This window comes from Mesocricetus auratus, unplaced genomic scaffold (assembly GCF_017639785.1).
Source record: "Mesocricetus auratus isolate SY011 unplaced genomic scaffold, BCM_Maur_2.0 Super-Scaffold_100031, whole genome shotgun sequence".
Lineage (NCBI taxonomy): Eukaryota > Metazoa > Chordata > Mammalia > Rodentia > Cricetidae > Mesocricetus > Mesocricetus auratus.
Genome location: NW_024429212.1, coordinates 12,519,455 through 12,591,543, shown reverse-complemented (window position 1 = coordinate 12,591,543; position 72,089 = coordinate 12,519,455). Strand labels below are relative to the sequence as shown.

Sequence of the window (72,089 nt, the reverse complement as noted above, 5' to 3'; positions counted from 1 at the left end):
CGCATTAGAATCCCTATGCTAATATTAGTCTAATAAATTATCTTCTGTGTATATATCAGCTATGGAAGCACAGGTGATAATTAGACACATTGGACTTGAAAGATGTGAGACTGATAGAAGATGTATTAGCTTTGCCCATGAAATTAACATTCAAAGTTCAGATGTCAAAGAGATGTATTTTCCAGTCCCAGATCAACTCCTTTATAGATGATGCTGAGAGGCACTTTTAAAGAAAGGGGTTATATGTGTATGTGTATACATACATGTATATTTGGCACAGGAAATTATACTTACCTAAAATCATGTTTTAAGATGGGCATTAACAAATTAGTAGGGAATGCATTACTCCTGTTTTACACTCTCAAGCACTTAATGTGGATGGATCTACAAATCACATTATCATCACAGTCTGTACCTTCCTCAGATATCATAGCAACAGCTGCCCTAGTGACTCAGAGAGTGCCAGAGGCTAACGGAGACATCTGTTTGCTGACAAGCTAAGATCAAATGACAAATGGTAGACAGAGACATTAGGGCTTGGCAAGGTCAGAGGCCTTAGCTGTTTGGTCCTTTCAATTGTAGACACAGAATTTTTCTCATATTGATGGACAGACAGGAAAATGACTAACATGAAGGTAGTTAATGATATCCTAATTCTTCCAGAATTAAAATTAAGTGTGGTTTGGGAAGGAAAGTGATACTCTTGTGATGGACAGGTGTTTGTGGATACACCAGAATATGTGTAGACTTTCATTGTGCTTTGAAAATAACCAGATGTTTATTTTAGTCTGATCAAGAAAGACTAAATAGTTACAGATGTCATTTACTTCTAACAATGAAGGATAGGCTTTTAATTCTAACTTTAAGAGGGTTACTTATTTAAGCTATTAGTCCTGTTACTTCAAACACACAAAAGTCAATTTTTATGGCTCTCATTCACTGTAAAGTAGTTTAATTATTTAGTATTACTATTATTGCTGCTGTTTTATGCTCTACAATTGAACTGCAATTCCTTGCTCTGAACACTGATGTTTTAGTGAAGATAAAAATAAATATTAAAACTTTTCTGGTGTCAGTCTCTTCAAGTAATTTTCTAAATTCGATTGAGAATCTATTTTTTCTATCACATTATTTTAAAGGATATTTCGCTATTCTTCCTCAGATTGTTTCATCCCAAAATGGCAGAGACAGATGCTGTCTTTCTTGGTGTTTTAAGAATGATGCCAGAAGTTTCTTCACATCAAGTTTTAATTTTGTTAGATTTCATCGAGCCAGCCTTTGTTGAGTGATCCTTGATGATTAAGAAAGATTTTAGGGCTTCTCCATGACACTGTTCTTTATCTTTCACAGTCTGTGGGTTATTTTTATAATGTTCCTTGGTTATTTTACACTGTATTTCCACGTTTCTGTGCTGCTTCTGCTACTACTAATCTTTCTTGACTCTAATGTAATCAATAGGATTCAATGATTTATTGGTCCTATTAAACAGCAATTAATAGTGATGTCCCCTGTTCTAAGAGGTTGATTGTGTGCAGATAAGCTTATGAATTAGATGGAGAACTTTGCTTTTTTTCTCAAATTTTAGTATTTATATATTTATCCAGTCCATTAAATCATTGACATATAAACAATGCTTTAAAGAAAATCAGTTTTTTTCATCATGTCCAATTATTCATCTATGAACTTTTTTTAGGTATATTTCACTTTCACTTCTTGAATTGTTTTTACATTTGTTTTGTTTTATATGTTAATCAATGCAGAATAGCTGTTCTAAAATATAACATTTCCTTTTCAAAAGCAGGGAATGGTAAATTTTGTAATTCAATTTAAAATCGATCTGATGAAAATTCTTGATTATTTTACTAGGATCTGAGAACAGAAATGTGATCAATGACTCAACATGTTCTTAAAACCTAAAATTTTTTACTTTAAGTATTTGGATAATACTAATGTGTATAACTGAATAATAAAATAGTGTTTAAAGTCATTTATATTTGGGTGATTTTATAAATAACTCATTTCCATGTAATATTTTAAGAATATTCTTTTAATTTTTATGATACACTGACTTGTCCTTTGTTTCATACTTTTTTTTACAAAATGTGATTAAACTTTTAGAAGTGCTATTGTCTTCACCATGCATGTCTTGCGGTTTCCATTTACACACCTGTATTAGTCAGAGTTCTATAAAGAAACAGAAGTGACAGAATTAATTGTGTGTGTGACAGGGCAGTCATTATACTGACTTATTAATGTGGTCTGGGTGGTCCAAAATGGCTTTCTTAACATAGAGAGTACTAGAATCTGGTATTTTTTTCAGTTCATAAGGCTTGATGCGTCAGAAGACCCAGTCTGACCCTGAAGGGGAATTTCTGTAGAACTTCTAATCTTCAGTTCACCATAAAAGACCAAAGAACCTGGATTCTAAATGTATAAAGAGATGCTGCCAGGTGGTTGCGGCACACACTTTTATTCCCAGCACTTGAGAGGCAGAGGTAGGTCTATCTCTGTAAGTTTGAAGTCAAACTTGTCTACAGAACTAGTTCCAGGACAGATAGAGCTGTCATTGCCTTTTGGTGATTCACCTTTTCTGATCCATTTGATCTGTTTATTTTTTCATTTAGTTGCCTAACATGGATTGTATGTGAATATTTATAAATTTTGCAGTCTACAGCCATAAAAATTATGGCATTCCTTTGTGTGGGGTGAAGTATATGCTATTTACTGGGGTGTTACCTCTCCTGCATTCATTTTCTTAATACCTGCACAGCTTGATCCATTGGAAGTTACCTTCAGTAGACATGATTTCTATTACTGAGTAGAATGCTGCCATCACAAAATGTCATGTGATATGGTAAAGATGTGAGTGGTTTCTGAAAAAATTATACATGCACTTCTGAAGAACATAGTGATTTTTTCCCAATGCAAATTTGAATGTTAGCAGAATTCTTTTATTATTGTTTTGTAGTAAGTAAATATAAATGAAAATGTTTGGCACTAGCAAAGATGTTATTCTCAAAATATCTAAATCGAAGCATTATACTATCAAACGAATCACACGTTTGACAATTGGCTCATTCGTTTTCAAATGTGTATTGCTGTTTTGTCCCTTCTGGCAATTTGATTGTGTCATTTTGGCAGTTATAGATTGGCCCCTATCTACAATGGGATGGCATTAAGCACTAAATGAGTTCTCTATAAAACTAGGCCCAGTCTGTGACTTCCAGTATGCAGTGATCTGAATACAAACCTATTGGTAGTGGGGGAAATCCCAGGCTCTGCATTGGTAGGAACTATAACATACAACAAGAACTCTGCACAAGGAAAAGACACACATTAGCAGATCTGAGTACGACTGTAAGGCAGCTGGAGCTGCTGCTGCTTGGTGCTCAAGCAGACAGATTATAAAATACCAGTCATGAACGTGATGGCTTTTGATAAAACATTAGAGAATAATTTGTTTAACCCCATGACTGCTAGCCGCAGACGGAGAAAGGGCACTGGGAGCTTTGGTAGTGACCTGATCTAATGCTCTTTAGCTATCACATGTTGGATGTAATACAGAAAAAAAACATAAATGCATGTATGTTTCAGTTTTGCATCTTCTGGGAGTATGGATCAATCCATTTAATCTCTGTGGAACTCGTTTTCCCTGTAGAATTAGGATAGCTGTCCTGGAATGAAATGGATACCCAGACAATAAATGATGCCAGTGTGAACTGTCAAACATATTGATGCGATCATGGGAGAAAGTCATCAAAGGGAAACAGATATAGGATATCCTGATTTTGTTTTATTTGGCTTGCCCAGTAACATGTTAGTGGGATAACATAGGAAAATTACCATCAGTATTCTTTGGGGTTCAAGTCTATTCCTTTTGGGAAATGGCTTCCCAAGTTTCCTAGAGTAACCAATAGTTCCTAAAATGAAACCATGGTGACCTTAGTGTTTCCCACAATTTGATTGGTCTTTGTGAATTCCACTGATGCACCACTTTTGTGTGTGATCTCATGAAAGCAATCTTTTTGTGAGGCCACCAGTGACTATGTGGACACGGATGAAGGCAGGGCAGTGTGGCTCTCGATTAGGTCCTTTATACACTTTATACCTTTGTTCTTGAATTATTTTCTTTCAGAGAAGATGTTAGTGCCAAGCATAAGTTTATATTTGGATTAAGCTGATGCCAACCGTCCTCTAAAATTCCAAAATAAGTGTATATCTCTTTCTTATATACCAAGATAAAAGTAACTTCTTAATATCAAAACATGCAGGAGCAACATGTTTCCAATTGTAGTAATAATGGAGGTAAAAATCATTCTCTCTTGTCCTCAGTAGCACTACCCATTCAGAAGTACACGTAAGATGATTTGTGAAAATCTGTAAAAAACAAATACATCTCAATTGTTTTACCTCAAAAGAGATATTATCTTGTGTAAAGGGAAACCTTTTCCTTGAGAGAAGCCTTCCCGCCAGCCTGGTTCTAGAGCCGCATCAGTCCCAAATAAACACACAGGAGGCTATATTAATTATGAAGCTGTTGGCCTTGCTTGTTTCTTACTGGCTAGCTCTGACTTAAGTAATTACCCCATAATTGTTAATCTAAGTATTTCTCTTACAGGAGAACAGTTCCTGGCTTCCTACCCCATGGCGTTACATCTTGACTCTCTGTGTTTCTCCTTCCCAGAGTCCTCCTGGACTCCTAGTCCCACCTATCTTGGTTCCCTATAGACCAACAGTGCTTTATTGACATATACACGGGACTTCTCCCACCAATCTTGAATACAGATATGGACATAAAGGAGACTAAAGACATTCCAAGATGATATCTTTTGATATGCAATGTTTCTACTCTCTGCAATGAATACAGTCTTAGATTCTTTACATGGTTGTGGCTTTCTTAGGGCACTTTAGTTCACAGAATCCAGGTTGACCATCATGTAAGAATAAGCAGAAGTTTTTTTTTTTTAATGGCATCCTTAGGTCTTCACTTTCAGCTTTTGCATTATTTCTGCTCTTTTATTTTGCATGACAATCTTATCCTCCTTATCATTTTTGGCCTGTCTCTTAATCTGTTTCTAATTTTCCCTTTTCTAAATTCTCTGGGAGATGCTGTAGCTGCTGCTGTCATTCAGGATTTGATCATAAACAGGAAAACCATGTTAACTCCCCCCTCCAGATTATCTTGTCACTTATGCATATGTGTATATTTCTGTGTCCTTGTATACTCACATGCATGTGTGCACCTGAGGATGGCTGAAGTGGAGATCTTGTGGAGCTGCAGAACCTAGTAGGTGCTGGGAACCAAACTCCAGTCCTCTTAAAGAACAGACAATGCTTATATGCTGAGCCATCTCTCTAGACTGTTGGGAGCTGATCTCAGCCTCACCAAACTCAATTTCCACTCCTGTCTACAGCCTCCTGACACCCCACCTGCCTTCAAGTGCTTACCTCTGTCAGCATCTCTGTGTCTGTGGGCGATACCATTCTTCTTCCATGTTTTTCTTCCTTCTTCCAACTTTGACCCGGATAGTCACTGGCAGCTGAAAGACAGCTACCAACAGAGATGATAATGAGAAAGATAAAGGAAACAATGGGAACTTGTTGTTCATGACTCTAGAGGTTGGGAAGTCAAAGATGAGGGCACCAGCAGTGTGTTAGTTTGTCTCCATTGCTGCTCTATGGTGCCATCTCAATGCTTTTTCCTTCACAGGGGAGGAGCCCTCTGTCCTCACAAAGAAGAAGAACAAAAATAAACAATTACTCTTGTGAGCACATGAAAATCATTAACGAAGGTGGGTGATGTTTCCCAGGATCTAAACTGAAAGTGTTACGCTAGAGATTACGTCTCTAGCAGCTAAATTTTGAGGGCCACTTTGCGACTGCTTCAGGGAGCCTTCTTTCTCATCAATTCCAGAATCAATTATGTGTCCATCGTATTTTTCCAAAGAATGACATACACATGCCCATTATAGAAGCAACTATCCTGTCAAATAAGGCTCTGTATGCATTTCTCTATGAAGCAATGCTCAGATTTAACACTCATACTCAGCACACAACGCAATTTCCCAGCTACACACTCCAAGCACACTAAGCATTCTGTGAAAGGAGATTGCAAGTTGTATTTTTAAAAATAGGGCAGACATTTTTCTTACCAGTAAACTTTGATCCAGCATTTGGATCAAATCAATTGACATATATGGTTATACATAATTTACCAAAGAGAAACACAATATACTTGGTTTTCAAATGCAAATCTTCTTGTTTTTGTCTAGGAAGTACTGTAAATGAAATGGTTGACAATAAAATAATATGTATGTGGAAAACAATAATAAATCCGCAAAAGTAATTTCAACAGCTTCATAGGTAGGAACATGTGAATCAAACCATCTAGGTCTTTATGTGACACAGGATCAACAGGGAGATGTCATGAAATAAACATGTAATAAGCAAAAACCACAGAGCTCTGGTTTAGATTTTCAAAGATTTATTCAAAGTCTGCTTCCAATTTACTTCAGTTTTCTTCTTTCTTTGGTTTCTGTGTGAATTGCTCTTCTCTCATTATAGCTACAGATCGTGCTGCCTCTGACAAAGCCTCCATAGCTCAGAGCAGCCAAGTGGCTCCCCCCACATTCTTGTAGTCTACTCCATGCCTCATGCATCCTGACCAGATGCTCACTCTTAGCTAGGAGTGGGTTGCTGAAATATTCAACCCCAGCCTTATGCAACAACTGGCCATCTGTCTTGCCATTGCTTTAAGAGGCTGGCAATTCAGTTTCCAGGAATTTCATTCTCAGAGCATGCATTCAATAAAAGCATCAAAGATCTTTAGATTGGCCACATTCTGCCAAATTGTGCTTACTGGAAATGCATTGGGAATTAGTGATCAAATTAGAATAGAAAGCCAAAAGTGCCACCGTCGTTCACTCATGCAGATGGATATTTAACTTCCTAGCATATATGGTGCACGGTATGTATTCATAAATACTAACACGGGTCCAATGTATTATGACTACTATTGATGCTTGGTTGGACTTAGAATTTTTTTTAATCTTATTATGTTCTTCACTCATGTAGAAGGAATTTTTGAAGGCACAGTATACAATATTCCACCCAGTTAGAAAGGATTTGTATTGGTTACATTTGTAAACAAATTTTATTAGGGTGTAAGTTTAAAAAGAATTTCCAAGTGGATGGAGTACTGTAATTCTTCTAACTGGATTTGAGGCAGGGAGAATAAAATTTGAAATGAATTGAGGAGAAGGGCTGGATATACCCTGGATCTGTAAGTATTCTGTACTTCTTGTGTGAAACCAGTCACCACGGAACATGAGGTCAATGTCACACAGTCTTCTGATGGTGGAGAAAACAGACATGCAGAAGCAGCACACCACCATCCCAAGACCATAAGCTTAGCATAGGCAGAATAAAGAAACACTAATGGCGTGTAAATTTCACAGTTCTTTTCTTCCTAACGGCTTTATGCTGTCAGCTGTGCATATCTCATAAAACAGTTTCAATTTTAAGACAATTGATATCCAGTAAATGGCAAACATTTATACCATATGCATCTGTATTTTGATATGCATGCCCACATAGAGACATTTATCATGATTAAAATTATGAGCATACCACTAACTTCAAAATTTTCATTATCCATTTAGCTGCTTTCCTGTGATCATTCTCTCCTGTAACACTTTCCAGTCCACTCCTGATTGACTTTTCTTCCCTCAGATTAATTTATGCTCCCTATAATTCCATAGGAATGACTCAAATATGGATCATTTTCTTATCATCATCATTAATTACACTGTCAACATTAAGAATCATTCCTGTTGAAATATGTATAAGTTATTTATACTTTTTTATTATTGAGTAGTGCTTTATTGTAATGGTATGTGCAATTCACTTGCTTTCTCTAATAATGTGTAGGTGATTGATGGTTTGTATTTAGTACAAATGGAAACTTTTATGAAAGTGTATGCATATGGCTTTGAAGTGATATGTGCTTGTTTGAACTTTCAAAATTATGAGGCATGGAGAAGAGGTAGTGATAGTTGCAGGAAGAGAAAAGTGAAAATTATTATTCCTGATCTCCAATTAAGTCCTAAACCTCCTGAGCCTCACCAAATCTCAGTACAGTCAGCTTTTAAAATTTGATTGGTCAGGCTTTCCTGTGGTTATAGATTGTAGTTCTCTAATGTCAACTGATAAGTTTCATTGCATGTATTGTTTTCCATCTTAATATATATGTATGTAGAGATAGACAGATAGATTATAGATGATAGATTGATAGATGATAAACAGATATCAATAAGTAGGTAGATAGATGATAGGTTGATAGATGATAGATTAATATACACATTCAAGTATTTTAGAACCATATTTTATATTATTTTAAAACTTCATAAAATCTGGTTAAAAGTAACTTTTAGAAACTTTATCTGAGTCTATTATAGTAGCTTCTTCGAAAATAACATGCCATCATATTCATTGTATTTCAAATCCTACTTGATCTCCTCATGTTTCTCCATTATCCCATGGGTTATTTGAAATATATTGTTTACTTGCTGGTTATTTTGAGATATTCCTGGGATTTTTCTAAAAATTTATAATTGAATTCTCTTGATGATAGAAAATGCTTTCTTCTCATGATGTGGACCTTAACTCAAATCAAACATTGATTGGTCACTTCCACTAGCTTTGTGTCACCATTGCCCTAAAATATTCTGCAGGCAGGACAGCATTGTAGATCAAACAGTTTATGGCTGGGTTGATGCATGCATTTCTCTTTTGTAGCCTGAAGAGTTCCTTTCTCTACTGAAGATCCTAAAATATAGGAGTGAAGGTGTTAGGCTGGCACCAGCTAGACTCTCCACATTCAATGAGTTGTGTGGGTGTTGTCTTCAGCAATGGGTCTTGCTGTCAGTTTGCCTTGACAGCTTATTGTCCTGGAAATGGTGTGTATTGTTTCGGGATTTTCGTAAAACCCCTTAAGCTGAAAACTCAATTGGAAATAACCCTGAGAAAGGGGTCTCTAAGTCAGTCAAGTAAAGCACATGTGAACTCATGTAGACTGAAGCAAGAAGCCTCCATAGGTCTGTGCCAAGTCCTGTATATTATGACTTACAGTTTATTGTTTTTAGGGGATGCACTGGTGTGTCAATGAGTGATTCTCTGACTCTTGTGTCTTTTCTTGGGCTCTTATCCTTCTGTTGGTTTGCCTTGTTCAACATTGATGTGATGGTTTTTACTTTATCTTTTTTTTTATTTTATCATGTTCTGTTGTTATCTGTTAGAAGCTTGTTCTTTTCTAATGAGAGACAGAAGGAGGGTGGATTTAGATAGGCTAGGTGAGGCAGCAGGGAGAAACTGGGGCAGTAGTGGGAAAGAAAATTGTAATCAAGATATGTTATATAAAAGAGAATCTATTTTCCATATAAGTGGGAAAACAACTTTACAACAAATTAACTGGAACAACAACAAGATGTTTTTTTATTTTAATTTGAATCCTCTCAAATGTTTGGTCCATCTCCACAAATCCTTCATGCAATATAAAGAAGTTTATACTGTCTGCCGTTTGTTCAATTTTCTGTGTCCTCACTAGTGTTATGTCGCCCCATGGATTTTTCCATATTTGCACATTTTAACCTTCCTACAGTGGATTTATGTCACATGTTTGATTAATGGTAACCTTTGTCACCACAAGATGACTTGCTTTTCCATAATGGCAGTCTTTGTCTTTCTGTGGCATTAACTCGGACAGCAGACTGCTCTTTTCATTAGTGCCTGCATCATACCTTCCTCTTTTCTTCTCCTTTCTTTAAAGCTATTTCTATCTTTATATTAAAAGTGAAGCCTATAAGTGGGTCAAGATTGCTCCAATCCACTGCTCTCTCGCTTTTATTACTAAGGTAGTGCACACAAAATGTGACTGCTAGCATCTTTAGCTCTAATCGTGTCCTTTGCTCTCTGGTTTCTGTTTGACTCCCTTCCTCCTTTTACTTCCTTTGTTTGTACTCAACATGAACTAAAGATTCCTTTCTATCTTGTTTTAATCTCCTTCGTTGTATCTGAGACATACCTTTTGGTTCTGTCCTTCAGTCAGTGTGTGGAGTTCATATTATCCTACCTGTTTTTGCTTTATGACAACTCATATTCAGTTGGTACTATATTGCTTTATGTACAGTAAAATTCTTACTATGTAGACCCTCTGAAGTCTCTTTCTGAAATGGGTGCAACACAGCTACACATTTCATATCGTAGATGCTACATTGCTTCTGTAAACACTCTAAGAAGATATTTAAATAGTAAAATGATCTAATTTACCAGTCTATTAATTTCATAAGTCGAACAATATTTAAGAGGTGTTCAGGAGATGGCCCAGTGGCTAATAATGTGTACTTTTCTTGCAGAAAACCAGAGTTCAGTTTACATCATCAACAAGAGGCAGCTTACAATCACCTGTTAGTACAGCTCCAAGATAATCCTAGGCTTCTGGCCTCCATAGGAACTTGCAATCGTGCACAAAAACCCCAACACAGACACACCCATACATACACGTGTAATAAAAAATAAAAAAACTTTCAAAAGTGTTAAAACATCACATTTCTAGAAGGAAGAATAATACTAAATGAGATATTTAATACTAAGATGAAGATGTCTGTGATAAGCAAAGGTACTACCTGACCATGCACACTTATGGCCCCTAAACTCACAGATGATGATGCATAGCACAGCCTGTGTATCTCTCAACTGTAACATTGACTAGGAAGGTGACAAGTCCTTCAGATGATCCTACAGACTTTCCAAACTGATAATAAGAAACAGGAATTGTTTTGTGTAAGTACATAATTCTGAGAATGCAAAGCAATTTGAATGGTGTTTATTAACTTTAGCTTAGAATTAACTAAATTTGATTTGAAGAATTTTCTGCAGAATATTTTAATGATAAAAATAAATTGTTGAGATATCTACCCCATTATCATGAAATTATGATGAGTAGTTCACTATTACTCACTTATTATGTTTATAAAAGCTTTCTTGCTACTTTTCTTCTTGTCAAATATACCTGTAAACACAGTTTGCCTTTGTCCTAAATATCTTCACTGATAATCACAAAATGATTGTCTCATAGATAATTATTAGCAAAAGATAATAAAATTGGAGAAACAAAATAAGAAATTTAATGGATTATTTAACATACCAAATTTTATACCCCCCCAAAATCATCATTTAAAATTAGGATACTTAAAGGGCTGGAGAGATCACTCAGCTGTTAACAGCAATAGCTGGTTTTCCTAGACATGAGCTCAGCTTCCTTTACCCATGTTGGACGGCTCACAGCTATTAACCCCAGCTTCAGGGACCACTCAGCACCTTTGGTGTCCTAGACACCAGGCTCATGTTTGCATACACACTGTGCTGGCAAATACATACCCAACATACACACTGATTATGTTGGACTTTCTCTTGGAACTGCCAGCTCCCAAATAATGACATAGTTCTTAGCAACTATGAAAGCTTGGTCTTATCTTAGACTCATTGCCTTATAGGTCTGGCTTCCTCAATGGCTTGCTGGCGACTCTCAGGCATCTAGATTCATCCCCCAAGTTCCTCTCCCTGCCCAGAAGTCCTGCCTGTCTCTCCTGCCTAGCTATTAGCCATTCAGCTCTTCGTTAAACCATTCATAAGGATACATCTTCACGCAGTGTACAAATATGCCATAATACACTGACATGATTAAAATTTAAGATTAACCTTCTACAAAGTGATTTAAAATTAGTAGACTATAGTGTTCCATAACATAATGTATGTATTGGGGCAATAACCAACCACAAGGGGGCTCTACTAAGCAAAGTGCATGTTTAATAAGAGTATTTCCTGGAAATGAGCTAGAAAGTTGCTGTGAAGATTCACTGGACAAGAGTGAAATGACAGCAAATGAATCCATATGTAGCTTAAAATTCAAAAATAAATGTAGAATAAAAGTAAACATTGTTTCTAATTTAAATAAAAACATATATTGAGAAAAAAGTAAACAAAACAGGCCCATGTGAGGCATCAGACAAGCAAATCAACTGTTTTGGGGAAATTCTTAAAATAATATCTTATTCACAGTAGACATAAGGAAATAAAAAAATAAACTCTCCTCAGGCCTTTAACTGAATATCCAAAATTACAGCCACATGATTCATCATAAATGTTTATTCTTTTTCATTTTAATAGAATAGTCTGGATATTGTTCATTAGAACTGGGTTAAAATGCAGTAGTTTGCCAATTGTGATTCATATAAAGTGTGTAGCTCCTAAAACAGATTCACAAATTTTGCATAGTGTTATTTCATCTGAATTGAAAATAGCGTTTAAATATAAAAAGTAGTTCTAGTTCCTGTGACATTTAAAAGTATCACCCAGGTTAAAGTAATTACATTTTACAACCACCATTTGGTTAATAGAAATTGCTAGAAATGACATTTTCCTAGCATAACAAAATAATCAAAACAGTATTTTTTATTAGTGTACACATGCAGTTGGCAATTGAACCCAGGACTTAACAAATACTAGATTAAAAACTCTAACTTGGATATGAAGTCTAAATCCTAAACAAAATATCTTTCAGTCCTTTGCTGAATGCTAATGTATTAAGAAGCTGTATGTACTTACTGCTCGATGAAAGTGGACACTCACGAAGTCATTACCGTCTTCAAGGTAATAAAGGAAAGTTATGATGTTTACTTGTATTACATCCATATAATAATAGTAATAATTCCATTTTACATATAAATCAATGAAATGTTTTTTTTCCACTACACATTCTTTTTTATTATGGAACTAAAGTTCTATAAATACTGACATCAAAATATCTTTAGAACTGGCATGCCGATGATGTGTTTTTCATTCATTCTCAATCTTTTTATGGCACTGCAGACTCTATCTTTATTTCTGCTTTGGCCTGTCTTTCCTCCTGCCTCTGGTTATCTTTTAATCAAGTGTGTAGTATGATTGATACCATGGTGATGAGTCCTTTCAGGTTCCATACATTTTTTTCTTTTTTGCTTCTTGATTTTTTTGTGCGGTGTATTTTATAAGATACAAAATCCTAGGACAGTAATGCCTCCTGTTCCTTCATCACAAATTTTACGCCGACTCAATATTTTGCCTGTTTTTCCAAAGACCAAATTCAATCATCATTATTTTTTACTTTAAGTTAACTGATCAGTTTGCCCATGCTGATTTATTTTAACATCTATTCTGTATTACTGGGCTGAGAAATAAAGAATATATCCAGATGCAATTTTCTTCATATTTTTATGTATTAGTTTCAATAACTTTATAGATCTGTTGGAATCATATATTTAACAATATTTCAATCGTCCTTCCTTTGAGTAGTTTCTTCTATTTCTTTTCTTGAAGAACCATCATCCCATCCATTTCATCTCTTTCCTTTATACACTCTTCTTTCCTCTCTTTATTTTTAGTAATTTTCTGATAATTCCAAGCTCTTTTATCTTCTCATCTTCACTGTGAGTACAACATAGATTCATTTTTTATACGTTTCCTATCACAGACATCACAATTCTGCACCAGGGCTATGACACGCAGTCTCCTCCTGCTTCCTGGTGGATCAAGACGTAGAACTCTCAGGCCCTTCTCTAGCACTGTGACTGATTACACACTGCCATCTCCTGCCATGATAATAGTGAACTAAATCTCTGTCCCGTAAGCCAGCCCCAATTAAATGTTTTTCTCTCTAAGAGTGTTTGGGAAATCATGTGTTTGCTTTACTTTCATCTGCATGCTGGAGGCAGAGAGACTCAGTAATCCACGCTGTACATAGCAGCTGTCCTATCAGCCTGAGTTTCAGAACCTTTTGCCTATTTGATGGAGGAAAAGAAGGGACATGCATCCAGTAATAATGTTTGTGACACAATAGCAAATGATTTTTTTCTGATGCAAACAATCAAGAAGTATCTATTATGTTCATTAACCCATTTGAAAAAATTTGGTCTATCCTGTAGAGGCTATAGGAAACAAGACAAAGCAAAGTAAGACAAAACAAGACCAAAAATCCTTACAATGTTCATTCTCTGCATATCAATTATCTCAGTTAGGGTTTCTACTGCTGTGGAGGGACACCATGACCATGGCAACTCTTACAAAGGAAAACATTTAATTGTGGTGGCTCGCTTAATAAGATTCTTCATCAGACAGCTGTCTTGGTTTTAGGTATTAGATTCTCAAATTAACGCCCATGAGATAGTCACTGAAAAGAAGCAGGCCAAGATGGTAATTATCCCATTTCCACAAATCCTCAGTTCAGCATGTATTAGCTAAGGTGACTTTTAGGGCTTTGGGCACAGGTAAGGTTAAATACTTTCCTCTAGAATAATTGTTGAATTTCACCTCTTGTGAAATTCACACATATGTTCATCCTTGACTGCATTGACATTATCCATAGTTTACTTAATTTTAATGATTTTTAAAAGTGAATGTATTTAATTGCTTAAATCAATATTCAAAAAATTATTTAAACAAGTTGACAATGAAACAAACTTTATTGGGAATGGTATCTTTTATACAAATTGCTGCTTTTAGAGTGGAGTAGACTTATAAACACACCAAGGGAGGGCTTCAATAAGCCACAGATATTCCGATGAAAAGCACAGTGCCTGAGTTTCCTTATGTCTGCACAATTTAATGGCTAACCATCAAAATTAGCCAAACTTGTTTCCATTTAAAACCCTAGGGGTATTGAAATAACTTAAGTTCTGGTTCCAGCCTGGATGTAAAATGCATTGAATACAAGGAGGAAGGAAACCTCAGAACCACCTTCAAAACACAATGAAACTCTAAAATATTTCTGAGCTTTTAAAGAGTCCCGTGAGTAGAGAGAGAAGTCTGGGGTTATTGTTTTAAAACGAACAGATGAGAGAGAGTGTTTTTAAGGCCACATCCCTCAGGCCAAACAGACTGTGTAATTTTGCCTGTGGCACTATTTCTACTTTCTGTTTTGCTTAGCTCCAGTACATTTAATAAGCTGCAATAAAAAATAAATATTTGCCTCAGTGATCATGCTTTCTGCTGCTCTCACAGTATATCATGAAACCTTTTTAAAGATGTCACTTTTATGTGTGTGTGTGTGTGTGTGTGTGTGTGTGTGTGTGTGTGTGTATGGGACTATGCGAACACATGCTATGAGATTGTTCCCAAAGAGGCCAGAAGAGGGCATTGGTTCTATGTGAGTGGCACTGTAAGCCACCTAATGTAGGTTCTGGGAAAGGATATCTGCTTTCCAGCAAAAGTAGAAACTCCCTTAATCAGTGAGCTCTCTCTCCATCCCCATTTTATTATTGTTATAATTAATATGCTTGGGATTTCTCATTCATTGTTTCATGTATTTCTTCATTTACTACATGATACATATATTTATAGATGTGTCACTAACCTGTTCTCTGAGATTCTACAGTTTGTTTAAGAAAAGACATGTTTTTGTATGAGGTTTATTCAATTCAATTAGGTAGACTGACATCCTCTGTGATAAATCAGCAAATGAATATAAGATATAACTTCAGATAATGATATAGACATTGGGTGATAACAAGAACGGACCAGGACATGGGGTGAGACAGATGTACTGTTGTAAGTCAGAGGGGTAGTCCCCTTTGACTGGAAAATAGGAGAGTAAAAGTTTAGACAAACAGGGGTGACTAGAGTAGCTAATTTTGGAAGGCTTTTTATCAGACAAAGAACAGGATGATCCTTGTCCTCATATTAGACTAAATGTTCTCTCATAATGAGACTGTGAGTTGTGTGAGACATGTGGTTTTACTGACTTGTGAAAGCACTTGGACTTGTAGGAAGATGATTTTACTAGGGAGCTTCAAAATCTGCTTCATCTCCCAATAGCCAGTAGTGCTACTGTAGATATTGTCCTCACATCGTACTTCTTCCTAATGTGATCGAAAATTGTACCTCAGTCATATCTGAGACTGTGTGGATTAGGTCAGAGGTCACCTTAAATGCATTGTGAATGTAATATTTCCTATTACCTGAGATTAAACAAGTAATTTTGTTCTACAGAACCCGAGGAAGTTTTTGCCTCAACCAATTGCTGTGTATAGAATACCAAATAAAACACATTTATTTGGTAGTGGCTATTTTACTTTTAATTTAATTTCATTGACCACATTGTCAACAAACCATGTGGATTGTCATCTTTGTTTTAGCTGGAGATATGAAGAGGGAGATGGCATTTTTGGATTGTCTAATTCCATATATTATATTAATTTCATATATTATAATAATGCTATTTTGTGAAGTTTACCGTGGCTTCCTTTGAGTCCACTAATGCTAACTTAATTAGTGCCTGGAGGATGACAATCAAAGCACATAGTACTGGGGACATATTATGACAGTAACACTGTCTAAAATATCCATTGCAGGCCAATGAAGCAGAGTGGGAAAAGAATATTTAGTGTAGCATTCTGCTGTTTGGAAGAGACTCCTGCAGTTTAACAGTGCATCAGAAGTAGAGCATAGATCGGTTCATAAGATAAAAATGTGTATGTGTGGGTAAACATGTATGTGCCAAGTCCAGAAGCAACCTTGGGTGTCACCCATTGGGTACTGTCCACCATTCTTTGTGACTCTGTCTTCAGTGATCAGTAGCTTGCCAAGTAGATCCAGAAGGCTGGCCAGTAAATCTCAAGGGTAGACTTAAGAATGCATTGGTTTTTGTGCAAGCACTTTATCAGCTGAACCATTATCATGCCTGAGATAAGGAATTAGCAATAAAGGCTTCATAAAACCAACAATGCACATAAAATTTCCAAGTGTTCACTAAAATGGCAATTATAGTGTTCAGACATTTTTATTCTCCTCTCATACAATACACCCTGAATCCAATTTCCCTCCATTCCCTCCTCCCATTCTCCCTCTCTCCCTCCTTCCCAAGACCACTCCTCCTCACTTCCCTTTCTTGCTTCCCAGGGATGTCAACCAAACTTGACCTACTGCAGATCCCTGCAGGCTCCATGATGGCCTTGACCCCTCTGGCTCCTACAATTCCTCCTCTCTTTCTTCCATGGGGTTCTGGAGCTCCAAGGAGAGGAACCTGATGGATTTATCCAATTTGGGCTCTCTCTCCCCCTACCTAATGTTTGACTGTGGGTTTGTGCATCTGTTCCATCAGTTGCTGCAGGAAGCCTCTGTGATTGTTATTGGACTAGGCACTGATCTACTATTATAGCAAAATATTGTTTGTACTCATCTTATTAATTTTTTCATTTTTAGTTTTTTTGTGTGTCCTAGGTCTTTGGGCCATCTAGTCTCCAGTTCCTGGTCATCCAGGTCTTATCCTGCACGAGCTCCCTCTTGTGGTATGATTTTCAACTTAGACCAGTCATTGCTTGACCACTTCGTTATTGCTTGTCCTTGCTAGGGTCACCCTTGTAGAGTCCTGGGAAATTCTACTACACTGGTTTTCCATATTGTCTTTATTACTAATTATACACCAAGGCTTAGTTCACTGTGGACAGCACTATCTCCAGACAAGTGGTCTTAGCCTGCATGAACCGTGGAGCAAGCTAAAGAGTGAGCCAGCAAAACCTGTGCCCCTGTGGCTCTCCTCCGCGTACCCACTTTGAGTTCCCGCAGAGACTTCCTTGAATGACGGGCGGTGGCCTATCTCCTAAAAAACACCTTAGCTCTTTTGTGCTGCTTTCGTTCCGAGTGTTTTCATCGCAGCAAAAGAAATAAAACTAAAACATCAGCCTTGTGGATTTCTCACGGAGACGGTGAAATAACCCCTCCTCTGTGGGATGAAAACTTACCCTTACTGTTGTAATGTAAAAAGTGGTGCCAAGACTGGGCGGGTGGTGTGGCACTGAGCTTTAATCCCAGCACTTGGGAGGCAGAGGCAGGCGGATCTCTGTGAGTTTGAGACCAGCCTGGTCTACAAGAGCTAGTTCCAGGACAGCCTCCAAAACGACACAGGGAAACCATGTCTCAAAAAAAAAGTGGCATGAGAGAGAAGAAGACACCATTGCCACAGAGCTCACTTGGAGGGTTTTGGTTTTTAATCAGGGAAAAAGGGATGGGAAAAGGAGGGAGGGAGGAGACGGGCCTCTAGTGACATCAGCAGAGGAAAAGAGGAGCAGAGAGAGATGGAGTGTGGGGACAGAGACAGGCAGTGAAGCAGAGAGAAAGAAAGCGAAAGAGAGGGAGGGAGGGAGAGAGAGAGAGAGGGGGGGGGAGAGAGGGAGGGAGGGAGGGAGCGAGAGAAACAGAGAGAGAGAGAGAGAGAGAGAGGGAGGGAGGGAGAGAGAGAGAGAGAGAACTGGGCAGGGCCTTTTGAAGGGGAATGAAGGAATGTGCACAGGTGGTGCTCTCAGTGGCATCAGTTGAGGATGTATCCTGTCAGAATACCCGTAGCAGACCAGTATAGATGCCTGAATACTAACATTTACTACCCAGGACATTATACTGATGCTCAGTTGTACTAGAGGGTGGGTTTGTGCCCCTCTCTTCCACTGTCTTACCCCATGAACAATTGGAGACAGTTAAGGCAGAAGTGAGTTCCTAAGGAAGAGGATGTTCTCCACACAGGGATATTGTTCTTCAGGCTGCCGTGTCTGCAGGTGGAGCATAGTACCCAAAGTCCCGTAGGCCAATATTAGAAGCTGTGGGTGCACAATAGCTAAGAACCCTCTGTTGCTTGCTTGAGAGGAGAGGAGCTTTATTGGAAAGACAGAGAGTCTGGCCCAGCCATGAAACCTTTGACCTATAGTCTGCCCTGACTGTGGGATGCAGCAGTAGGGATAGGGTGTGGAGGATGTAAGGCTGGCTCAGAGATTGTGGGAGTGACCAACCAATGATTGGTCTAGCCTCAGACCCATAGATCAAGAGTGAACTCACCTGTGACACTGCATAGAGATCCAGGATAGAACCAAACTCTGCTGGAGAAAAAAGTGTCAACATAGTGATGCCTAAGGGTAATCTGCTGTATTCATAAATTGGTGACAACTGCAATTGTCCTCAGAGAGCCTTCATCCAATAACTGATGGAAACAAATGCAGAGACCCACAGCCATGTATTGGGCCAAGCTGGGGGAATTCTGCTGAAGAGAAGGAGGAAATATTGTAGGAGCCAGAGGGGCAAAGGGCATCAAAGGGGAACCCACAGGAACAAGTAACCTGGGATAACAGTAGTTCACAGAATGTGGACCAGCAGCCAGGGAACCTTCATGGGACCAAACTAGGTCCTCTACATATGTGTGAGAGTTACAAATCTTGTTCTATTTGTGGGACACCCAGCAGTGGGAACAGGGGCTTTGGCTAGATTTTGGGAACCTATTCCTCATATGGTGTTTCTTTGTCCAGCCTTAGTAAGGAGAGGAGTTTAGTCCTACCTCAACCGAGAACTTCCCCTTTCTGAACAGAAACAGAGGAGGAGTGGATGTGGATGGGGGGTGGGCAGACAGGAGGTGGGGGAGAGAATGGACGTAGAGGAGGGAGGTGAAACTGTGACCGGGATATAAATGAATACATTTAATTAACAATAATGATGATGATAATACTAATAAAGAGTGGCTGTGCCACCTTGTCATTCTGCTGGAGATGTCACTGAGTGGAAGAAAAAAAATGAGCAGTGTCATAAGGTTGCTGTTAAAGGACAGTGCAGGAAGGTAACAACAGACTCTACTGATGTTCCATGAAGTCAAACATCGATTCCTAAAACTCCACATGACAAATAATGTTCACAGTTTTTACTGAGAGACCACAAATGCAGCCCAGTTTATACTTAAAATTCATGGCATTCAGGAGAAGTATATAGTGAAATACATAGGACTGGAAAGATGGGTATTCCATTATGATCACTTGTTGCTCTTCCAAAGGACTCAGAGTTCTTGTTCCCACTACACTACTCCAGGGAACACCACACTCTCTCTGTTGGTCCCAGGGCACCTGCATGCATCCATGGCATATATAAACATTCACATAGATTAAAATAACAAATTTTAAAAAAACTGAAATACATGCAATTCTTGAAGGGAATCTTAGGATTTTTAGGCAGAACAGTGGCAAATTATTTACTGACTTGGAATTCACATTGAGCACTAGGAGACTTTTAGCAGTGCCATTCAGGAAGTGCTGATAGAATAATTTCCTCCAGTGTGCTGATAGCATAGGGAGTTTGCTTTCTCTTCCGGTGTTCATGGGAATTGAATTGTGGACTCTAGCCTTAATTCTCCACACAACTGGATAGAAGCACTTTAAGTCTGGTTTGTATCAAATATTCTTTTAGAGTTTTACCATGCTTTGTGTGTCAAATTCATCTGTTAGTGTGTTGGTTCCTCTTTAGAAAAATCAAGGAAAGAAGCAAGGCTAAGATGCTGATTGAGCTGAGATTCTCATGAACATAACATACATGAGTCAGAGTTGGGGATTTTTAGTCAGGCAGAAGAAGGAATTTGTGATGTCAATCGGATGTTCAGTGAACTTGAGCTAGTAAGTCAAGTGCTTAATTGCGACCAAAAGGAATAAATTAATAGGACATGAAAAAGTGTCAGAGGGATTTCCATCATCAATATGTCTTGAGGCTCTACAGCCATTTAGCATATTTTGAATCTGAGTATTGTGCCTTGACATCTAAATAACCATATGGATCTAATGTGATAGGACTTGGACATGGGGTCATGGGAAGGCAATTAGCAAAACAAGTTCTTGAAAGTAAGGCATCTTCCTGCAATGATGTCTTTTTCCAGAAGAGACATCAGATAGGTTACTCTTTGTCCAGGTGAGCAAGGAGGCCAATGATCATATAGCCAAGATGACAGTGACGGTAAGCCAAAGGAAGGTAGGCAGTCAAATGAAGGGTGAATGAAAAGCCCTCACCTTGACCTTTGATTTCTCACAGCTGGAACTTTGAAAAAATAAATTCTTACTGTTAGAGCCAGGTAGTCAACAGTATTTTGTATAGCAACCCACACTGAGGATATTTCTTTTTTCTATTTTATAGACCTTATATATTTTCAGGAACATATTGTGGTTGAATGTGTACCACAGAAATGGTTCTGCCTTAAGCAAAACCAGTGTTTCTATTTCTGTTGCTTAAAATTTAGTGCTTGCCCTGATAGCAAGAATCCCAGATCCCTGAAGTGTCTTCATTCACTTTCAAATGCCTACCTCCTTACCTTAGTGGTCCACTATCATATTCCATTAGAGAAAACTGGGTCATGCAAATGTCAACAGCCATTAGCAAGTATGGGAGGATGTGCATCATGTTGCCTGGACACATTGTTATTCCAAATAAACTGGGGGTGCTCTTGGAGGAAGAGAGGGAGACTTGCATAATGCAGGAAACTAAACCTACAGATGTCTCACAGGGGTTTTCTTTACACATCTAATAAGAAGCTCTTGAAGACATATTATATAAATGGGCAGTGAGAAAAAGAGAGAGAAGTGTGAGAGAGAGAACAGAGAGAGAGGAGAGAGAGGCAGAGGGGTGAGAGAGAGGAGACAGATGGAGAGAGAGAGAGAGAAAGAGAGAGAGAAAGAGAGAGAGAGAGAGAGAGAGAGAGAGAGAGAGAGAGAGAGAGAGAGAGAGAGAGAGAGGGAGGATGAGAGAGAGAGTGGGAATTATTGAGGGAAGATAACCAGTAAGAACAGGAAAGGGTGAGGGAGATATGGAAAAAGTTTATCTTGCTGTGGTACTGAGCAATCCCAGCACTCTAGAAGAAGAGGCAGGTCCAACACTATGAGTTCAACGCCAGCTTGTCTTACTTAGTGAAACCCGGTCTCAAAACAAAGCAAGCAAGCCTGCAAGCAAGAAAGAAAAAAGATGTAAATCCATAATTATGAAAGTGTCCTAATGAAGCCCATCTTCCTGTATCCTAAGCAAAAATTATTTAAGAGGTTCTCTTTCCCCCAAACAAAAAAGAAACTCTTAGGTAAATATGTATACCCTTCCTTTAAAACAATTATCTTCTTGACTGCATTAATAAACATGCTCTAGACAGTTTGTTATATTGATAGCTTAAATAAAAATGAGGAGTCTTAGAAAATAATAGAAATGGAAAAAACAGACCAAAACTCTCAAGATACTCCAATTTATTTTGTTAGTCTCTCGTTGTAGCATGTATGAATTCATCTATCAACCACAATTACAAATTTTAATTTTACACGACTTTCTCTTTACATGGCTATGGCGTTTTAAGCAGTTTGGATCTCCTAGAGGAAGGTTCTTGAAACCAACCGGAGTAGACTTTGAACGACAGCTGCTGCTCTCATGGGCTTCACCAGGCTCTTAGTGAACCTGAGCACACAGCAAAGAGTAGAAGCATAAGATTTGGTCGCTATCATGTTCCTAGCACAGCTGCATTTAGACTGTCGGTGGAGTCCAAAGTCATATTTGAATGATCATTGACAAAAGGAGAAAGAATAAAAAGCATTTTGTTTCTATTCTTCACTAACGATCGAATTTGAGTTGAATTATCAAGTCTTCAACAAAGCAAAGCTTTTGGTGAGTTTTTCAATCCACACAGGCCTATTTATCTATATACTCCTGTTAATCAATGTACCCTTTTTTAATGCTAGTAATTATTTAGTTAGAAAAAAATCTTTTTACTGACTTACTTGACTGACATGCTTCATCAGGGCCTCAGATAAGATTCCTCACTTACGTAAAATATTTTCTTTATTATGAAGAAAACTAGGAACACTTATTTACTCTGAAGCTTTATGCATCATTATTGTTTACTCCCTTATGATGGCATTTTTTTTTACCTCATCTATTTCTTTGAACATATTTTATGCATGATAGTGAATCCAAGCATAGGGAAGGGAAAGTTGGTGCATTTAAATAAGTTAATACCCAGATAGCCTGGAGGCTGTAGAAGTGGATCTAGGGTGTATGGTAATCAGTTCATAAATTATGCACAACCAAGCCCTTTTCACCTGAGGCAATTGCAGAGTGTCCAAAATACATCTACTTTAAGACACGCCCATCATTGGTTTGAGCCAACCTCATGGTCCATTAGGCACAACATAGAAATGGTCTAATCCTTTAGACACAGTTGACTGTTGACAGTAAAAATTGCTTAAGTATTTTAAACTATATGCATCAACATGCTGTTTGTCTGGATTTCACCGTTGACTCACTCAATTCTGTCTGGAGGAATTTTACCAAGAGCATTTAGGATATTCTATCTCACAGCATATCCATGCAGTAACTTAAAACATCTATGAGTGCTTGTGTGCTGTGTGTATTTATTTATGTGAGTGAATACATATGCCTGTTTGCCGTTGCCTGTGTGTGGCAGTCAGATGAAAACCTTGGGTGTCTTGTCCTGACTGTCCAATGTTTGAGACAGGCTCTCTTGCTTATAGCTGTGTATGTCAGGGGAGGGGGTTCACCCACACACAAGCTCTCGGGGATTTTCCTATCTTTGTCTTTCACAATGGAACAGAAGCACTGAGATTACGAAAGCTTGCTACAAATCCATTTCCATTTTTTTATGTGGGTTTTTGGAACTTAAACCCAGGTCCTTCTACTTGTATATCAGCTTCATCACCTACTGACCGAGCTTCTTTGTTCTAGAATGCAGTAAACTCTGCTTTCACGGAGTGATGGGAGTGGAGGAGAGAAAGCAAACTTCAAGAAAACACCATGGGCAAGGTTTTTATGAACTTGTGTTCAAGAGTTAAGATCAATAGCAGCCCCCAAATTTTAAGAATCCCACTCTTCTTTTCTTTCTTAAAGGAAAAAGAAAGCCCGGGAGATTTCTAGATTAAGGGAATGAAATACAATACTACTTAGATGTAGGTGTGATTGCAGGAAAACTCCTTTTCCTATATTTATTTTATGATGAAGATTACTAGGTTTCAAATTAATTGATCTTAGCTATTCTGGAATTTCCCATTCTTACAAGTTATTTACTGGAGGGTTACTAATTTTCCTCATATTTGGTGTTCTTCCCAAGACTATTAAAGAAATGGAGGACAGTGAAACAGCTCAGAGAGAAATGAACTGACCTGAGTTTGATGCCCAGGACCCACAGAATGGAAGAAGAAAACATACCTGCTTCCTGCAAATTCTTCTCTAATACATATATATATATATATATATATACTTATATATGTGTGTGTATATGTATATATATATGGAAAATAACAAGAGATCATGTTTAGAAACAGAATTCAATGAAATCTGAAGTGTCTATGAAGTCCACATCATGTTAGAATCAGCATGGGAGATGTTAGAAGAACCACTAAGCACTTAGAACATTATTTCTCCTGATGCCTTGTACTTTCCATCACTGGCAGGTCACTACCTTATGGAAAAGTGTTTTCATTTTTCATAGGTTGTGTGTGATGTGAATCTTAATTTATTTTTTAATTATTTTTGATTCTCAAAGACATGTTTACTTTTGTCAAGTTCTACAGACTATTTGTTACTAGTATTTAGTTCCATTCTTTGAAGCATTTCTCTATGCTTTCCATCAGGAGATTATTCACTCTGGATAAGATAATGATAACCTAAAGAGAAGATTCTACGAAAGTGCAACTCAGAGATGACTCATTGAGTTTACGAAGGCTACTTATAGGCACATTGGTGACTTAAAGGCAGCTATGGCCCCAGAAGTCCAACTGGAAACTACACAGTTGAGTCAACTATCACATGATTCATAAAACATATCTCCTGGAAACTTAGGGGTAGGCTCACAGCAACAAAGATCTCCTTCCAGCCAAAATTCCACCTCCGACATAAACTCTACAAGTGGAGAGTCCTGGTGAGGGTTTCGTGAAAGCTCCTGGACTCTGTGAGATCTCTGAATCCTTATGGGGCAACCATGTCCTTCCATGTTAATGGGTCTGAGGTCTTGAAAGTTCCATATGGGTGATCATGGTGATTCTAACTCAAGGCAATGTTGATGACATTGAATTCCAACGAAGCAGATACACTATGTTCTGGAACAAAGGTGTATATTTATGTTTTCATAAACTATCCCTGGCTGTTATCATTTAAAGCTTTCATCAGATTTCCTTTAAAATGCTATGTCTCTATCTACTACCTGCTCATATTTTAAGATCAGCATTACAGAGATATTTGTACTCGACCTTCATAGAAGCTATACCTTCCCCAATTCTGCATATTTGACTTTTTTCAACACACCATATGCTTTTCCTTTCGGCATCCTTTTAGCCTGGTTGGTTGAGTTATAGCCAAGTTGGATGCGGCAACCATGAGCGGCTATCTGTCTTGTTCTCTGCTTTGCATTCCCTTTTCTCAATTTAAATCCAAAGAGTGGCTTCAGATTCATCTTTATCAAATTCCACATCCTCGGTATTCATCCAGCATTCAAGTATTTTCAGATAACCTGAATCTCAATTTTGTCATCAACTGCTATATTACTTATCCTTCCAAGTTTTAAATCATCTCAAATTTGGAAACTGACACGTTCAGCCTTGTTCATAATCTGCACCCTGAATCTTCTTCACAGCTAGGGCCAATTGATCTATGTCAGCAGGCAAGGACAATTGCCTATTCTGAGAGCTGTCTTATCTTTCCCCAACAGGAAATGTTTAAACAGTTTCAGTCTCAATTTTGGCAGAAATTTCCCTTGGTAACATATGGATATGATGACAGAGAATTACATATGAAATGTGGACATTACTGTGCAGATTTTAATGGGACATAATATTGGTAGCTAAATTTAAAGTAACTTGGAATATTGGAGAGATACAAAGAATGTCACATGTTATTTTCGTGTGCAATTGTGGATACTCAATGCAAATTAAAATACAATTTTTTACTACATTTGTTTAAAGAGTAGAAGCCTGAAAATCAAATAATGCACATTTTAAAAATGAAGTGGAAAGCAGTAAACACAAATCCAATTCCATTTAACTATTAAATGATGTTATTTAAAATTTCCCAGAATTTATGAAGGCTGTCAGCCTAAAATCAGCTCTCACAGTTAAGAGACTAATTTATTTAGCATAATCTTTTTAACAAGTAAAAGTCCTTGTTGCAGATTTGAAATTCTTCCCAATATTGAAAGAAGAGAATACTTGTGTGATAATTTCTCTGATCTCATTGACAGAAATGTCACAGTTATTTCAAAAAAACTTAAGGACTTCATATTCTAGCATGAGGAAGTTGGCCTTCTGCTGGCAGAATGGAGTTACCTCTTCTCTTACAGCATTCTTTCTTGTTTCCACCTCTTGCCACCCTTAGTGGGGCTGGAGGAGGAGTCAGGGTATGAAGAATCTTTCTCCTCACTCTGATATCCCTACTGAGTCACACGCTGTTCTTCTCTGTTGTGTATGTTTGGAAAGGAGAACTGATCCTAGAAGATTTGGTAATCCCACCTTCTCCAGTACAGATAAGGCCATTGATGACAAGTAAATCCTACCATCCTAGCTACTTGATTATCTCTATTCAAGTAAAAATGGCCATTTTAAAGCTCCCAACCTACCTTATTTGATTTAGCCTTTTTAAAAATCATTTTAGTTTTTTATTTGTTTCAAATAAACAATGAACATGAGGTCTAAACGCTTAAGAAATTCTGCAAGTATATAAAAAAATGACCACCTTTAAATCCCTCCAGTAGTCTAAGTTACATGCATTATAATTTTGCTAACGATGTTAAATCCCATTACATCTAAATAGCAATGCTCAAATGTTATATTTGTTTTTGGGTTTTTTTGGGATTGTGTTGTTTGTTATAAGTGCAGAACTGTATACCGGAAGCTTCTTATCTCGCTTATTCAAGTTTTTATGCTTGGAATAAAAAAAAGGATGCTTGATTTTTATAAGCAACAAACTTAGATATTTCAAACATAGCAAGACCTGTCACTCTTCATGATAAACATTTAGAACTGGTAATATTAAAATGGAACAAAGAATGAATATATTTGTCCCACTTTTGAATAGACAAATGCTTTGAATACTATTTATATTATCTGCTATTAAGAGTTCTTCATCCTTATCACCAAAAGTAAACCCCTACAACTGTGACTTTTGCCAGAAAACATTTGACTGAATTCTTTCTGCTACCAAAATAAATAACTAAAAATTACTACATGCAAAAGTTATTTTACACTGAATTTTAGTATTTATAATAGATTGATTTGGTTTGCTATGCATGAACATGGCTGTATAATGAAAAAAATGGCTTCAGGGACCTTGACAATTTCCTATAATTTCTAAGTTAAGAGAATTTGTATTTTCAGAGATTAAGAATGAATTTTGTAGAAGTTTTCTTAGTAATAACCAAAATGTCTACATAATGTTTGTTATTTGCAAGTTTTTATAATAATGTATATTTAAAAACAATACACTGAGTTATTCAAATAGCATAACATCAATATTTTTCTCTCTTTGCTTTGCCTAACATTTAACATGCATATTTCTGTATGCATTTATTTCATTGTATCTTTCCCTAGGATTTTCAGAAAACAGAATTGGTTGTAAAGAGTCAAGAAATTTTACCTATTTCAGTTATTCCTAATTAAGTAATTTAAATATTTTGTTGTCTAAAATATTAAGTATTTTTGATGAGAAAACAGAGACTCCGAAGTACTTACAAAATATTGACACTTATTACAATGTCTTCTCAATGACTGATAGACTCATTGATCAATGGGAATAAAATTGAAAACCCAGACATAAATCTACACACATATGGAGCACAGATCTAAAGGGAGAATTCTCAGTGGACGAAACACAAATGGCCGAGAAACACTTAAAGAAATGTACAACATCCTCAACCATCAGGGAAATTCAAATCAAAACTGCTTTGCAATTGCATATTACTTCTGTAAGATTTGGCTGAGATCAATAACAGTGACAGTTCATGTTGTCAAAGATATGCAATATGGGAAACACTTATCCATTGCTGACAGGAGTACAAAAGCTGCTAAAATTCTACTATGCTATGTTTCAGGGGTCAATGTCCACCATATTTCCAGTTTAATAATAGATTGTCTGGCCAACCCTGTTATCCAACCTCTTTGTACCACACAGTCACTTTATCACTTCCATGAATGGCTAAGATCAATAACATGAGTGACAGTTCATGCTGTCAAGTATATGAAGCAAGGTGATCACTTCTCCATGGCTGGTGGGAGTGCAGGTTTGTACAGTTGCTATGGAAATCAATATGGCAGTTCCTGAGAAAATTGGGAATTGATCTACCTCAAGACCAAGCTGTACGACTCTTGGGCACATACCCAAAGGACATTCCACCATAACAAAAATGGTAGTTGTTCAACTATGCTCACTGTGACTTTATTCATAATAGCCAGAAACTGAAAACAACCTAGATGTTCTTCAGCAGAAGAATGGATAAACAAAATGGGGTACCTTTACACAATGGAGTATTACTCAGAGCTTAACAGCGATGGCATCATTAAAATTATAATCAACTGGATGGAAATAGAAGAAAAGTCATTCTGAGTGAGTTAACCCAGACCCAGCAATATAAATATGGTACTTATTCACTTATATGAGGATATTGAGCATTAAGTAAATGATAACCAACCTGCATTTCTGTAGAGCCAGGCAGGTTCCATGAAGAGAAAATGACTAAGGGGGACACATGGATCTGCCTGGAAGGGGTAATAGAATAGACTTTATGCATAGACTGTAGGGGTGTGGAGACAGGGATAAGAAGATCGGAGTAAGAGAAGGAGGGAAGGGATAAGATTGGGGGAGATGATGTGAGGACAGGATCGTAGAATTGAGGAGCATTTAGAGGTGATGTGGAAGCATAGGGCAGCTGAAACCTCCTAAAATATATGAAGGTGATCTCAATGAGGTCTTCTAATAATGCGGGATACGGAGTGCCAACCGGCTATCTCTTGTGACCAAACAAGACTTTGAGGAGTGAGTGAGACTCAGTTGAATTCAATTGAATTGTTGGCCAAGGAGGTGCCAAGAAAATCCCTAAACAACACTGTTTATTTTTAGATAATGGGTTGCTCTCCGAAAACCCAACAGTAGGACCCCACCGCTGAGGACAGTACCCACAAAAATCACGGAACGTGGGGAAGTCGAGCTGGTACCCACATGGACCCTTCACCCCCACCTTCTAGTGTTCTGGGTGTGGGAAGATACTCTGCAGACTATCCAAAGAGAAATATATGCACCAACCCAGTCAGGAAACCTTTGACCTACAATCTATCCTCCCTGCCACATAGGCTAGAGCAATGGTGACACAGAATTTATGGGACTAAGCAACAGGTGTCTAATTTGTCGTAAAGCCCATCCCATGGGACAGAACACGTACCTGACGCTGCTTCTGTGACCACGGTCCAGAGACTAGATAGCACAAAGACCCAGGGTAAAACTAAAGATTGTTTTGTCTAAAAAGCAAAAGTATCAATAAAACGACTCCTATTGGTATTCTGCTATACTCGCAGGTCCTTATTCAGTCGTCATCAGAGAAGCTTCCTCTTAGCACCAGGCAGGAACAGATGCAGAGACCCACAGCCAGGCATGATGTGGAGAGAGATGGAGAGAGTCCTTAGAATGCACAGCTGTAAATGGGATGTCTCCATCAAATCCCCTGTCTCGGAGCTCAGGGAGCCCAACGTAAAAGGAGGAGAAAGAGTGTAAGAAAGGAACAAGTCCCTCTGAGTAAACTAGGTAAAGCTTCTATCAACTCACGGAGACCGAGGCAAGAAGCGCGGGGCCCAGGCCTGCATGCTCTGTACAAGGGTCCTCTGCATACCTGTGTGTGTGTGTGTGTGTGTGTGTGTGTATAACATGGCTTTGATCTTAGTATTTTTATGGGACATCTGAGTGTGTGAACGAAAGGATTCTTGTGCTTGATCTTGGGACTCTTTTCCTTCAGTTGGGCTGCATTGCCCAGACTTAATCTGATATGTTTTAGTTTACCTTATTATATCTTGTCATGTGATTAAATGCATTAATCTGTCAAAAACAAACAAAAAGCTAAAAGAAAGAAAAAAAAGAAAATAGGATTGGTGGTAAGAATCAGAAAAAATTTGCTTATTTCGTCACTATTCTTACCTTAATAAATTTAGGCACTTTGTTATCTAAAGTATTAGCCATTCTTGATGACACTACACACACAATATAGTAAAGTGTGTGTGTGTGTGTGTGTGTGTGTGTGTGTGTGTGTGTTTTGAGAAACTAGACTTTCTGAAACCTTTCTGAAATGCTGACCTTTATTCGGTGACTTCTTAATGATTGACCGGCCATTCACCATTATGTCGTTCCTACCCTTTTCATTAAGACTGAACTTTTACTTTAGCTGTTGAATGTGAAGATATTAATATGTAGTCATGAAGTTCAGAAATGTTCAGTGGGAACTTTCCTCTTTAAATACAGGACAAAGTTGAACAAGTGGATCCAATTTTGTTTTAATGAAACATCCCAAAGGTCACACATTATTTTTTTCAAACAAACAACAACAACAAAATAATAAAATAAAATAAAGCAAGACTTTGCCATTAAAAGACATTTTCTATTGCTCTTCTAATAAAATACAATGTTTCCTTGAAAACACATTTAATTTTAGAGCTGTTAGTTTAAAAGAAAAAATTGTACACTTCACTTTTACCTTTTTAATAAGTAAAATATTCATTTTCCTTACTTTTAGATAAATTAAATAACATTCCAAAAATTGCAATGTAGCAAAATATTGTTTTTATATGAAAGGATAATGAAGATAAAACGTTTGCTTCTCTTCTGTGCAAATATTTTTAAAGGAAAAAAATTGGGGGTTCATACTTCTGGGCCATGAGTGGAATTAATATTTTCACAAAGAAATCAATCTACTTGAAGACCAAGTGTTGTTTGCCTTTGCCCACCTGGATGTCTAACTGGGAGCACAGGCCTCAGGATGCTGAAGACCCAGTTTGAAGAAGGGTAGAGCTGCAGAGTCAGACCCGCTTCCTGTCTGACAGGCGAGAAGAGTCCAGCGGTGACGCCATTCTTAACGCTAGGGAGCACACTTTCCCCAGGAATTATCTCGGGACAGGCGAGGCTTCCCATCTGCAAGGCAGCTCCAGGCAGGGCGCCAGCCACTGCTGCACGGGAGTGACAAGGCTCACAGATATGACAGCGCTGATGGTAAACAATGACAGTTCTGTCAGGAATCTGAGAGGCTTTCATACCTTGGCATGTGCCGAAAAAGAGGCCGAGTTATTTTATTTGTGGCATATAAAAATGACAGCGTGAACTCTTCACCCTCTTCCCCCTCCTTTAAACAAATCAAAATTAGAGCGTTAGCAGGTTTATAGTTGCAGGAATGGAAAGGAGGAGGCTTTAGGAATTTGAAACTAGAAAAAAAAAGTTACTCCTTCACTGAAAATAAAAACTTGCCTTAACTGTATTTCAATTTTAATGACTCTGTGTTTGAGATGATCTTAACACAAAGCCCCCTCTCATTCTAAAGAACAGGTACATGGTTTCTGGTGAATACGGAACAAACAAATACACCAAGGGGCATCGGGTGTGACAAACCCTGTGATGAGTCAGATTCTGAAGAGCAGTAAGTAGGATAGAATGGACATGTGATTACCTACGATGGAAAGTCAAAAAGAACCCATTCAAAAGTTTGTGAATCATGTGATATGTTGAAACATTACCGTATCTAATCTTAAAGGAAAGGCAGGGATTTGCTTCCAGGAGCTGGGCTGGAGGGAATGGGTATGCACATTATATGTGATGTCATCCAATGAATGGCAAAGGAGAGCTATGTATCACGTGGGTCAGTTGCCCAGGGCATCATGTTAGATGTTGGGGCACAGACAGACTAAAAAGATGTGACTCCAGACCTCAAGCAACATATAATACAGTGATTAAAATTACACATCCGTGTTATATCTTTATTGGAAAAGAACACCTCACAATACGATTGATTAGCAGGCATCAGAGAAGGAAGGTGGAGAGGTGATATCCTTAACAACAGAATGAAACAAAATCACCATGTCAAGGGTTTAAATAAACTATTCATTGCTTGTCTCTTAAAAAACGTATTTTAAAATAAGAAAATAGTATTAGTACACTGATATGCCGAGGAACAGATATATTCACGCACATCTAATCAAAATGACTCCTCCCTTGCTACCACACTTTGACCTGCTCTCACAGGGCCTTTTACCTTGGCTATCTGCAATGGAATCTTCACTTTCTGGAGAAATCCTTTTTGTGTTGTGGTTTTAGAAGTTGTCAGTTATGCCCACTCTTTATTGTTTTGGATGGAGGGGTAGAAAGGCAACCTAGGTTTGCAATATCACATATTAGACCAGAAGCTCAGAAAAACACAGCAAAATTAGTAAAACCCTATCCTTGAAATTATTTATCTGGATGTTGGAAGACTGACCCTGTCTCTTTCTTCTGAGGTTTCTGTGACTGATAAAATTCGTTAACACCTTTCAGCCTGCACACACCCTCCCTACTTATTGCATAAAGACCAAAGCCAGGAAAAACAAAAGAGTATAAGTAATATTGAGGTGGGTCCTGTTACTTGGCCGGTGCATGCCTGAGTCTAGTGCCATCTAACCAAATATCAATTAGTTCCAGCTGAGTTCCCATCACCCATAAACTATGGTTAATAATTGAGTATAGAAATAAATCAGCCTAAGTAATACACCAGTGCTTCAAGGATAAAAGCATACAAGGTAGCTGACTGGTGTGTTAGACTCTGGATAATGAACAGAATTCCAAAGGGGGGGGCATTTATGGAAAAGGAAGAACTCTGCACCCAAAGAAAACTATAAGGCAGGATAAAGTTAATCCATAGGTGCACCATACCCGTCCTAGTGTAGCTGGAGTAGGTTAATTTATGCATGAAGTCCCTGTTTCCTACCCCTTCATTTTCATAGTTTCCCAATCTTCATAATAAATCACACTTTCAACATCCCCACTCTCATATAATAACTGTAGCAAAGAATGCATGACTTAAATTTTGGTTTGAACAATACTATGGTGGCCCTTAGATATTGTATTATATGTTTATATATTAAGAATCAAAACAGTAACACTTTTCAGAGGCAGCTTTAGGCTTCAATTAAGACTCTTAACAAATATTACGTAGCTAGTAGAATTTGGATTACCTTGTCAATATTTCCTGTTAGAAAATTAGAAAAAGAAAGAAAGAAAGAAGGAAAAAACTAAGAAAATTTGTTTTGACTCATAGCCTCATGGTTTTCCAAGGTTGGGGCCAAAGTCTTATTGGCATTGTTGGTAGCAGATTCATGGGATGGAAATCACATGTTAAGTGGAAATTAGAAAGAGAGAGAGAGAGAGAGAGAGAGAGAGAGAGAGAGAGAGAGAGAGAGATTCATGTTTCTGCCCCTCCTTCTAAGGAAGTCATAGGTTTTCAAACAAGCAGTCTCCACTTACAGAATCTTATTTACCCCTCCTCATTTTCCACAGTCTCCAGACACCTTAGTCAGGTGGAGTTTCTACCCCCCTCACAGCTGATTCTGGGAACTGATTTTCAATAGAAGTCATGGGGGCATGCAAATTGTTTGTTATGGCTTGAAAGTGAACTATACTCACCCCCCAAGGCTAAGATGCTAAAACCTGAGCTCTCAGATGGTGCGGCTATTGAGAGATGGCTGAATCATCAGAGTGCTACCTTAGTCAGGAAATTAACCTGCTGATGAGTTCTCAGCATGGGCTGTTAGGATGTAGTTCCTAGAGAGAGGAAGTCTATCCCTGCAGGCCTGTCCCTTTTCTCTTCTCTAACAATCTGTTTTCTGAATTGTATGGAGTGGCCAGCTTTCTTCTGTGGCACACTCTGATGTGCTTAGAGACCCTTAACCAGACCGCTGTTCTGCTCAGAAGTGACTTAAGTCATGTCCACTTCCACCTTATTTGCCACCAATTTATCTTGATACCACTAGCCACCACTGAGAAATATGGGAAGCATAGTTTTTGATGGATACAAAACTTTTATATTAAATTTGAGAGAAAAACTACAATGAAGTGAAGGTAGCATTATGCACAAAAAAAGTACAATAAATTACAAATGCTATTCTTCTGTGGAATTAAACATGCACAAAATACTTGTTCAAGCCTACAAACTATTTTTAACATTTATTTATTTTATGTTAATGAGTGACCTGTCTTCATGCACACCAGAAAAAGGAATCAGATCCCATTACAGATAGTTGTGAGTCACCATGTGTCATTGGGAATTGAACTCAGGACCTCTGTAAGAGCAGCCAGTGCTTTTAACCACTGAGTCATTTCTCCAGTCCCATACAAACTCTTTAGATACCAAAGTCTATTACTTGCCACAAAGATTATCATTTAGAATTAAATACTTTTACTACAGAGTGAAGGTTTCATAGTAGATAAGCTCTACGATCTCGTTTAGCCACAGAATATAAGGCAGACATCTTGGCATGAAATCAAATGCTTTTGAATCTTTCATCACCATTATTCCTCAGTTATTGATGCATACAAGTCTCAAATAGGGAATTTTCTCTGACACATCAGAATTGCTAATATAGGCCTAGTTCAGAAAACACACAGTGCCAGCTTTACTTCATGCTAAGTGAATGCATGTGCCAATAGTGTCATTTGTAATTCTTTGTAAATAAATGTCCCACCTTCTCAGCGCATTTGTTTATAGCCACCAACTTTAATTTAGTTGTTGGGTTTTCTGTTTCCCTATCAAAATTTATAATCACTTATTTTTGTAAAACTTGGGCAGAGTAAGAAAACAACCACCTGTGGTAGAGTAGATAGCAAAGCAAATGTCTTAGCACTTATTTTTGATGACCTAGTTAGCATTCCTGGATTTATAAAAATTTTCAGATTTTGACCTCTTTACAACAGATAACCCACAGAAATGTTCTGTATTAACTTCACAGCTGGTCACTTTAAGTAGGAAAAGGAAAGTTTGGGTTGATTCCTGTGTTTACGATGCTTATATTCAGTAGAAGAATCCAATTGTTCCTATTCTTGCAGTATTTGGACTGAAGTTATCAAAATTGCTCCTTGGAACAGGTTAATTATCCCATGAAGATTTTTTTTAAACTGACCTTGAATTATTCTCTTATTCCCAACTTTCATTCATTGCATTTTAATAATGACTTCTCCCAAATGTCTTGTGATGTGATCATGCCATTGTATATAAACACTAACTTTGCTCTCCCAGCACCATCACATGCCTCACAGTTTTCATAATCAAATTTAAGAGACTCTCATGTAGTAAAAATCACAAATTACAAAGCTAAAGCTTTAAAAATAAGTATACTGTGGAAAATACAAAAATGTCATTCATTTACCTTATTTATTAAATAATTAGCTGGGGGACTGGGGGGGTACAGGAGGTGGGAAGGGAGGTGGGGAGAGAGAGGCAGCTGGAATTGACATGTGAAGCAAGCTTGTTTCTAACTTAAATAAATAAAAAAGACATTAAAGAAAATGAAACAGCACGCAATTCAGTGATGTGAAAGAAAAAGAATCCAATTTTTGCCTCGCAGTTTAAGGACTTCTATTTTTGTCATATTTATTTTTTGTAGTCAGATGCTAGAACCAGCCCCTTCTTCACTTGGTCACAATGCCTAACCAATGATACACATTGTATACACTCTGAATCCTGTGCCTAACCAATGATTCACATTGTATACATTCTGGATACACGGTGCCTAACCAATCATTTACATTGTATACTTTCTGGATACAGGGTACCTAACCTATCAATTACATTGTATACACTCTGGATCCATGGTTCCTAACCGATCATTTGCATAGTATACATTCAATGCCTGAGAACATTTACATTGTATACATTCTGTACTGAGAATATTTACATTGTATACATTCTGTACTGAGAACATTTACATTGTATACATTCTGTATTGAGAACATTTACATTGTATACATTCCGTATCTGAGAAGATTTCACCTCCGGCTCTTTGTGCACAGAGCTGAACAGATCATTTACATTGTATACAGTTGTGCATAAGAACCAAGTCTCCCTCCTGATCCTGATGCTCAGGGATATGAACCACCACCATCTTCATGTGTTCGAGCAATAGTAACGACGGTTCTAAAAGTCCCGATGAGCATATCTGGCATAAATGTTAGTATGTGGGATTCTGCCAAAGGGCTCACGGTCATTGACACAAGACTAAAAAACGTCATCCACAGCCTTCTGGGCCTCCTCTCTGAAGATGTTCCAAACAGCCAAGATGGAAAGAACAACTCTGTCTGGCACACACATCTGATGACGTTGTTTTAATCCAAAGCGCAACCTGAAGATTTCATTCACTAGTGAACAGTCTCCACACCGAGACTTGCAGCTAGAATCTCTGAGCATGCCAAAAGTCTGACATCAGTGAACCAGTGGGCATGAGCCCAACAATGATCGAACATGTAAATCAGCTCGTGGGCGACCACTCAGCTTATGTGAGCTTGATTTCGGATGTTATTCTGGCACAAAAGAATCTTCGACGTTGAAGCATCAAACCCTCCGCTGACATTTCTGTCACAGTCTTCGCAAGAAAAGTAACTTCCTTTGTTAACAGGACAACCTGAGTGTTTCATAGCATCGAGTAGAAGTTGGGCATATGGGTTGCCTCTAAGCTTCTTCAGGAGCATGAGTGCAAATCTCTGGTCCCGGGTGAAGAGGTTGGGTGAAGAGCGTGTAGCTGGGCTCCTGTGAGCCCCGGGAGAGGCATTGCTGCTACAGTGGCTCCCAGTCTGCCATCCGACCTGGGCCACCACCGCCCGGAGCTGCAGCCATGAGGCCTACAGGACTCGTCAGCCTCGCTGCCTCCTCCTGCTCCTAGTTCCCTTCAACTGACCCGGAGATGCCGCTCAAGGGATAAAATCCTAGTACGAATGTGAAAAAAAATAGTAATTTTTACTTAGTCATAAAAATTGTTACTTAATTGCAAATGTATCTAAGTCCTTGCTTTTTATTTTCTTGTGAGGGAGCTGTGTGACTAGGCATACAATGGATAGGAGATAAATAATGCTCCATATGCTAATGAAATTCTATAACCAATCTGTGGGCTTGATTTATATTTTATGAACTTTCCAAACCAAACATAGAAGAAATGAGGGAAACAAATATTGATATGGATAAAAACATTTTAAAATAAAATATTCATTATGCAATTAGGACTTGGTTTTAAGACAGATTCAGGGATGAAGTCAGCTCAGTGGTTATGGCTCTCTGCTCTTCCAGAGAGCTCCATTTCAGATCTCGGTACCCAAGTCAAGTACGTCACAGCTGTCTAGAACTAGCTCCTCGACGACCTCTGCCCTCTTCTGACCTTTGCTGTCACTCACAGATGCATTCACACATACACATCAATAAAATAATAACAAACCTTAAAACTGCAAACTATAAGGGGTAGAGAGTGAGAATCATGAACCCTGCATTTTCAGTGATTAAGATAGATTGTCCATATTTGTTTAACATAATCTGATACAAGTAAATTATAGTCATGTTCTCATTTGTGCTTCTAAAAATCATTTCAATGTCCAGACTATGGAATGTGAAATCACCATCTAGGAAAAAAGAGAAGTAAAAGGAGGACAGGAACCTGCAAAGGGGGGAATGTATATGCCACCAGATATCATTTGCATTGGAGAATGCTTAGTTTTGTTAACTTTAAAAAGGGTTTATATAAACAGAAAGCATGACCTTCTTAAGCTCAATGATTGAAATACACACAAACACATTACGCATATGATTTGCTTTGTAGAAAAATACCCACGCAAGGTTTTAATTAGCAAATCTTATAACAATGTGTCAGAAACAAACTTGAATTATTTTCTTCTGATAATGAGGTAGGCATAACAATCAAACCATCTAAGTTGGCAATGTTGATTACTGATAAGTGAAAAGGACTTGGACTTTTTTTTTTGATGAATTAATTTGGGCTCACAGTTTGAGGAGCTCCAGTCCCTCATGGCAGGGGAAGACATAGCAACATGAATGTGAGGCAGCTGATCCTACTGTGTCTGCAACGGGAAAGCAGAGAAGAAGATGAATCCTAGGCCTCAGATAGCTTTCTCCTTTGTATTCAACCAAGAATCCAGAAGGCTGGTTTTGTAATTCTGTATATTGTCAATGGAAAAAAATTAATGTTATCCTTACAGTTGACTGTACCTCTATGGGTAGGAGCTTCTACCTCATGTAACTCTCTATCATACATAGTAAATCAAGTTATCGCATTGTGCTGCTGCTGCTACAGGGTCAGTGAACCTGGTTTTCACCGTTTTACCCCTCTCTGGTTCAAAAAAAAAAAAAGAGGAGGAGTGTGCTCTAACAGACAGGACAATCTTAGGTAAACGCTATCATGAACTTAGTTTGATAGTATTATTATCACTGATATTTGAAACATTTCTACATAAATGTCAACCTTGATTTTTTCCCAAACAATGACAATGTAGTTTGAGATCTCTTTCCTGTTTTACTATAGACTTTACAATTGTAATTACAGAGCTAAAAAGTACCAAATTTGTGATGACTTTCTGAATGGTACAGGTTTAATTTCATGATATCAATATGGTTCTAGGAGCTAGTGAAGATATTGGCCTTTGTTTTTATAAACCTCAATATTAACAGTGCTGTTAGGTAAAACCCTGTCTCCATCATCTAATGGATGATAAGATGTACAAATGAATTTTATGGCAGATTAGCTCCTTTGCTGTCTCAGGAGAGGCTTGTCCAGTTAACAGCATGCAAAATTCAGCAGCTGTGTTATAAGCATGTCAGGTCTGTATTTGTCTTATTAATGGAGAAAGAATTACTACAGTGCCAAGTGCTTCTTCAAGTTTGGCTCCCTTTCTACCCACTTTTAAGTTTCTGAAATCTCATTGTCTAATAAACATGTTATAGTGGTGATGGTTATTCATAGGTGGATTGTTAATTTTCAATTCAACTTTTAAAATTCAATAGTTTATTTTACTTATGCTCCCATAATGTATAAGATAATCATTGTATTAATATATGTGGTGCTGGAATCCTAAATGGATATCTTTTGTTTCTTGGGTGATTTATTTTGCTGCACAAGAAGATCCTAAGACCCTCTGATATATTACACTTAACTTCACTTGGTTCTCCCTTTTGACTTTTTAAAATGAGCAACACGTTTATTTCAAGTGGGGGAAAACAATTGGCTTGCCTAACACTATTGCAAAACAACAAACAGGCATTGGACTTCAGGTAGATCCCATTGATCTTCTCAGTTTGATGTACATTCTAGGCTTGCCTCCTGTTCCTCACTAAAATATGTTTTCAGTTGAAACTGAGTTAATCCTTTCCAGATATTTGAGCTCGTTTCCACAGGCAGCAAGCTAAACTGTCAGTTCTAACACTGACTCCATCTGCTCTGTGTTTCATCTACCTCTGATGGCTTAAGCTTTTAGCTGCATACACAATGAGATTTCATTTGCATTGTGATCATTTATTAAATTTGGTGGTACTTCTCTTGTTCAACTTTTAATCTACACACGAGTCACAAAGGCGAATGAGATGTGTGAAATCCTCCCTCTATCTCTATTGCCCATGAAATCGTTCAAGAGCTGTGAACTTAGAGGAAAGGCCACTTATTTCAAATTTAGCCCAGATTTATACAATTATGCAAAAAAATCAAACATATCTGATGCCCTCTAGAGATATGAATGTGTGCACAAATATACCCTTTCCTTTAAGTCATTTAGTCTATAAGTATCTGATTTACTTTAAGAATGAATTTTAGATTTATCCTTAACTCATCCTTGTTGTATCTGGTTTAAAATGAATTTTCAGTTCACCCTCAGTCCACATTCTACAAAAGAAGTTTTAAGACCTCATATTCAGTGTGAAGCAAGAAAAAAATGTGATAAAATTTCCATGCTACTCTCAACTCTGCTCTTTATGGCTGGTCCCTGTCATGGATATTGCGATAATTAGTCTCTGTGCCTTCATTGACTGTGATTATTACTACACCTGTACCCACTGGCCTGTAGAAGTCACTGCTGCTAACACTTTACCGCATGAGCCCCAACCTTGATCTCTACGACAGGAGAGATTCAGGGCCTATGACACTCCTTACTGGAATACTCAGGAAAGTTTTATTTTTAGGATCAGAGATGTGTGCAATTTCATACTTACATATTTTCTAAATCCTTTCCCTCATTATAGTAGTCATGGGTCCTGTTGCATGAAGCTGCACGCTTTAACTCAAGGTTGGCTAAAGCAAGAAATGTTTTCCTGGATTCTTTCCTTCTCCTTGTATTTCTGTGACTTCCTAACCTCTCAGTCCATCCATTCTGATTCCAAACTTTTTCTACTACATCTTTTCTTCCCTTCATCAAACCTAGAAATATGGGGTCAGCTTTCTGCTTCTTCTAATCTTCTAGCCAATCAGGAAACTGAGAAGATTAATACAGACTGCTGCTCAATTCTATTTGTTTCTGTATTTACACATTCTTGGAAACAGCCAGGGGAAATTGCAGTCCATAGTAGTCATGAATACCACCTCAATTAATGAAATCAAGACATCCCTCCTGCTTCACAAGCATATGTGCCATCGCAAAGGCCATATACCAACATGGCTCTGATTTTGTCAGCTTGACAGCTAACATTAAACATTAGAGGAGTGTTTGGCCAAATGCATGCACACAGGGACACACACATAAACACAAAATCATGCACACATCATTGTCTTTGTAGTCAGTATTAAATTCTACAAACTCACTTTCTGCTTTATGTCAACTTTACACTCAATGAATTTGCTTAATTATTTTGGTAACTAGTTGCACTAGGCTGTCTTTCTCATAACGTGATACATATCTACACATAGCAGATATAAAAATAGCCTATAGTATATAAATATTTACATAATGGCATGTAAATTTTCTTCAACGTATATGCAAAGAATGTATTATGATCATATTTGATTTTTGTGAAGTTTCCCTGAGAAATTCCATTTGTTTTAATGTCTTAAGTACCAAAATATCCAATTTTAGCATTTCTTAAACATTTCAAGCATTCCAAAATAATTCAGTTTTCCATTTAAATACTTTCATTGTGATGGTTTTCATCTTCATAAAATCTTGAATGTTAGCTTTCCAAATCCATCCACAGCTGTCCTTATTTGCTTCTTGAGTATAGTCTATTATTTTCTAGACATTGCATGCTCCTATTTCATAGTTTAATTCTCCAATTGTCTCAAACACATCCTAAGGTAAAATGTTAGAAAATGGCACACGAGGTAAAATTTATCATATATTGGTTATCGAAAAATACACCAGTCCTATCGACCTCTTCAGTATAGAATTCCAAGAAGAAAAACTCTATGCTGTGATGGAAGACATTTGCTTTTCAAATCTTATCACTGGACCATTACGAATGAAGCAGACCCTTGATTTCTGATCTACACAGAATCCTGGCAAGAAGACAAGGTCATGTATTGAGACCTTGCCTTCCTCCCCTCCTTTCTCTCACTATCTCTACAATATGTGTGGTTTTCTTTGTGTGTGTATGCTAGAAGTAGCTTCGGTGCATGCAATAGCAATGTGTACATAATAGCAATGTATGTAATAGCAATCACTTGGATGCTAAGTTCACAATCTTTAGTTAAAAATAGAAACATAAATTGTCCTTCATTTCAAAAGCAGAGAGTATCTCTGTGCCAAGATATTTTCCACTTCAGCTAAATGGCACTATAAATCAGAACACATTTAGTACCAATTAGGAAATAAACTTATTTTTAGCACATATCTTAAGAATAGTTCCTTCAGGCTAAACATAACTGATTTCACCAATCAACTTGAACTTCAGTAAAATGTCTGAGATCTGATATCTCCAGTAAGGGAATGTGACTGATCACTTCCTTTGAGATCCCTTTTGCAGCAGCTGTTATGGTATGAAGGCATGCAAAGAGGAACAATGTTGGAGAACATAACATATACCATAAGGGGAGCTGATACTCTGCTTCTGAAAAGCATAGTTTAAATCAAATTATGAAAATAACAAATACTAATAAATAAAATGTTAAATAAAACTGAATTTGTGGATGTCCCATCTATTGTGAAATTATTATATTTCTACAGAAGAAACCAAGTCATAACCAAGCAGGGATTGCTTTAAATTCCATTTTAAAACTTTCTTCCAACAGAATGTGCCAACTGGCTCACTGAAGTACTTTCGTGAAGGCAGGGCCAATGCAGCTCTCATACAATATTATGTCCTTGGTCTCTCATCTTGGAAGTTGGAATTTCAAATTTGAATACAGAAACTCATCAACATTTACATCACATCAGAGCTTTATCACTTCTATTTTCTTTATTCTATCTATTAGAATTTCCAACAAAATCGTCTAATAGATTGGCTAAAACAGCCATCTTTTTTTGATCATGATCTTATTTATAAAACCTGTGACCCATATTCTGTATGATTTTGGCCATATTATAAATGCATGTTTTCTCTGGGTTTAAGAATATTTCCCTCCCTCTTTTCACTTCTCTGTGTCACTGTTCAACCCCTGAGAGTTAATATCAGAGAACTATTGTGGTAATATATTGTTCATGATTTATTAAAGTCATTGGAGATCAAAATAGCAAAGCAGCCACACTAGTTAGCCATAGAAGCCGGGCAGTGGTGGCTCACACCTTGAATGCCAAGACTAAAAGAGTAACAGAGCTCACACCTTTAATCCCAGCATTAGAGAGGTATAAAAGACAGGAGCAGGGTCTTCAGTAATCAGCCTCAGGATTATTCTCCAGCCATGCTGAGGAGATTCAGAAGTCAGACTTGGTGACAGCTAGTGGAGACAGGATCAGTCCTTTCAGCCTGGGGTGGAGGTAAGAGTTACTTACTTACTGCTTTGCTTCTCTGACCTTCAGCTTGAAGCTTGAACACCAATGTGAATCTCTGGGTTTTTATTAATCGAGCTACAATTACCACTTTACCAAATTTTATTGCATAGACAGAAAGCACTCAGATTTCAAAAAGTATTTTTATTTTAAATTGCGTGTATGTGTATGAGAAATGGGAGTGTAATCCCATACGTGCAAGTATTTATAGACACTAGGAGAGCTCTTTGGAGTCCTAGTGCTGGAGTTGTAAGTGGCTGTGAGGAAGTTAACTGAGTGCTGGGGACTGAACCTCAGTCCTTTGAGAGAGAAACAAGAGCTCTTAACTGCTCGTCACTATCTTCAGTTCACAGACATCTTTTTTGCCAGAAAGTAGCATAAATTATTAATAACTCGATTCCCTGTGGATTCCTTTTTTCCTCTGACATTTCATGAGTACAGTTTTTACTCTGCGTTGCTCTTGGCCCCCTGCTCTTTGAGTTCTTGTCTGAATACCCTGTTAAGCTCTAGCTACAGCTTGCTAGGGATTCTGTAGCCCATGGGTCCCAACTTCACCTGATTCACCAAAGAAACCAGAGGCAAAGGCCTATAAACCACGTGGCACTTACAACAACATCCCGACATCTCAATTCTAATTTCACTGTATTTGTTAATTGTATCACTGCTGTGACAAAACACCAGATTATACAGGAGCTCTTTCTGTAGTCTTCCTAGGGAAGTTCATACTGACTCTGAAAGAACTGTACTGAAATCACTTCCCCACTAGTGCTATCTAGTGTATAGTGGCTCCTTCCTGCAGAACACTCATCGCTAGTTTCTTTCCTTTATGACAGATATTCTGACTGCAGTGAGATGGAATAGAAGTGCAAGTTTTGATGTGTTTTTCCTTTATAGCTCAATAAATGGATTATGTTGAATAAATCTCTTTTGTGACATGTTCGGTAAAATACGAAACCTCTTCGAAAAGTGTGTTTGTCCCCATTGTAACACTCAGATGATTGTGGATTCTTATAGTAGTTTGGTCCATTTTGTCAGTGTGTGTTTAGTAACAATATTGTGAAACATTTCTTTGTGAGCTAACCACACTGGCTTATCATCTCCAATTGGTATTGTGCAGCAAACTCTCGCTCCCAGGAGAAAGTGGCATTTGGAGGTTAAATGAACTCATGTATCTATAATTGCTGCTTTTCACCCAATACAGTGGCTGAACCTTAGGCAACTGCTGTCCTAATCTGTAACTGCAACTCTGTTGCTACCAGCAGCTGTTTGCCTCTTAGAGGCTGTTAAAGCCTCTAAGGAAAAATTTATCTAGATCTCTACCCTCTAAAGAACTCAGGAATAAAAGGTTGAGGTGAAATTCTGGTAGTGCAAAGAGGCTGAATAACAGTAGATAACCTTCCCTCCTTGCTTGAGTCCCCGAAAACCCCCCAGTCCTGCCACTTAGCTCCAACTAAAGAATGCTTGCTATATATGGTTCCTGCCTACCACTTCCCGTCAGCTAGTTGCTGAATTAGACCCTGCCCACAGGTTGACTTTATTTAATCAAACAAATGGGACGTGCCTTTGCATTGTAAACTAAAGGGTTAGGAATAAATTTAACACACCTTAAAGTAATATTCCACGGCATATAATAAATGTTCTGTCCTGGACAGTTGCCTCATCAAATTGCAGAGAAAGGTATTTGGCTCATTCCTTTTACAAAGAGTTATGGGTAGTAGTTATAAACCGATTTCTAACTTCTTGACTTGTCGTATCCAGTTGAGTAATAAGAAAGAAGTCATCAGATAAAACTGTTTTTGTTTGCGCATATCTGTGTACATAAAACTAAATGGCTTATCACTTCTTATCCATCATATTCCAAATAAGCATTATTTTGGAAAGAAAAGTAAAGTGGTAGGAGCTATTTTCACACTATAAGGAACAACGTAATTTATTGTGAATATTGCCAGATTCTAGCAATATATACAATAATGTTTTATAAGCTTAGAGTCCATCTCACAAGGAGAGTTATCAAATGATAATGCTGGAGTTTAGAGATTTAGCAGTTTTCATTGATTCTAGATATGATGCTAGAATCCAATGAAAACAATTCCTTTCTTCTGAAGTATGTTTGCAGTTGTATCTACCACGTTTCTGCTTTGACGGGCTGTCGCACGTCCCTCTAGGTTGAGTCAATAAAGACACTATAATCCTCTCCTATTTCCTAGAGATGGCGCTACTCACAATATGCAAACTTCATTTTCCAGGAGCAATTGTGCCTTGGATGCCTACTGAGAGAATAAGTGTTCGTTCTGAGGCGCTCTAAACCTTCGAGGATCCCTGGCATCTCTTTCAGCGCCTTTGTGACCCCTATTGAAAGATGTCACCGGATGAGCCGTGCACTTTCAAATCCTGTGGAGGAGCATTAACACTCAGAGTCCCAAAGTGGGCCTGGATGTGAATACACAGCTCTTAGGCTTGGACCCAAAGCCACTGCATCTGGTCTTTTTATAAGAAGAGTGCTAAAGAGAGGCAGGCACATGTGCAGAGAGGAAAAGGTGCAGGAAGATAGAACAAGGGCAGCTGTCTGCTTCACCAGGTGGGAGGACAAAGAAGATTCCAGGACCACAGGACTCCTTGACTGTAAGGAAATGAATTTCTGTTGTTCAGACGCTTGGAATACTGTAACTGCTTGTTTCAGCCCATGATATTCCCCCATTCCCCAGTTTATCATTTCTGTATTGTATATATGTATACAGTACTTTTGTTATACATAGCTTTTCCATTTAAATTATTTGTTTGTAAAATCCTTTTCTTGTTTCTATCTTCAATTTTTGTTTTGTTTTTGTTTTACAAGACAGGGCTGGAGGCTGTCCTGGAATTAGCTCTTTGTAGACCAGGCTGGTCTTGAACTCACAAAGCTCCACTTGCCTCTGCCTCCCGAGTGCTGGGAGTAAAGGTGAGCACCACCACTGCCCGGGCTATTTCCAATTTTGTAATCTCGTTTTTATAAAATATCGCTAATCTTTCTATAGTTTTTCATAGAAAAATGTCTCCATTTGTTACTTAATGTTTTCTTTTTCCTTAGAGCACGACTCCAATTCTTCTTTTCATAGCTACTAAAGGATGAAGATTGAGCTGTATTGTATCATTATTTCTCAGTACAAGCCACATTACTCTAAAATACTCAAGGTCCATCAATTTACTACTAAAGAAAAGTTTTCAACAGAAAACTGTTTGAGTTGTTTTAGGAAGCAAGTGCTATTTTTATTGACATCTTTTAGAACACACTGGCTTAGAACTTACTATGTGCCCTAGGATAGACTAGAACTTCTGAGAAGTCTATTGCCTCCATCTCTTAAACTAGTTTCACAGGCATGCACCACCAGCCCAGATAAAGACTGGGCTTGTGAGGCTTAAGTTCCATACTATATTCTACCGAATAGTTATCACTATTTACTGAGATTTATTTATTTATTTATCTTTAGGTTTTTTGAGATGGGGTTTCTGTGTAATGTTTTGGAGGTTGTCCCTGAACTCACTCTATAGACCAGGCTGGCCTCGAACTCACAGAGATCCACCTGCCTCTGCCTTCTGAGTGCTGGTATTAAAGGCGCGTGCCACCACCATCTGTCGAGATTATTTTATTTTGCAGATATCTGTGCACCACAAGTATTCCTGAACAGCAAGTGCTCTTAACCACTGAGCTCTCTCTTCAACCCAATGTAACTAAGAAAAATGTGTCAGAAGTCTATGCATGTGGCATGTTAAAGAAATGGGGGACTCCTAGCTGTGGGGTCAGGTCCTGTCCCCAATGCTTGAGCTGGCTTTTAGGAGCCTATTCCCATACTGGGGTGCCTTGCCCAGCCTTAATACTAAGCAAAGAACTTATTTCTGCTCCAACATGGTATGCCATGCTTTGTTGACACCCATGGGAGGCCTGCCCCTTTCTGAACAGAAACACAGTAGGAGTGAATGACGGGGCAGAGGAGATGTGTGTGTGTGGGGGGGGTGGACAGGAGAAGAGGAGGAAGGGCAAACTGTGGTCAGGGTGTAAAATGAGTGAAATAATTTAATTTATAAAAAAAGTAAAAAGAGTATAATGTGGGTATAAGGATTAATTTCTCATAACCTCAAAAAAAGATAGAGAGAAGTAAATTCAATTATAGTTGTATGGTGAAATTTATTTTATTAAGTGTTTTCTACAAAGAAGAGATTTACTAATAAGATTGATTTTGAGTTTATCGTATAATGGGTTTTCTGGCAAACAGCTTGTTCCGACTATCTTAAACCTGAATTTATCATTCTGCATAGCCACTTTAAATATTATATGAATTACATTTCCTAGTGGCTCATTGCTTTCTTCAGGGGGCATTGTAATGGGATGAATTCTTTGTACTCTTGTAGCATAAGAGAAACATCCTGGGGTTCCTGTCCATGGGAATTAATTCTACCAATGTAACTCCTGTGGAAGCCAAGGGGCCACAGCTGAGTGCATGCACAATAAATGCTCTCCCTTAACTTTATGATAACAATGGCTGCTTGAGAGCACTTTGCATACTACTTTATGCTTAATAAGAAACTTTCCCCATAAGCTAAATCTTTAAATGTTTGGTATGCAAAGTTAAGTTTTAAAATATTTTTTGAGGTAGGTTTTGTTGTGTAGCTCCGGCTGACCTGGAAAAAGAACTATGTGGCCCATTTCACCTATCTCTGTATTCTCATTGCTTGCATTAAAGCCACGTACCAACACATTTGGGTAACTATAGACTATTTTTTAAAAGAGCATGTTGTGTCATTTATTATTTTTGCTCATATACTCGAATCAATATTCTCTCAGAAATTAGTAGACAGACCCTGATCCCACAGCTAGGAGTCCCACAGATAGACCAAGTTACACAACGTTACACATTTCTAAACATGTCATATGCATACAATTCTTACACATTTTCTGGGTTATATTGGGTTGAAGAGAGCTCAGTGGTTAAAGACTTCTGTAGACCTCAATTCTAGATTCGTGATTATGTGTGGAGAGAAATTGCAAACGTGTAGAATTATATCCTGCACTAACATAAATCTCATGCTCATTTACTTTGACCTATGTTGTTATTAATCAGGCCTGAAAAGTAAAATGATAGTGTAGATAACGTTAGCATAAGAAAGATATACTCATGAAAGAGAATGATTTCAACCCTTCCTGTACCAGCTTCCACCAAAAATAAACCCACAGAGTCATGAAAATATAAGCCAAAGTGCAAGAAGCAGTTAGTGATGTAAGTGTTTCTTAACTTAAAGTATGGTTGATACGCATCCAACAATGCAGTTTCAATCCTTATGCTCCTCCCGGTGACTTTTAGATGGGCCAGCAACTGATTTGAAGTTATCTTAGAAGGGATGAATTCTGTAAATATTCTTTTGGTCACATGGACAATGTTGGCTTTTGAAACCCACCTTTAGCTCTTGTCTTTCCGAAAACAAAAGGTATATTTCCAATTGTAATCTTTAATATGGGACAGAGAAAGGCATTAAACAAATGCTATTTTGCATATTTTAAGATCAAAATCAACAATGATGGCAAAATTAGATTCAGTTGTTCTTGCGTTAATGTTTGTCCTTAAATTTTTCATAACAAGTCAGTGTAAAAGTTCACATTTAACCTAGAGGAAAGAGGATTCTTCTAGAAAATTGAGAATATTTCAAATGATATTTAATGCTCTTTTGTAAGATCATGTGTAGATATTTCTGACTTAAACTAGGTGCTACTTAGGTCCATTGCATTGCTAGTTCAGTAGCATACGATGTTGGAAACCAGTCAGCAAATATCAAAGAGAACGTTGAATCACTATTATGTCCTTACTAACTCAATGACATTAAATGTTTAAATTCTTTGAATAATTTAATTGGTGTAATGTATAAAGCATTATGTTTGCAACTACCCAATATTTTGAATTATCTTCAGAGTTCAGGGGATTCTGCTTGCTCATACATAAATGGTTAACAACAGGGAAGAGACTTAAAAGATCCATGAAAATAACAGACAGTTAATATGCGACAAAGGAACTACATTAATAAAGTCTCATAGTGTTGGGGATGTCTGCTAAAAGGACAGAGTACAACAGTTCTCGTTATTAAAGAAAAGATAAGTTTGTTAAATGATGACTGTGCTATTTGGCTCCAATACTCTATTTCTCCAGTAAATATAGCAAATTTCCCTTTAAAATTAGAAAGAAGGACAAATTTTCCATTGTTTGTAATTTCATGAAGACATATAACATCTCCCCATAGCTTCCCTCCTACTTCTTTCCTGTCTCCTATCAACCTCCTTCCCTTCATAATCAAATGCTCTTTCTGATAGTGCTTGAATTCACTTAGTGCTACCAGAATGTGCAGGGATCAGTGTCATCTATTGGAGCACAAGAAAACTCCCAGGGGCCATATCGCTTAAAAAAACGGATTTCCTTTCCAAAGAATGAACTTTTTTTTTTACATTCTTTTTTATTTTTTTAATTTAAATTAGAAACGTGAATGTTTCACATGTCAGTCCCAGCTTCCTCTCCCACACCTCCTCCCTTGTCCCTCCACCAGGACCCCCAGCTCCCCACCCAATCCCTACATGATTCCCCAGGGAGGGTGAGGCCCTCCTTGTGGGTGATCTCTAAAGTCTTTCATTTCATCCTGGGCAGGACTTAGGCCCTTCCCCATGTGTCCAGGCTGAGAGAGCATCCCTCTATTTGGAATGGGCTCCCAAAGATCATTCATAAATCATGGTAAACACTGATCTACTACCCAAGGCCCCAGTGATTTCTGTGGCCTCCTTACTGACATTACATTCATGGAGCCTGGATCAGTCCCCTGTTGGCCTCTCAGGCATCAGTCTGGGGTTCATGAGCTCCCCTTTATCCGGTCAGCTGTCTTTGTGGGCTTCACCATCATGGTCTTGTCCCTTTTGCTCATCACTCATGAATATTTTGTTTTCAAAGCAGGTAAAAGTATAGAAAAACATAGATTTCCCATTATACAAAAATAATTCTTGTTCTAAAATTTTCCTTAGTCAAAGACTATTTTCAAATTCTACTTTCTCTTTTATTTTATGCTTGCTTTGTTTAATAGGTTTTCATCAAATGTAATCAAGTAATGGAAATGTGTGTTTAGTCACTGATTGACCTTGTATCTTGGAGTAACTCTACACATAGTTCTTTCTCACTAACTAGAGTTATTTAACATGCCAACCCTGACTGTTGAAATTATGGCTGGACTGACGGAAGAGGAATCTTACCGTAACCAAGTGTGTGTGGTGTATTTTTTATGCAGCTCCTTCTCATCTGTGTTGGCACAGTAGCCATCTATAAGACAAATTTGCTGTCTTCTCCAGCAGTGATAAAGTCATTTTACATATGAAAATTGATATATCTTTTTCTCTCTAAGCCATTTTATTACTTACAATTAATCTAGTGATATCAAAATTGATTTAAAATTATATCACTTTAGTCATAGCTAATTAATTTGTGATTTAAGAAACTCCGTATTGAGATGTGGCCTTATCCTGCATTTCCTTGTAGTTGTGTGCTTGTAAAGAACAATGTGGGGAAATATTTAATATTGTTGTACAGGGAACAGATAAGGAGTCATTAAATTTGGGTTTAAATCATAGCTTTCTTCTTACTAGGTAAGTATTTGTCATCATGTGTACCCCAGCCTGTATATACTCACAGGTATTCCATGGATATGGGTGAATTCCAATTGGGATATTTTAAAATTTCTAGAATATCAAAGGATTATTTTTATTATTTTTTAAAATGTATTCTTCTATCCTACAATACATCCTTACTGCTGCCTCCCCTCCCTCCACTCTCCCCTCCCCCCCTCCCCTCTGCTCCCAATCTACTGATCCTCTTTTTCCCTTCAAGAAAAGAGCAGACCTCCCAGGGGTATCCGCAGAACATGGCATAACAAGATACAGAAAGACTATGCATAAACCCTCATACCAAGGCTGGGAGAAGCAACCCAATAGGAGGCAAAGGGTCCCAAGAGCAGATAAAAGAGTCAGAGACACCCTCACTGTTAGGAATCCCCTAAAACCACAACATTTCTCCAGAGAGCCTAACGCAGACCCTTACAGGCTCTGTGGTTACTGCTTCAGTCTCTGTAAGCCTCTATGAGCCCTGCTTAGTTGATTCTGTGGGCCTTGTTCTCCTGGTGTCCTCCAACCCTATGGCTCCCACAATCCTTCCAATCCCCTTCCACCAGGTTTCCAGAGCTCTGTCTATTGTGTGACTGTGCTCCCACCAGGAGCCTCTCTGATGATGATTTGGCTATGCCCTGAACTTTAAGTACAGCATAATATCATTGGACATCATTTCAGTGACTTTCTTTTTGCCAGTGGTCTTTGGTGCTATCCTTTATCCTTGGTGTGTGGGCCATACAGATTCTCGTTCCTGGAGATGTGGGCAGTGCCAGGCATGTGCTGTTGCTGTCTCCTAGCATGGGCCTCAAGTTGGACCAACCTTTGTTTGGCCACTCCCACAAGTTCTGAGCCACCATTGTCCCACCACATTGGTTTTGTGACTTGGGTTGGTGTCCAAGTTTTTATGACTGCAGGCCTTGCCTGGTTACAGAAGATGGGCAGATTCAGGCTCCATATCCTCCATTACTAGCAGTCCAAACTAAGGTCACCCTCGTAAGTTCCTGGAAGCTTCTACTGCACTGTGTTTCCACATTGCCCACTAAATGGCCCCAAATCCCAGTGGTCTCTCTCCATACTCTCTCCCTCCACCCCTCTCTCCCTTACCTGATTCCCTCCTTTTCCCATGCCCACCTGTTCTCTGCCCACCTAAAAAATTATTCTATTTCCCTTTCCCAGGGAGAGCTATGTGTCCCTCTAGAGCCTCCCTTGGTACTTAACCTCTCTGGACCTGTGGACTTCAGCGTGATTATCCTTAATTAACAGCTGATATCCATTTACAGGTGAGTACATACCATGTTTGTCTTTCTGGGTGGTTTTCTCTAATTGATTTATTTTTTAAAAAAAAGCTGAGTAATACTCTATTGTGTAAATGTATCTTTTTTTTTTAATCCATTCTTTGGTAAAGGACATCTTTGTGCCCAGTTTCTGGATATTACAGAAAAAGCCTCTATGAACATAGTTGAGCAAGTGTTCTTGTGGTGTGATGGAGTGTCTTTTAGGTGTATGCATAGCTGGGTCTTGAGATAATTGATTCCCAGTTTTCTGATTTCCATTGTGGCCGTCCAAGTTCCAACTCCCACCAGTAATGGAGGAGTGTTCCTCTTCGTTCACATCCTCACCATCATAAGCTGCCACTTGTGTTAATGATCTTATGTGTGCTAAATGGAATCTCTAGAGCCTTCATCCAGTAGCTGATGGAAGCAGAAGCAGACACCCACAGCTAAACACTGAGCAGAACTCCTGTAATCCAGTTGCAGAGAGGGAGGAGGGATGAGCAAAGGAGTCAAGACCAGGTCGCAGAAACCCACAGAAACAACTGACCTGAACAAGGGGGAGCTCATTGGCCTTAGATTGGTAGCTAGGAAACCAGCATAGGGCCGACCCAGTCCCCCTGAATGTGGGTGTCATTTAGGAGTCCTCTGCACTCTATGGGACCTCTAGCAGTGGATCAGTATTTATCCCTAGTATATGAATGAACTTTGGGAGACCATTCCACATAGAGGGATACTCTCTCTGCCTAGACACGTGAGGGAAGGCCTAGGCCCTGCTCCAAATGCTATGACAGACTTTGAAGATCCCCCATGGAAGGCCTCACCCTCCCTGGGGAGCAGAAATGGGATGGGATAAGGGATTGGTGGGGAGCAGGAGAGGAAGGGAGGGAGCAGAATCTGGGATTGACATGCAAAACAAGCTTGTTTCAAATAAATAAATAAAAATGGAATCTCAAAGTAATTTTGATTTGCATTTTCCTGGTGACTAAGGATGTTGAGCATTTCTTTAAGTATTTCTTGGTCATTTGAGATTCCTTTTAAACCATACTATACGATGTAAGATAATTCACACCCCTACAAATAATATATACTTGTATATATAAATATGTACGTATAAATGTATTTATATAAATAATTTCCACCAACTTCCTAGCTCGCTTTACTTAAGAATGTTCACAAACCTTAACCCTGTTTTCATTTTATTAGTAGAAAAGTTTTATAGAACTGATGGGGTGAAATTTTTACTCAAAACTTTCTCTGAAAATAAAAAGAAAACAGGGAAATTACATACTATAAACAGATGATCAGGTTGATGTAAACTGTGTGTGGAACGTCAATATTGCAAGTGTTTTAATATTGTGTAGAGCAGTCATATTCTTTAATATGCTTCTCATTCAGAAGTTAGTGTCTCTGAAAATATTAAGCAGGTTAAATTTTTTTGTTTATAAGTTCATAGTATATATTCGACACATTTTTGAACGGACAGCAATATAACCTGCTCGGTCTATATAAAGATATTGGATCATTTGATATTGGATATACTGTTGGCTTTACGGACGCTGTAACGATACACGACACACAATTACGGAAAATGAAGCTTAGTAAGTCACATGTTTAATGGCGGCATAGACTTCCTCCTACAATATACAACTGATGCTCTATTCCCTGTAGAAGACTATTTCCAACCCTCAGCTTTCCGTAGTTGCCTATACTTCTCTGTATAGGGTTGAGTCCTCATAGAATTTTCACACATTCACGTTAGCATGCCTACTGGTATCATTATTTTAGACAATTACTTAGATGAACTATTCTTAAAAATAATTTCATCTCATCTATTCATCTCTTCTTTCTTAACAGAGTTTTATCTTTTGTTAATGTCTGTCTTTAAGTAAGGTTAAATAAAAATGCAATGGGATTTTACATTACATATGAATGTAATGTCTTCATTTTGTAATATGTAAGATATTGAAATATCTTCATATAATTAACCCTTTTCAGTCTTCATACTCTTTCAAGGCTTGAAACATTCAATTCGTGTCTTCATTTGTTTTATGAAAGGGATTATTTGGCTTCCACTCTCAAGATATAGTCCCTAATAGATAGAAATTAGGGCAGGAACTCAGTCAGAAACCTGAAGCAGAGGCCACAAAAGAGTCCTTCCTTCTAGCTTTTGTGCCGGCCTATGCTTGTTTAGCTTTATTTTTATTTTGCCTTTGAAATTTTCATATGCCAGCACTATATTTATATAATTTCCCCTTATTCTCTCCACCTCCTTCCTTGTCTCATTCCTTCTTAAATCCATGGCCTCTTATTCTTGTCATTACACACATGTACAAATATGTACTTATTTTTATAAACACAGCCTGCTGAGATCATTCAGTGTAGTTGATACGTGTATGTTCAGACGTTGGGTACCTGAAGGAGATTGATTAGTGGGTCATGGTGATCCTGCCTGACGGTGACTGCATGACTAATGGAGAGAGCACAGCTGACCTTAAGTCTCATTATTTAACCACTAGCAAATTTCCAATGCACTCCCTTTCCATATATGTATCCCTGCTTCAATCTGAACCTGAGTATCTGTAAGCCTCAGTTTTAAATATAGCCCTGATTTTAAAAACAAAAACAGGGATTCTTTCTCGAAGGATCCACAATGAAATCTACCCAGGATATGTGGAGGTTCTTGCTCCAAGTGAAATGCCTGGCTTTTTTTAGCTGAATACTAACTTCAGTAGCCATCCTGCTGTAAGATGTTTCCATGACTATGGCTGCAATATATCTCTTTATGTTCCTAACCTTGTCTTCCTTGTAATGCCCTTCTACCTTCATTTTTTTTTCACTAATGCTTCACTTTTGTCCTCTCCACCCTTCCTCCTGGTCACATGTGTGACATCACACATTTAATTAAGGTCCAGAATAGCAGGTGTCTCCCCAGCTGCTGTCTCACTAATCGTATCTCAAAAATTTCTATTAATAAGATGTCTCTGTGAAAGGACAAATATGCCATTTAATGACACTATATTACTCTCATTACTCAAAAGCTCAGCCAGTTAAAAGATCATTTCTATGTTTTCTGAGATGTTTATGCTTTACTGATATTTGTGAGATGTCATACTGCTTATCATTGAAATACTATTGAAAAAGCTTCGGTAAGATAATTGGAGTGTATAAATATAATCTAATCAGCTAAGTAAGTATCATTTGTTTAAAATTTGCATTTCCTTCAATCACAAATACACATTGAAAAATGGAACATTTTAAACTCAAAAACAAGTGTCAATTACATATACTATATGGATAAATGTGTACTCTACTTTTCTAAAATGTTTATTGTGTGTTTACTCCAATTGTTCTATGCACTCAAATTCTCCTAAATTCCTGTCTACTATTCCATACTATGGACTTTATAATGAGATGTAACTCCTGGGAATTTAACTGATTATTATATCTCACTATTAACAAGAATGTGATGACCAATATAATTGATATTCTTATGTAAGATCTCCAAATCTATTGATAAGAAGTGTTTTAGCATACTACGTTGGAGGTAATGGAGACTAAATATTACACAAAATTCAAGATGAAAAGATTAGGAAGTGACTCATGATAAGATAAACTTTTGTGAAGTGCCTCATAAAAGGTGTTTTCATCACAACTGTTACATACACAAGAGTATGACCACCAAATATAAAGGAATTGCTAAGACAGGTAGTTTTTCAAGAACTTTATGAATGCAAAATCCAACATGAAAATGAAAGCCAAAATTACAGCGATTTCATCTCACGTGAATTCTAATGATGGCTATCAAAATATAAACAATATGTAGGAATAGCTATTATGTCAAGACTAGGGGAACCCTGAACACTGTAGATGGATATTTAAATTAGCACTATGAAAAGCAAGTATGGGCTCCTCAACAAATAACAACTCTATGACCCACAGACCGCACCACTGTGTGTGTACCTCCCCCAAAATAAAATCAGAGAGGGAACTTGAAACGATGAACGTTTTCAAATTCTCAAAACCTGTGCCCAGTGACATACTTCCTCTGTCAATACCACACCTCCAGTGACAAACTTCCTCTGGCAAGGCCGCACCTCCTAAGTGTCCCCCAAAAGTGCCTATTCAGAAAAAAAAGTAGTATTCAAATTCCAGAGCTTAGTATGGACATTATCATTTAAACGAGCACAGTCATGAATTATTAAATTAATAATACAATCAAGGAAAGCTATTATTATTACAAACTATTACACTGTCGTTATTATTAAATTAAAAAGAAGATGAGACAAAATGTTGAATCCTGGCTAAAAGGAAATGTGTAAGTTTTAGTTTTTGAAAGTTGTGGAAGTTTCCTGTGCTTAAATATCGATTCAATATAAACCCCGAAGAAAAGAGAGAAGTAGAGAAGTAGAAAAACTAATTTCCAGAAGAGATGAGTAAGAAAGTAGATAAAGCTTCAAGAACAATAAGAACAAAAACTGCAATTTGCTCTCTGGAAGAACAAAGCTTTTAATGGGAGGGACTCAGATAAGAGACAGGAGCTACTGAAATAGAGTATCTGAAATCAAGAAAGGCCTCTTAAGATGTACCAGATACAAAGTTTGAAAGATAGTTCACATGGAGACGAAAAACACAAATAATTGCTGAGGGAACAAGTTAATGAGGATAAATGCCACATGTCAAACATTCGATGCACTAAAATGAGCTTTGAGAAGGCAGATTATTTTCTGCAAGTCTTAGCCAACTACCTCCTGGAACTGCAGAAATCTTCCGATCTACAATATCCCAGGGCCATCCTGTGCCGCCTTGAATTAAAACTCGGGCATATTCATTCACACTGTCACAAAGTGAGAACTGGCTCAGAAATACAGGCTTCTACATGATAACATTAATCACACAAAAGCTACAACATGTACCACGTCCAAACTAGGTGCTCCTAATGGAATGCATACAAGTTTATTGTTTGTTTTAATGGAGTGATGGAATATAGACCAAATGAAATTTGGAGAGGAAAGGGTTAACATATTGTACAGCTTACAGTACACTGTCAAGGGAAGCCAAAGAAGGAACTTAAGGCAAGGGACTTTATGCAGAAATAACAGAGGAGATAGCTCCCAGGCTCGTGTATAGTTACTACTTTCTAAAAAATGTATTTATAAGTATTTTCCAAACATATTATGTATAACCATATGTAATGTATTATAGAAAATATACTAAGTATAAAAACAATAACGATGAGCTCGCTCTTTTAGATAACATAGGTCCATCCACCTACTAGGTAGGGATGGTAACACCAACAGTGGGTCAAGCCTTCATAAGTCATATACCAATCAAGAGAACGTCCCATAGCGACGCCTACAGGCCAGTCTCATGGAGGCAATTCTTGAACTGAGGTTCCCATTTCCCGGATGTGTCTGTCAAGCGACTATGAAATTCAGTCACCATATAGACAAAGCACTCAGAGAACTGAGAGACAATATGAAGCACTCTCCATTCCATAGGAAATGATATTATCAACAGATGATGGGAAGATACTGTAATTTTACTTATACGCAATTAAAACATTAATCATTAAAAATAGAAACTGTGAATTGTAGATGGCATCTTAAAAATACCTTGTGAATATACTAACACTGTGTAGACACCATGCTGCAATTATCTTTCTGTTGTGCTCGCTTCCATGTGCTCTGGGTAAAGACCATAAAATAAAATTTCAATTACGTTTATAGGTCTATTTAATGTAATATTTTTAATGTTTTGAGAATTTCATGTATCAATGCTGTGTGTACATGATTTCCACCCATCCCTCTCTCCCACCAAATCTTCCCATGCTATCCCTAGCAACCTTGTAAATTATTCCTTTCATTATTTTTACTACATATACATGGGTAAATATGCATACATTATTCTACTGAGGAAGCCATGTATATAGGCATCACTGAGTAAACATTATTCCATTCATGTAATAAATTAGTACAAAATCTTCCAAAATTTAAAGTCATACAATACTTAAGTTTAAAAAAATTTTACTTGAGATACAATATACTGTTTTAGGGTTTTACACTTCTCTAGATTGTATATGTTTTAATAATACATCAAAATTTCAAAACCACTTATTGTGCCCTTGTTTTACTAGAAAATAATTTAAATGTTTTGAGTTCTACACATCTGTATCTTTAAAAATATGATATAATCTATAAAAATCTAGACATAAATCAGGTGTCAAGGATTTTATTTACAGATGCACTGTGATGATAATTAAAACTTTGGGAAAATGAGCCAGTTGGTAAATTAATCTAAATATATTTCATAGCTTCAGGGTAAATAATAAATTAATTAAAACAGAATATAATAATAAATTTTTAAGTGAATATCTATTTAATAAGCCCATGTTGACAACCTCTCAATTAATTTATTGCTGCATGGGCATATGATAGTTGGCTGGAATTTTTAGGTTTTCCAGTTGCTGGCGAATGGCACTTAGATGTTCTGAGGATTCGCAAAGTGGATTTCCATTGACTTCATGCAAGATATTAAAAACCAGCAGAATATTCTGCAATGCAACATAGCTGGGTAACATTTTCAGTGTTAAAGAGTGTGGTTGGGTCTGCCTCCTAAGTTGTTCAGCATTCCAAGATTTAGAATAAACTGGCTGTGTTCAATAACCGTTCTTTATATCTCAATCAAAATGCAACCTCCAATATAGGAAAAGAGGTCTAGGATATTAAAAGCATATTATTTTTACTTTCTCTTTTGCTGAGGAAACAAAGACAGTGGTCAAAGCTGCCTCTGAGTTGACATAACCTCAGGTTGCTGCTGTGGGGTGAAAACTTATTTTTCTTTTCCTTGAGAGCAGAGTATGAGATGGTTTTAGGTGTTAAGAAACAGAGTCTTGGAAATGAGGTGATTACTCATTTATGCCAAACGGAAACCTGTGTCTCATGTCTAATTGCTCCATTGACTTCAAATGGTCTGCAAACAATCACCCACTTCTGAAATGTTTAGTGCTTCCAAAGTTTCTAAGCTGAGCATTGGCAATGAAGAGTTTCCATGGTATACAAAACATGACTCTTATCAATTGTATCTCTCACCATGGCATCCTTGGTAATGATTTGCAAGCCTATAATGACTCAGAAAACTCTTGGTTCATGGTTTGCTTGGTTTCTTGGAAAATGTGGGGGGAAAATGGAGCTTCAGAGCAATTATATTAAATCCAGGTAATAATATTCTGCTTATAACCCAAGAAAATTATCACTGTGTTTGGTCTCTTTCGTTATATAATGACTACTACCAGCTCTTTGATATTTACACAACCTTTCATAAAGATCTTTTATTGGCCTAGTTCCAAACTAATAACTGTTTGTATTTCTACCATTTTCAAAGAACATATTCATATTTACCTTATTATTTGATTTAACAACTCTTGAGGCATAAGTAAGGTTTCACTGGATTCTGAGTGACTCTTCTAAAAGAAATTTTATTTTCACTTCAGAAACCTGAAAAAAATAGTTCACCTTTGTGCTCTGGGGGTTGTGAATGAAAGTGTTCAATCTTAATTGTATAAAAGTTCAGGAAATGTCCCTAGGGAAAGCTAACTATATGTCTGTAATTCCTTGGATATTTACGAAACTAACTGTGTTTTGTGATTTTATCTTAGCAGCAGGCCTCCACGGGCACAGCCTGAATGTCCGGCCACCTGTAATCACCCACAGTTGCAGATTGCAGCACTGATATTGCCGACAGATGTTCAGCCCCACATCACAGAGCTCTCTGCTCTCAGAAGTCACAGTGCCTCTAGTATTCTTTGCCTCAGGGAATCTCGTTACACTCTCCCAGTTCCTCCCAGTTAGTTACATGAAGGATAACTGGTCTTCCACCTGCCACTCTATATTCCCCAAGAATCCCTCCAGTTAACTTTTACAAATATTACCACAGGAATCACCCATGCGAAATTGAAATTTAATATTAATTTTTATTGTTTTCCCTTTGAGATCTGCTTTTGGCTTTCAAAATGTTTTTTATTGCATTTTTTTCTTTGAAGGTCACCTCAAATCATTCTTAGGAATTGAATATAATAATTACATTTAATGACTAACAATAAGAAATGAAACACATCTGTTCTTTGCACTGAAATGGACATTTACAACATGGTTAATAGAAAATAAAATGTTTTTTGATAGCAGTAAATTTATACTAGTTCTTTCATGGCTTCTTTCAAAGGAAGTCTAACAATAAAATCTAAGTAAGTGATTCCTTATAAAACAAAGCCCTTCAGGAATTTCCTTTGATCTAGTGAGCAGAAATAATCTCAGCATTCAAGGAGCTGTTCAAGTCGTGAGTCCCATGATGCTTGGATTCCTGACACATGGTATGCTTAACTCAGCGTTCACTTTCCAAGACAGGAAACTGTGCTTTGCTGTCATTGAGTTTCTGTTGTTTGAGAAAAGAAACTTGGTGGGGGTCAGGGGTAGGGACTCATCCTCTGGCTCTTATTTAATTTACATGCCCTCTTCTGCCATTTCAAGAGTTATGGAGGGAGTGATGTAGCTCTGTTCATTGGAACAAACCACTCCACCATCCCTTTGTTTGAAAACAATGGCCGGTTAGAAGCATGTTCTTCACCCACCATTCACTGCAATGAAAAACATAACTGAAGAATCCTGTATCCAGCACTAACCTACAAGAAGAAACATGATTATTGAGAAGCCAGTTTAACAGCTATTCCATTATGCAAGAAAATAGTAGCAAGTTGGCCCTAAGGGATATCACCTCCCCAGCTGCTGGATCTGGACCTGGTTTTCAGAACCAGTGTTTGTGACATGAACGGCAAATCTAATCAAACAGCAGTTTTTTGTCATTTTACCCTTATCAATCATGCTACCATTGCCTGACAAGTCAAAGTTGTAGCTCACACAACTCATTTTTTAGTTCAAAATCAGAAACAAGCTTGTTTTACATGTCAATATCAGTTCCCTCTCCCTCCCCTCTTCCCCTGCTCCCCACCAAACTCCCTATCCCATCTCCTTTCTGCTCCCCAGGAAGGGTGAGGCCTTCAATGGGGGATCTTCAAAGTCTGTCATAGCATTTGGAACAGGGCCTAGCCCCTCACCCTTGTGTCTAGGCTGAGAGAGCATCCCTCTATGTAGAATGAGCTCCCAAAGTCCATTCGTGTACTAAGGATAAGTACTGATCTACTATCAGAGGCCCCATAGATTAATCAGACATCTAAACTAACATCCATGTTCTGGAACATTCCTCTGCTGGTTTCCCAACTATCAGTCTGGGGTCCATGAGCTCCCCCTTGTTCAAGTCAGCTGTTTCTGTGTGTTTCTACAGTGTGGTCTTGACCCCTTTGCTCATCAATCCTCCCTCTCTGCAACTGGATTCCAGACAGAGTTCAGTTCAGTGCCTAGCTGTGGGTGTCTGCTTCCATCATCTACTAGATGAATGCTCTATGATGGCATTTAAGGCAGTCATCAATCTCATTATCAGAGAAGGGCATTTAAGATATTCTCTCAACTATAGCAAAGTGGTGGAGCATTTGATTGCACACAACTCATTCTTAAACATTGCATTGCATAAATACCACCAGTAGACAACCTTAATTTGCTACTGATCCTAGGGAAAGGCATTCAGTCTTTTGCCACTAAAATCTAAGTCATCTGACTTCATCACTACTATCTGTCTAATCCCGGTAGCCATCTATTCCCACTTTTGTAAGAATTTCCATCTTCATGGATTTTGTATTTTTTTACAATATTTAACTTACCTAATTGTGCATTGTGAGACTGTTGATAAAAGATGTCAATTTCAGGAATATGCATTACATAAGTCATCAATCATTTTAAATTTGATTCCCAAATTTAATGAGTTTTCCTTATTCTTACTAAAGCATTGAGTCAACTAGCATGATACTTAGAGAAAATTCATGAAAAAGGACATCTCACAATGCTGAGTTGCATGCCCTGTTCTGTCTCATGTTCTGCTTCTGCTTCTCACTTCACAGTGTGGTGCAGGTCTCTGAGAAAGCTCTCAGTACCCAGATCCCGCCTCTATTAGACGTCACAGAGAATGTACTCTGTCCCTGGCTGCTACTTTGAGACAGTGTTCATCAACTGGGAGCCTGAGTTGATGTAAGACTGATTTTCCTCTTGGCTTTTCACTTTCTAGTGGAATTTATTTAAATGCAATCATATGCATCATGTAAGTCTTTAAAGTTGTCTATATGAAGGATATTACAGAAACATGACATATAAATCTATGCAGAAATATGACATATAAAATAAAATGTTATTTTCTATGTTAAATATAGATTTTTTATGTCTACAGTCTATGAGGGAAAGCTAGATGAAATGCTAGATGAATTTCCAAAGCTTAATTTTCTCCATTGTCCCTTCTTGCCAGGAATTTGTCTATTTTCAATCTTTCAAGGATGTAAGCAAGGTCATATATATTTCTGAACAACCATCCTTTTGGGTTAGTTATTGCTCCAGGATCTACTCATTTTCTCCCAGACAATAATTTCCATAAGTGCGACCTACTCAGTCTCAAATGGCAACTGGAATAATCCAGCACAGAAATCCATACTGACAGTTACAGACTTGGGCCAGATCAGACAATAACTTGAGAAGAAATCTGGCTTTCTTCAAGCTGTCATGCTGTCTGAATGGCACAGAAAATGCTGCTACTTCTAACCGTCTGGGAAGCTGTTTGATGAGCCAGACACAAAGACAAGGTCACATATTTATTGTATGTAAATGAAGGAAGAAGAAACATATGTGGCATCCTAAGCAACTTCATCACAATGAACCAATTAGACCACTTTAATACAGAGACTTACTATTGTTTGCGATTGTGTATAGAACTATTTTCACTGTTTGGGGTTCACAAAGCTTAGTGAAAATATATTTCCTGAACTCTTTTTCAGTTAACAACCTAATAAAAGTTGAAAATAACAAAATGATACTTAAATAAAACATGTTTTCATATATTCAGATTAATCAAAGAATATACCCTTACAGGGTATAATTAAGCCAATAGAAGAAGCAAGTCTGTAATTATTTTATAATGTTCTTCAGTTTGACAGAGGAAAATGAGATTCTGTTATCTTTTATCTTTGAGCTGAACAAAACAAATCAGTCTTAAAGGGAGATTTTAAAGCCCTCTAAACAATGTTTCACAAGCTTGTGATAAGGCTATGGGAACACTGAAAAAATAAGAGATAAAATTATGCATTATTTTTATTTTAATACTCATAGGAGATGAAACTTACAGGATAAAACTAATTGCAGAATTTTTATTCAGTAAACTTTTTCTTTAAGCATCCTATTGGATATATGAGAATTCTAGCAGAAGTCCTTGATTTTCCTTCAGACTCCTACCTATCATACAGGGTAAAAAATATTTCCTGGAAATAAAAAAAACATAAAAGAAGAAAGGAAGAGGGGAAGGTACTGTATGAGCTGAAACAAAGTGGTAATTTAAAAATAGCACTCCAATTTTTGTACAAGAAACAAATCAAAACAATCAAAACACTACAGGCTATTATCCACATAAATACAGATGCAAAAATATTTCATAAAAATGCTAGCATACCATACTCAGATATATATCAAACAGATCATTCAAATTGACTTTATCCCAGAGATTCAGGGACACTTTAAAATACATAAATAAATGATGTAACAAACCATACAAATGAAGTTATAGAGAAAAAAAACCACAACATCATTTCAATAGATCCTTTGACAAAATCCAGCATGCCTTCAGGATAAAAGTTCTAGAGACAGCAGAGTTGAAGAGCACAAACATTAGAATAATAAAGGCAGTGTATGAAAAACTCACAGCAAACATAGTAAAAAGCAATCCCACTGAATTTAGGGAAACTACAAGGCTGTCCACGTCCCCAATCCATTTCAACATAGTGCTTCAGAACTAGCTAGAACATTAAGACAAGAGAAAGAAACTAAGGAGATTCAAACAGGAAAGAAAATGATGTTATTTCTATTTGAAGATGATAGGATATTTTACTTAAGAGATTCAATTTTTTTTAAATCAGAAACCTCTTAGAATGGTCAAGATTTACAGCAGTGGCAGGATACAAAATCAGCTTAAAAATCAGTAGCCCTTCTATATACTATTAATCCCAAATTATAATTCATTGGGAATATTTAAAATTGGAAAATTATTATTTTTGTCAATATTTTTATTTTTGAGAAGACATCATTAATAGTTGTGATTTAGTTTTATTAACTATGTGGAAAAAAAGAGACTTCTGCAAATAGGTAAATTGTTGGAAATATAACATTTAATTCTCAATCCCTTAGGTGACAGAAGTTTGGAAATGCTAGTTTGAGCTAACATTTTAGAAAGGGTTCAGCATTCTTATCTCTTGCCACTGAATGAACAGAGTGAATATGATATCACAATTCCAACTACACAGACAGTTAGCACATAGTACTTATATAGGAATAACTGCCTCTGAAATGTATTTTTGCCTGTGAAATAGGAGATGCTAATATTATCTCCAAGAACCCAATCCTAGTGAATGAACCGACATGCAGGAAACACATACATGGCGATTTCACAAATGAATACAATTTTACTTAGCGCCCATGACAAACATTAGCCAAAACTGGAGCTAGAAGCAATTTACTATATAATCTATTATTACATTTGATTGTGTATTATGTCGTACTATGCTAAAATAAGTAGTCATCAGCAAAACGGGAACTTTTATAAAACCAGTCAACCAGTAGGACAGAATGGGAAACCCAGACATGATCTCATACATGTCAAGCTAATTGAGTTTTCTTCACAGGTACCAAGAACACCTAGTAGGGCAGAATTTTCCATAAAACTTGGTATCAATCTGCTACTGACTCAACTTAGCTGGTTATCATTCATAATTTGCAAAAGTCAATGTAAAATGGAATAAACATTGAAGTGCAAAACAAACAAAATATTGAAGTCTAAAATTTAAAACTGTAAAACTATTAGAAGAAATTATAGGGGAGAAGTTGTGGGTAAGGGATTGTTTTGCTGCCTGGGGACCAGCCTGGAGCAGCACAGGGCTCAAAGGGAAATCCACAGAGTCAGCATACTATGACATTATTTTCTATGGGGTAAGGGTAAAGACACACACACTCGCTTGATGGTTTCCTTCTTTATTCTTCTGCCTTCTGATTCTGTACTCTTATCTCCATCCAGAAATGTTCCTTCTGTCTCTCTTGATATTTTCCTTCCAGCTCTCTGTTAAGAGGAGCCTTCTCGCCTGCCTGGTTCCAGATCCTCATCAGTCCCAAATAAACACACAGGAGGCTATATTCATTATGAAGCTGTTGGCCTTGTTTGTCTCTTACTGGCTAGCTCTGACTTAAGTAATTACCCCATAATTGTTAATCTAAGTATGTTTCTTACCAGAGAATAGTTCCAGGCTTCCTACCCCCATGGCGTTACATGTTGACTCTCTTGTGTTTCTCCTTCCCAGCATCCTCCTGGACTCCTAGTCCCTCCCATCTAGAGTCCTATTGGCTCAACAGTACTTTATTGACAAATAACAAGCAAATAACAGGACTTCCCCAACATCTCCTCTTTTCTGTTTAAACAAAAGAAAGGTCTTAACTTTAACATAGTCAAATTATATATAACAGAACAGTTATCAAGTAAGAATACAGTTACAATATTTTGTCTATCAACATTTAGCAAGATTTAAAGAAAATATCATTTATCTCATTCTTGTGAGTCCAAAGTCCTATATGTAGCTTATCTTTTATCATAACTAAGGAAAACTATAACTATCTGTCTTCAACTCCATCAAAGACCACAGAAGGATAATATATAAACACTAGGATTGACAGAGACATCTTACTGCCTGGACAGTCACCTGAAGTTCCTCTGTAACGTTGGGGCATCCATCTTCAGCCCATAGGCCACAATGTGTCTGGAACACTTCTCAGCAAAGCAGGAAATTTTGAACTGTCCATCTGCATTGGCAGTCTGTCAGTCATTTTTCTTTGTCCTGCAGAAAGTCTTGTAGACTCTTCCATGAAGCAGGAACCCTGTAAGACTGAGTTTAGCAGTCACTTTTCTGTGGGTCCTGCATGTCCAGTTTATACAGCAACAGTCAGTCTAGGCAAGAGCAGTTTCTTGCCCAAATGGCTAATCTTGCCATGTTGAAAGCAAACTCCATAACGAGTTTCTTCGATGTCCATCTTCCTCTCAGACGTAATTGGTGCTGCCAGGAGCAGACAATTCTCATTGTCAAGAAAAGCCCTAAACCATTTTAAATGCCATTTTCTGAAGGTCTTTGAGAGGTTTGAAGACTGTTTATCTATCTCAAATATTTTTCTGTATATCTAGAAAACCTAACTAACCTAACTATAAGTTCTGACTATTAAAAGTAACTATCTATAGTCTGTATTCAATTATGTATTACGTTTTAAAAGATCAGTATAAGCACAATACTTAATCAAGAGGAGAAATATACATATCACAAAATTGACCTTGAATTTGTATCAATAAATGAAAAACAATACCCATAACATAATTCCCTTTTTTACCATTAAAAAGATTGGCTGTGATCATTAGCCAATTATAAACAACCCCATTTAAATGAAAACAAAGATTTATAAACAAGATGGGAATTAGGACATCGTTCATTCCAAACTGCTTCATGCTGGAAGGGGGCGCTGTTCATACCATGGGGATCATGACAAAACTCAGAAACCTGTATCAGTCCATATTTTCGGGGTCTGTAAAACTCCATCATCTTAGCTGTTTCAATTGTTGGAACATCTGCTTCCGGGGGTCTTGGTTCATCAAACCACAGAAGACTGGAAGGAATCCTCAGCTTTTCATTTTCTGTGGAAACATAAACTAAAACTCCTTTTCCGAGTAACATATCCTTACACTTAAATTTTGAAGTCAAGCCATTTTTAAAAGATAGAAGTTGGATTAATTCAGCAGCATTTATAATCAAGTGTACTTTAGCGGTTCCTTCCTGAGTAATGAAAAAACTGAAAAACACAATAGTGTACAGTGTCCAGACTCTCTGTGTATTTTCCATCTTTGCGTGGCTTATTTATTTCTATTATTATTTTATTTCTTTTACTTTTATTTATTTTTCTTTGAGACAGGGTTTGTCTTTGGAAATCAGCCTGCCTCTGCCTCTGGAGTAAATCCTACCGGCGTGCGCCACCACAACACCGGCTTTTGCATTTATTTACCACTTTGCCATTTCATTTTCTCTCTCAATCTCATGTATATTTTTAAACACACTGTAAGCCTTTAGAGATTTTCTTCATCCAAGTCTGACTTTACTGTAAATCTTTACGTTTTTCTGGCCACGTGTCTTATTTGTAAAACCGCGGCTGTTTTAAACTGTCGTTTCAAGATGGCAGGCGTAAGCGTGATTCCAGCTTACCGCCTCAGTCCATGCTGACATCCAGCAAAAGCTGCCACTTCCAGCTGTACGTACACACCTTTCAATCAGTTAGCAGAGTCTCTTAAAACAACCTTGCTGGTTTTTTTTTTTATTTTATTTTTTATGCCGAGTCAGGAAGACTCCATTAAGCGAGCCATGTGAATCTCGGCTTGTCGCTAGCAAAACAGAGCACACCTGAGAAAATGCTGCTACCAAAATCTGTGCTTCTCTCTGTTCTTCTGTTTCTAAAATTCCTTTAAAGCTTTTGTTGTTTTGCGTGGAAATTCAATCCCGCTTCTGACAACCATTCTGTTAAGAGGAGCCTTCTCGCCCGCCTGGTTCTAGATCCGCATGAGTCCCAAATAAACACACAGGAGGCTATATTCATTATGAAGCTGTTGGCCTTGTTTGTCTCTTACTGGCTAGCTCTGACTTAAGTAATTACCCCATAATTGTTAATCTAAGTATGTTTCTTACCGGAGAATAGTTCCAGGCTTCCTACCCCCATGGCGTTACATGTTGACTCTCTTGTGTTTCTCCTTCCCAGCATCCTCCTGGACTCCTAGTCCCTCCCATCTAGATTCCTATTGGCTCAACAGTACTTTATTGACAAATAACAAGCAAATAACAGGACTTCCCCAACAGCTCTCTTCAATGTTTTCCTCCTAATTCTCTCATTCTTGATGTTTTCCTTTAACCCCATCGTTATTCTTCCTTATTTTCTCGTTCTTGGTGTGTTTTCTTTCTAATTTTCTCTGTTTCCCCTTATAGCTTATGTACCCCAGCAAAATCTTTTATCTAATATAAAAGTTACAATTTGGTTACATGCTATTTTTCAAATGAATGATTACAAGTAAAAATCAGCATGTTTTCCATGCCAATTACATGATTAAACATTTTACATATTACAAGTGAAACACAAACTAGCCCCAAGAATCCGTGCACATTCATACCCAAGTGACTTGTTATAGATGAACAGAGTGTAAGCAAGAAAGTTATTTTTCTCAACAGGTTATTTGACTGGCAGGCAGCATTTTGCTCTTACAAAGAAAGGACCAGCAACATTTTATCCTACCTTTACCTATGTTAATTTTCTCACTAAACTAACCTCCATCATAATTCCCTAATGTATTTATTAACAATCCTCAATCATGAAAATCCTATTAAATGAACACTATTATTGTGCAAAATTATTCCTTCAGTTAAACACTATAGCTTAAGAGGAAATCATCTCCATGATTTCATAGGTAAAAATGCCTGGTAGAATGGATTATTTTCATGAAATCAACACACTATATTGCAGGCAGTGGGGATCTCCCCACATCCATTCACACCATGCCAGATACCAGACAAAGATGGCAGCAGTAAGCACGTGAAGACGCAGCAGAAGCGAAAGAGACTCTGGGGTCACCTCATGGCTTCCCTGCCTGAGGTTCACCCATGGGGGCCGTGATTCCACGTGAGCTGATCCTCTGAGGTCAATTGCTACCTGCGGCTCCTATGACATGGCCACCGGCAAATGGGGGTGTGTGTCCATTTCTTTCAGCTCTAGGGACTCATTTTGTGCAGACCCATTGAGGCTTTGTACATGCTACCATAGTCTCTATGAATTCATATGTGAGTAGATACCCAACACATGATGAACTCGTGGCATCTTTGGATGTTTTCTTCTAATGTCGTGTCAAGGCATTTTTTTCAGGTTCTTTGAGTATATATTATACATCCCAGCTTTGTGTTTTAGGGTAATCTTTTGTGTCTGAATATGGATATTTTTGTATCTATTTGTGTTAGTCATGTTTTCTCTTTGGATATTTTTCTTTGTTTTGTCCAGTTCCATTTTTTTATTTCAATATTATTATATTTATTGTATTATATCACATATTATTATTGAAAGGTTCAGGCATTATATTATATTATATTATATTATATTATATTATATATTATTATTGAAAGGTTCAGGCATTACACTGGCCTGCCCTGTTACCTGGCAGAATGCACTCAGGCATCACTCTGGCCATCCCAGAGTTCCATGAGGACCAGTCTGCATGCAGGTGCAGAGGACCCCTTTAAAGGACAGACCCCTGCCCACTTATGCTCTCTGATCAGCTCTTCTCTCTCATCTTCCCTTACTCTTACTCTCTCCTCTTCTCTCTTACCTTACTCTCTCTCATGTCTGTCTGCCCCCTGTCAGTCTCGCTATAATAAACTATGATTAATATTAATATGCTTTCCATGGCTTGTGCCCCGTCCATCGTGCCTGTTCTGGTCCCCTAATTAACAACATATGGCGCCGAAACCAGGGAGGTTTTCCCAGCATATCCTCCTGCTTTGACGGAGATGCCGACAACCTGTGAACTTCAACTCGGTCGCTTTTCCAACTCTGGATTCTTCCAACCTCCATCACCATGTCTGGCAAGCCCGCCCCCATCCCCCTTGCTTCCATGAGTTAGGACTTACCGAGATTGTGGTCTCTCTCTTATCGGACCATTCGAAAATCCCAGTTCTGGATGACCTCATGTCTTTTCGGCTCCAGGAGCCCTGCACTTGATCCCTGTTTGACCAATCTCGGAAATCAGTGGGTGTCTTTTGAATTGAAATGGCAAATTCCTCTTTTACATCCACCTGTACTTCTACCGTGTTTCTTCTCCATGCGGATGCCAGCAGCTCCCAATGGCCTGGACTGGGTTAGCACCTGCTTGGGTCACTCTGAGATTTTTTTCATTTTTCCTCCACAAATGAGGTTGGAGGTTCTCTGGTTTTTGTACTGACTGGTACATTTGCTTTTCAGACCCATGAGGTGTCTCTCAGGTTTTCGGGTTTTTTTTTTCAGACCTACAGTGGTCACACATCTTTCTGCTTCACACGTGGAGAAAAAGGCTACTTCTGCCGGCAGACATAAATGTGCTTGTGGAGGCTGCCATCTTGGCCATCCTCACCATGTGGCCTAGCCTGGAGGCTGCCATGTTTACAGTGTAACCTAGCTATAGGCACGCCCACTCAGTCTAGCTAGCTTCTGCCTGCAAAGCGTGACTGTCTCCCTCCTTTTGGCCTCGCTATATTAAACTATGATTAATATGCTCTCCATGGCTTGTGCTCCTTTCATCGCACAGGTCCTGGTTCCCCAATTAACAACAATTATTCCTTGCATGCTTGTTTGGACTTTAAGGAGAGACACGTGGGGAAGGTGAAAGGGAACTGGGGGAGGTTCGGGGAGGAGTAACTGGAGTAACAGTGTATTGTAGGGAAAACTTCACTTTCAACAAAAGAAAAAATAAAAATAATGTCGAATTAATGTAAATGCACAAATATTTTGAGGTCTAAAAGTTGAGGAACACTTAAGTTTGCTCATTTCTCATAAATAAAATCATAGAAGGCAAAAAATTAGGGGTAAAATCTACACAACATTAATGTGCTCAATGGGCTTCCTTTCTCTCTTTCCCGTTTTTATTCATGCTTCAAAACTTACAAAAATGGTATAATTACCTTATGTCAAACCAAAAGGCTTCTGATCGTCCAAAGAAATAAGTAAGGGTAAAAAGGAAACTGGTGGATGAAAAGAAAATACTATTAGATGTCACAAAATGGCTAATATTAAAAACAGAAGAAAGTAAAACACCTATAATCGAAAACACTCAAAATCTGACTTAAATTTTATGGACAAGAAACTTTATTGAGCATAGTTGACAGAAGATACAGGAACAGCCAAAGGAAATATTAAAAATATTCAACATCACTAACCATTTTTTTTTTGTTCGAGGCAGGGTTTCTCCGTATTGTTTCGGAGGCTGTTCTAGAACTCGCTCGGTAGACCAGGCTGGTCTCAAACTCACAGAGATCAGCCTGCCTCTGCACCACCCCCCCCCCCGCCCCAGTGCTGGGATTAAAGGTGTGTGCTACCAGTGCCCAGCCTACTAATCATTATTTAAGTACAAATTAGAGCACCATGTGATATCACTGCCCATCAGTCAGAATGGCTATTAAAAAGAAATAAAATAAAAGGAAGAACTTAGAATCAAAGGTATCCTTGTCCTTTGCTATTGAAAAAAAATGCATCAATACAGTCACTGTGGAAAATTTGTGGGGGCTTCAGAAAAATCTGCAGAGGGAAATAACATACCAATTTAGGATGCTGCTATTTAGCATCCTAAATTGGGGTATTTACCTGAATGACTTGATAGCAATGTGACAATACTGCTGCACTTAACCCTTCCCTCTAGTGCAATTCACATAGGCATACTATGATGTCAAAAAAAAGTTACACATGAATTATTCCGCAAAACAAGAAATATGCACAAGGAAAGGTTTTATGTGCATACAATAGGATAATCTTCACTTTTAAAATAATGTGAATTTGTCATTTGCATAAGAATGTAATACAATGACAAACAACATTGTCTTAGTCTCTGTTCTGTTGCTGAGAAGAGACACCATGGCCAAGGCAACTCTCACAAAGGATAGAATTTAAATGTGGGCTTGCTTATAGTTTTAGAGATTCATTCCATTATCATCATGGGGCACGATGGGAGGTAGGCATGATGGTGGAGATACTGCTGAAAGAAAAAGAGAGAGAAAGATGCTCGGGCCTGACACTGGCTTTTTAAAACCCCAACGCCCATTCCCAAGGTCACACTTCCTCCAATAAGGGCCACTTGTCCTAATCCTTTCACACAGTTTCCACTCTCTGGTGACTAAGCACTCGAATGCACTAGCCTATGGAAGCCATTTTCACTCAGTGTAGCATAAACACGCATTTCTTCTAGGAGAGAAGCAGGTAAAAGAATTGTGGCTACGGAGGCTCAGGTGGGGGATGTGGGGTTGCTGATCAAAGACCTCAAATGCTCAGGTAAGAATCGTTCATTTTTCTTTGAGCAGCCCAAACACTTCATTGTAAATATTGTAGACAATAATATTGTAGACT

General features: G+C 37.8%; 1 pseudogene; it reads right to left on the bottom strand.

The window, feature by feature from the left end:
- Positions 1-36,016: 36,016 nt before the first annotated feature.
- LOC101834648 lies at positions 36,017-69,688 on the bottom strand (annotated as a pseudogene).
- Between the last annotated feature and the right edge of the window lie 2,401 nt (positions 69,689-72,089).